The sequence below is a fragment of the Telopea speciosissima genome, chromosome 5 (genome assembly GCF_018873765.1).
Source record: "Telopea speciosissima isolate NSW1024214 ecotype Mountain lineage chromosome 5, Tspe_v1, whole genome shotgun sequence".
NCBI lineage: Eukaryota > Viridiplantae > Streptophyta > Magnoliopsida > Proteales > Proteaceae > Telopea > Telopea speciosissima.
In genome coordinates, this window is record NC_057920.1 from 34,704,384 (window position 1) to 34,776,472 (window position 72,089).

The 72,089-nt window shown below is 40.3% G+C and overlaps 1 protein-coding gene across 4 annotated transcripts; it reads right to left on the bottom strand.

Moving 5' to 3' along the window:
- Window positions 1-8,929: 8,929 nt before the first annotated feature.
- LOC122661162 (centrosome-associated protein CEP250) lies at window positions 8,930-49,474 on the bottom strand. Of its 4 annotated transcripts, XM_043856494.1 has the most exons (12): window positions 49,194-49,253; window positions 48,945-49,070; window positions 47,951-48,796; window positions 42,083-47,788; window positions 16,202-16,442; window positions 15,560-16,162; window positions 14,762-15,447; window positions 11,526-11,664; window positions 11,264-11,345; window positions 11,050-11,176; window positions 10,900-10,954; window positions 8,930-9,245 (listed from the first exon to the last, which is right to left on the bottom strand). In XM_043856494.1, exons 2-10 carry the CDS (start codon window positions 48,993-48,995, stop codon window positions 11,074-11,076), a joined length of 8,457 nt encoding a protein of 2,818 aa, XP_043712429.1. In that variant the 5' UTR covers window positions 48,996-49,070; window positions 49,194-49,253; the 3' UTR covers window positions 8,930-9,245; window positions 10,900-10,954; window positions 11,050-11,073. The 4 variants fall into 4 exon arrangements, with proteins under 4 accessions (XP_043712429.1, XP_043712428.1, XP_043712427.1 ...); XM_043856493.1 differs by lacking the exon at window positions 49,194-49,253 and adding an exon at window positions 49,324-49,474 and having other exon boundaries at window positions 15,560-16,442; XM_043856492.1 differs by having other exon boundaries at window positions 15,560-16,442.
- Between the last annotated feature and the right edge of the window lie 22,615 nt (window positions 49,475-72,089).

Here is a 72,089-nt window from a genome sequence, read left to right on the forward strand (position 1 = left end):
TATGTTGTAATGTAAAATGTATTATGGACTAAATCTAACTTAGAGGCAGGTGTGGGCACTGTAAATGACCAAATTGCCCCTGTGCCCTAGGCTTTGGCCCATGCTCCAGGACATGACCTAAGACCCAGTGTAAGGCTCGATGTTCCAAATGAGACCAACTAAACCCTGGGTCAACCCAATAAGTTAGGGAAACCCTAAGGCACCAGTGTAGGGCCAATAACTGAATAAAACATTGTTTGATTCTTTTGTTTAGGCCTTAATCCTGTGCTCGAGGACAACAATCAGACAACAGCTGGAATTGAATCTGTGACTGAGTACCAGAGCCAAGTACTGATGAGTGAATAATACTATCGTATGTTCAAATGTAATTGTGATCTAATGCTGGCTATTAATAATTGAATCTTATCTGTTATGCCATTTACATGCTTACAAACAAAGTTACTCAAATCACTGCATAATGACTGTTGTTGATCAACACTGTGAAATGAATATGATGATTGTGATTGTTAAAATAGATGCCGTACTCAGCTTGGAAATGAGGCATGCGGTAGCCCGTACTATGAATGCGGTTGACACTGCTTGACTCATACTATACCATATAGACATCCGGTTAGAGTTTCATCACCCGTGCTACAAACCCTTGCCAGTAGGGGTTAAGGTGCTGGATGCCTGGGAGTCAATTATCAGGGAGTGACTAGATCGGAACACCGAAAGGTGCAATTATCAGAACACCAGAAGGTGCTTATATCGGAACACCAGAAGGTGCTTATATCGGAACACCGAAAGGTGCATAGATTCAGAACACCTATATGGTGCATGAGGGAAGAAACGGTTGCTTGCCAGGATAATCATCAGAGGACTGATCGGTCTAACCTAGGAAGGGATGCTGAAGCCGACTGGTTTTCTTCGACAACCCCATGAGTGTATCGCAGGAAGAGGTAACCAAGCCTACACCAGGGATACATGCATTGGGATTGTAGTAGCACAGACCTAACTTAGTTGTAATGATAGGTGGCTAATAATAAAACTGGACTTACATATCATGTAGATCATGTGAATCTGTGGATTGTGGTTGCATATGCATGCATGATGGATTTTTTTGCTCACGAGCTCGGTGGGGCACACACTCTGTTATATGTTGCTCTTTTCTTAGATGATCCTACAGGTGGATGCCGCTGTGGCATGGCGGGCTATTTCGAGGAGGAGAGTTTTGGTGATTATGACGATGTTGGTATGGACCCCGATGGAGGTCATACCGATTCTGTGTACTTTCTCGGTGGTCTTGGATGAAGACCTTTAAGGAGTACTTCTGACGTTTTGTGTTGGGAACTCCTTTTTGTTGTGTTAGGAGGTTTCCTATTTTGACCGTGGACCAGTTTTAGTTGTTTTTCTTTCTTTCTTCTTTTGGGGTTGGGTGCCCTAACCCTATATATAATCATGTATGTATTGCTGCGCCTATCAGCTTATGTTTTCTTTTATTGTGGGTTGTGTGTGCTGGGAAATGTAACAAACAAGTTTCTATATGTATATATTATCACCATTTCCCGTATTGCTATGCTTCCGTTTATTTCTAATAAATTGTAGATGTCCTGCATTACTCTGATCTTACTTGTGGTTAAGGTGTGGATTTTGGTTCATGAATGTAAGCACTGCTTCTAGATCCATGGGATTTGGCAGATTGCGGTCGTGCAATTCGGGTCACCTACCCAATCTTCCTAGGGGGTGGTTTGGGGTGTGATAGTAGTAGCACTAACCTGCCCTAATTACGATGTTAGGTGGCTAATAAATAACTGGACTGCATATTCATATAGGATCCATATGATTGTGATTGCATATGCATTCATGATGATATGTTTTACTCATGGGCTTAGTGGGGCTCACACTCTGTTATATATGCTTTTCTATTAGATGATTGTACAAGTGGATGTCATTGTTGCAGCACGGCTCCTTACGCGAAGGAGAGCCTTGGTGGTTATGACCATATTGGTATGGACTCCGACGAAGGTTGTGTCGATGGTCTGAGTGTTCTCGGTGCCTACTAAGGACTGACCCGCGAAGGGTGTTGACGTGAATGCTTATGCTACTTTTTTTTTTCTTGGGGACTCCTTTTTGACTTTGTCAGGAGTTAATCCCCGTTCTTGCTTCTAGTTTTTAGCCTTTCTTTTTGGGGTTGAGTTATCTCGCCCTGTATATATATTTACTTTTATTTCAGTCGAGGTATATGTTAGATCATACTATTCTGTTTGTGGGTTTAAATGGGAAATGAACAGTCTTACTTATGTATATACAACAATCATTTCCTATATCGCTATGCTTCTTCTTTCTTCCTTTGCAAATATAGATTATCTGCAGCACTCTGATTTTACTTGTGGTAACGCTATTGATGTGTGTCTGTGAGTGTATTAACCGCTTCTAGATCCGTGGGATTTGGCGGATTTTCGTTATGCAATTCGGGTCACCTACCTAATCCTCCCAGGGGGTGGTTTGGGGTGTGACATGAGTGGCTAAGTATCTTCTATCTTTAGGTGTAGATGAAGCATTGAATTTTGTTAATTAAATTTTTGGTTTGGTACACTTGATTGCTTGATGTTAAGACTTATAATTTTAGGTCCTTGAATGGATTTTATTACTAAATCCAGTTTAAAGAATTTGTCTCTGTGATTCATCTTCTCTATTCAAGCAATGGTATTCTTGTGATTGTAATTGAAACTGATGATAGTTTATAACTGACCGAACTAAGCATGCTAAGCCAAAAGCCAAAGACGATAGTAATCGACAATATAGGTTATGACTAGGTTGAATTGCGATTTATCACTCTGTGGTGTCATTAGGCTTGTAGCTGTAATGAACCGAAGTGTGCACCATTAACTAATTAATAAAGATCAATATGGATTTGAAACCTGAAGACAGTCTTCTCTCATCGTTTTCTTCTTCTTCATCGATTTTTATTTGTTCATTAGTTCTTAGTTTATTTTTAAGTTCATTCTAGATAATTGTTTTCGAAATCACTTTACATCATCTTAAGTGGCTTAGCCTTCAAGTTCCCCGTGGATTCGATCCCTTCTTACTGCTGTTCTAGCAATAATTTTGGGTTTATTTTTAATCTCATAAGGACACGATAAGCCGTATTCAAAATAATTCAAAAGGCCAAAACAACACAATCGGCCACACAAAATGATTGAGGGCCAAAAATAATTACAATCGATCATGGCCATTACACTGGTGGAAAGTTCAAGGAGCTGGTAGTACATTCTCCTCAGGTTCGAGCTTGCTTACGGGCTTGACACGGGTCCAAAAAGTTCCAAGTTGCCATCCACGGAATCAATATCCTTGGACACTTCAACGGCTTCATGAGACAGGTTCTTCTCAAGTTCCAAGGCCAAACAGTAGGAAGCACCTTTTGAACAACCTTGTTTAGCCAAATGTGTTGTCTCAGCTTACATTTGGATTTTTTTGGAGGCCACGGTACCCCTTTTCTCCTACAAACGCTGAATCTCATTGTCCAGTTGCTGCTCCTCCTCGCTCAGACCATCTTTCTCCTTCTGAAGCATCTTTAGTTGGGAATGGATGGTATGGAGCCCAGACAGTTGGTCCTCTCAAGCTTTGGTAGCCTGAGCAGCTTGGGAACAGTCTCAAAAGCAACAGGTAGACTATTCTCAATAATGTCAATTAATTCTGGAAAACATTTGAGGGCAGTCTCATGAACATCCCCAAGGTCTCAGATAGACTGAAGACAAGTTATAGCTTGTCGTAATGCCTTCGTCTTCTGTTGATCCATTAGTTGCCGAGAGGTTTTCCATGCTTCTTCAATATCTTAGGCACTTGGAGGAGGAACTTCAAGTGCTGCAGGAGAAGCTATCACAGGATGGGAAACAAAGAGGTCTTCTAATTCAGCTAACACATCCGCCATACTTAAAATCTATCAAAAGAAAAGATGGTTAAGGAGGTGGACTCAAGATGGTAGGATGAGTTGAAAGCAAAATTTCTTACCGTATTGTTAGCTAGAGGGGCTTGAACTGCCTCAATGGCTAGAGGCTGATCATGTTCCTTGGCATCTAGCAGCAACGAGGCCAAGGGAGCAGGAGTTTTCACCACAATAACAGGGCTTGGGAGACTGGCAGGCCGAGAGATGGATTTAGAGGGACTGCCCTCAAAGACGCGAGCCTGGACTGACGGATGAGAGGCTGCCAAAATAGTGACTGGCTTAGGCGCCAAGGTTTGAGTATCAAATGAGGAAGAATGACCAGGGTTGGTTAAGGAAAGCTTTGCCAGATTGGCTTCATCGGCCTCATCGTCTTGTCTGCTCCGGATACTTTTGGAGCATGGCTGATGAACGCAAGAATCAGTGCGTGATCGTTTCAGCCTTTGGGAATCAACACGATCACTTTGAGGGGGATTGTTTTTCTCAACTTGAACTTTGGCCTCAGGATGACGCTTGGTTGATCGGCCTTGTCTTCTCGGCCGCTTGATAAGCCAAGTTTTGGCCTGATCACTTTCAATCGCCTTCTCTTTGGAAGAGGAGCTCTCAGAGCTATTGCCATCAGAAATCTTGATCGGGAGTACATCTGAAGAAATGGATAGATTGAGAACACACGCTTAGTTGGAAGGAAGAAATACAATGAAAATAAATACCTAAGTAGTTGGGGTATCTGAGCACAAAGGTACTATAGCCAGCAGTTGGGGTATCTGAGCACAAAGGTACTGTAGCCAGCAGTAGGTTGGTCCAAAGTATACATTTCAAAGTGGGTCACAGCCATAGCATTGGTATAGGACTCCGGGTGAACAGTGCTTGATAAAGCATAGGTGCCCATCGCCCTTGGAGGCTGAGATTCTAAGAGTTTAGCAAACTCAGTCTCGAAGCGCTTCATGTTCACTGGGAAACCTTTCCAAGTCCAGCTAGAGTTTTTTGGTCTCGACAAGAAATCAATTTTACATCATTCCTGAAGCCGAGCGACGGCTGCTCGATGTCGGTCATGTGCAATACCATGATCCGCACTTGGAATGTATTTTGTTCAAAAAAATTGCTTGTATGCCACAATGGCTTGGTAAGAAGAAGCGTCATTACCTTTCTCTTTCGCTGACCATTTCTTTGATTTCTACAGCAAGTGAGAAAATTTGTTAGTGTAAGCATGACGGCCAAAAGTTGCAAAATGACAATCATCAAAAGATGAAGACTCGATTATGGCCGAAGCATAGCATTTCGACCACCAAGCTATGAAATCTGCAGTAGCTGTAGGAGCAGGTTCGAAGTAACGAGGTTGAAAGCTGGTCAGGACAAATTGGGAAAGGAGAGTAATGTCACAAACACTCTCCCAGCTTTTTAGCACCCTTCGAGTGGGGGTGCCATTGGCGTCAGAGAAAAAACATGGAAAGGGGATAGACTGGAGGAGCCCGAATTGTCATGCCCAAAATTGGGGGTTATAGTGCTCAATCCCACACATGTTGTTACCTGTGGGCTCAAGGAAAACACCAAAATGAAGGTCATAGTAGGCTAAAAAAGTGGCCCAATTGGATGCATGGGCTGACGGGTCTTGTAGGACTAGGTAAAGCTATGAGGGAAGGCTGAGAGATTTGTGAAAAGGCAAGAAGGAGTCATTGGCACAGTCTTCTGGAAAATCAGGGAAGAAGAAGAAGCATTTAGATAAATGTTGCTTCAGTGAAACACGAAGCAACTTGAAGCCGATAGCCAAGTAATCCCTGTAATCAGGAGTAAGGGAGAATTCCGAGAAGTAAGCACTCAGCCAAAGCTGGAGCGCCGGCATTAGTAAAACCTGAGGCCACAAGGTCATTAAAGCCTCGATATAGGGTAGAAAGAACGAAGGCAGCTAAGTTGATCGTTTGACCATTAGCCAAAGCATTGGCCAGGCGAAGGCCTTGGTGATTTGTTCAGCCCGGTTGCAAATAAGACAATGACAGATCCAAGACATGAGGAAAGCTACGTACTCCTGTCTAGTGACTGGGCCTTGAGTTCTTCGAAATTTGGCAAAGTAGGAGGTATAACTAGACTTTTTTTAGAACTCCAAGCCCCATTCTTCCCTGGAACCAAGAGAAACTCCGTTGACCTCTTCCCTTTCAACCGGGAGACCCAGGAGGACGCCAATGACCAAGAGAGTTGGAGACATCATCCCACAATGGAAACAAAAGGAGTTGGTGTTGTTAGACCAAAAATGCAACACACTGTGAAGCAGTTTAATGTGGCAATGAAAGGTGAAGGTGGACATAAGGATGCATCATAAATGCCTTGTTTATGCCAAGTTTTCTTCAAGCAGAGAGTCTCTCCACCTAAGCATTCCACTCATCATACCTAGAAGGCCAGAGGCTATTGAAAGCTCCAAGCCTCAACAGGGGAGAGGAAGGAGTGCCTTTCCCAAGTAAAAGGGAGTCGCTGGGATAAATTGGAAAATTGGAAATAGAGCTGGTGATTGATGGATCCGCCAAATAAGGATCTAAAGCTAAATGATCGTTGCAAGGGGTGAGTACCTCTTGGTTACTGCAGGAGGGAGAGACGTGCACCGCTCTTGGAGGAGCTCTGCGACGGATTTGGAGCTTTCAGCAATGGGTTTCTGTTGATGACCCATGGCAATGTTGGTGAAGATGAACTTGCACTCAAGGTATTTGAAGAAAGAGTCATAGGAAGATGAAGCAGGCAAAAAAAGTGAAGATGAAGAGGCCAAGGAAGATATTTCAAATGAGGTGTGATCATTACTATACCTCGAAAAGCGGGATAGAACCCGGCAAAGCGTTTCAGGTAACGAGGCAAGAGAAGACGAGTGGAAATGAAAAGTTGTCATCCTGTCACACGTCATCTCAAAAAGGGCAGGTGGTTGGAGATATTTTCATGACCGAAACCGTTCAAAAAGGTCACGAGGGGCATATTGTTTACACCTCAAAATGGTTCATTCTGGAAAGTGAACCAATGGCCCAAGAAATGGCCGGTCCAAGGTAACTAATGACCATCAAGCCCAGTGGAACCGTCACGGCCCACAAAAGAAAGTGGTCCAAGAAGATTGGATCAAATAGGACACTGAAAATTCCACCAAAATTTCAAATTTTCCTGTGGAGATTACTACATGATGGTATCCCTACTAAGTCCAAATTGTGTTGGCTCCGAGATTATTCAAATTTGTGTCCCTTTTGCCATTCCCACCCAGAAACACCTTGGCATCTCTTCCTCTCATGTGCTATCACGAAGAGGATTTGAGCTGCAACACCCTTGGGCATCAGAACTGAATATCTAATCGGGGACTCTTTTGTGGACTCTATTCAAACACTATTATCGGCTGGGAGCATATCTAAGCAGCATGCAATCTATATACTTAGTCTCGTGTGCCTAACTACATATTTCATTTGGGGGTTAAGGAACCATGTGGTTTTCCAACATCAGGCACCCAATCCTCACTTTGTCTTGAAAAAGGTGTTTAAATGGGTCACTTCTTTGAAACTTTTCTATGGTTTTGAGTTGGAAAATACACTTGAGACACAGGGTCCCACCCAAGTTAATCCTTCATTGACTCCCCCTTGTTCTTTGTCTTTCTACTTGGGGTTGGACACGGAGGATATGTGTCTCATTATTTCAGATGGGAGCTTTTGTCCCACGACTTCCCTAGGAGGTTGGGGCTACATGATTATTCATAATCACAGTTTATTTGCTTCTTCTATGAACTTTGGACTTGTAGGGTCACCGCAAGAAGCAGAATTACGAGGCCTCCAAGCAGGACTCCAAAAGGCACTTCCACTGGGATGTCAACAAATAACTATCTGGACTGATTTTGAGGAAGTTCGCGGGTGGCTCTCCAACCCAGCTGACCAGACCTGGCCGTATCATCTTCTTACTTGGCTTTTTGATACCTCCCTTTTTATTGCATCCCATGGATCTGTAAACATTATAAAACAACATAGATCATAAATTGAACCTGTTGATAGATTATCTCGTTTTGCTAGGATTCAGAAGTTAAGCTCTGACTGTATGGATGACATTGTAAGTATTATGTTTGATTAATGCAGTTTCTCTTTTCCACCAAAAAAAAAAAAAAAAAATGGTACTCTTAGTAGCGGTTATCAACGAGTGGGTACTTGGGGCTAATGATAGTGTGCCTTGGAAAGTGGCCACAACAAGCTAAAGGGGCGTAACTGACTACGTTGAGGGAGACGTTAGGAGTTAGCCATTATAAATAAGAAGTGAGAAGAGATAGAGTGGACCTTCAACTGATTATCCAAATCTCGCATTGATTTTCTATCTAGGAGTGTAGTAGAGTTCTTTCCCTTGTTGCAAGGATTGTTGATGTATTGTTCATCATACTTGCAACCATTTCAATAGAGTACTTTGTTTTTTTGCCAAAGATTGAGTTATTCTGTTGTTTTCGCTGCCTTTATATGGATTCAAAAGTCCTAGGAGCAACCAAAGCAGAGGTAGACCCCGTCTGCTGCCTGAAGAAGGGTGGGACGATCCCTACCCTCAACATCTTAGTGGTTCTCGATCAGTAGACTGAAAGTTCTCGGAAACAGCACCTTATGAAATGCAACTTTCTTTGTAGCATCGGATTATCAGCCCAACAACCCAAGAGACCAAGAGATGTAGACCTACATCATGATTTGAAGAATTAATCCAATTTCTCGCGACTCTCGACCCCATTTGACCATGGAATTCTAATCACTTTAAACTACTCTCTGGCAAATCTAGCGCTAGTGTGTCAGCACTAGGAATTTTGGAAGTGCCTGCTTTAAATCCTTGGTGATGAATGTAGAGCATCTGAGCAAAAGGCTAAAACAAAATATCATACAATACATCATCTCAGGAGGGGCTAGAAATTACAAATTGTATTCATTTTTCCAGTGCTTGTAGTGAAAACCTTGTAAGAGAGAAGTGTAGATACAAATATCATTAAAATACTTCTGAAATCAAATACTAAAAAAGAAAGCCGATATATTAAAAACAAAAAATTATATTTTATTGATAGCATTAATATACAACCTTTGATTGGAGCAAAACTATCTTCTTTAGTATGGACAAGGTTTTATTGAATACAACCAAGGCAAGCTGAAACTTAAAATGAACCCCCCGCACCCTCTCACCCGCAAAAATGGAAAATCTTAGCTGCCAGGTTGAGCTGAAAAAATAATCCCAACCCATGTAATCTAATCTAAAAAGAATCAATGTTTACACAGATGAATGTAATGGCAGAGTAGTAGATTTAACTTTTGAACCCCAATTCTATTTTGTCCAGTGACCTTGGGGGTGGGGGGAACCTGCAAAATCAAGAAAACCATGGACAAAATCCACGATTTAGTAACAAAACCAACAAGATGGAAACAACAGCTGAAAGTTGATATATATAATATATTGACACACAAAACAATCATAACATGGAGAAGTGCCAACAATCAAGTGAAGAGGTAAATCCATCTTTGACTGCCAGAGATATCGCAGGTACTGATAAACGATCAAAAATGTGTTCACTTGGTATGTATGTGATAATGTTTGTTAGTTGACAACTTTTAATCAGTCATCTGATAAATATGGAACACAGAGAAGAGAAGAGATGGTATTCACCAACCACCTAGAGTTTGAAATAATCCACTTACACCATGAACTCAAGTAGGTGGAGCACTTGTAGAAAAAAGCCTCCTGCAACTTGCCGGAAGAATACGACAACAATTATGTTTAATCTTTCTTCCTATTCTACTGTTATAATTCAAGCAGTAAAATCTTGGGCCGCCAGCACAACAATTATGTTTATTCCTTCTTCCTTTTCTACTGCTATAATTCAGCAGTAAAATCTTAGGCGGCCAACACAAGGCCATGGGTTCTACTCTGAGGATGGTCAATTTCTGCAAGTGAACAAGGATAGGACAGACTCCATTCCATCCTCCTTGGACCCTGTGAAAGCAGGACTGGAACCAGGTTAAGCTCTTTCTTCCATTGGCTGGGTCACCGAAATACCAATGAGTACATCATTTTATCATTCACAGCACCACAACTACTAGCCAAAAGGGAATTTCTCTCTATGAACCCTATATCACTTAATCTTTAAACCTAATTTATTCTTTAAAAGAATTTCTCTATTTCTCAGTCCCAGACCCTTAAACAGAGAATTAGATCTACCATATATTCCAAAAACCAATATATTAACAGTCTACCATTGATTAGTCCCATAAATTGACGCTTCAGCAATTTGAAAAAACCATTCTTCTTATATCCTATATCACATTCTCAAAAGTACGGATAAATTAATTAAAAAAACAAACACTGGACTAAGTTTTCCTCCACCCGGTGAACAGATTCCCACCATCCTAGGGTTGGCAAACCCCTCCTAGGTTTTAGTGTTTTCCCCAAAATACCCTCCGATACCCCCTGCGCGCATCTGAACCCGCCGTGGTTGAAGGGAAACTCGGTCCAAAAAAAAAGTCATTAGTAAAGCCATAAATCAAGGATGCAACTGTTGATGCTACTGAAGAGCTTCAGTTGGTTGGTTAATGCAATAACCAACCAGCCACTTCAATTAACATATATAGTAAGAATGACGCATAAATGGAAAATAATCAAAATGTAGCAAACATGAACAATTGTGAAAAAATGATGAAATAAAAAAAGGAAAAGATATAGCAATGAAAAGGTATCAAAAGACATACATGGTAGAATCTAATTCTGGGCATAAATTCTAGTATCACTTGATTAACCGTACAGAATTGAATTTAGTACATGTGGGACATGAGGAAAGAGAGGACAGATGTGGAAGGAGTGGAGGACTATTCATTTGGCAAATTCCCTGCAAGTGATCTCATTGTCCCGGAAAAAAAAAAAGAGGATTTTTTCACATGACCATCACCATCCTCTTTTAAGAGACATAAGAATACCAAATTATATTGTTAAATTTTCAGACAAGCTTATTTTTTCAACTTACCAGCTACCTTAACATCCAAGTTGGCAAAATTTTGATGCTGGTTCCCAACTTCCCTGCAGGTGAGCAATTTGCACAGAAGTTTTATTCATTAATATAAAGATAGGCGCTGCAGTAAATTTACCCAGAACAAACGAGGAAAGAGACGTACTTTAATGATGAGAGAGTATTTTCTTCAAACTATAAAAGTTGCAAGTAGCATATGCAACACAGACCAATAAATTATAATTCCAAGTCGTAGAATAGGTTGCCTCATTAGTGCCCGATCACATGAGACCCTGGTAAATTAAAATTGAGAAATCCTTGAGCACATGCACAAACACTAAATAAAAACTAATGAATGTCAAAACCAGGATTATGCTTACCATAAGCCATCGATCATGTCGGTGACAGGCCTAGTAAATCTTGGTACAATTCTTGACATAGTAAGTGACTTGAAACCATGAACTTCAAGCAGAACAAGAAACATAAATATAAATATTCAAACAAAAAAAAAAAAAAACCAAGTTCTTGAATACCAATATTCTCCACTATCCGCTCATGCAACATAAAAATTTCATACTCCCTAATATTTAAAGATGCAAGAATGAGTGCATTATAGAAGAAAGAGAAAGAAGTGAATATTACCTTTGTCATCGTCTACATCATCTAATGTACTACTACCCTGATCCATATCTATACTAATAGCAACTTGATCATTATTGCCTTTTCGCAGACTGCGCACATGAGGTACAATAGAGGCCCCGCCAACTGTCCTTTTGTTCATCTGCATTAGATGGCATCAAATATTCCTACAGTGAGACGCCTATGTTTTTTATACCAACAATGAAGTTTGTGAACAAGAAAATAAGAAATAAGAAAGAAATATTCTTAATTTAGTAAAGAACTGAACTTTTCCAAATAGGTATAGTAAAAATATTGAATTCAATCTCATAAGAAAACAAACTGTGCATACGAGTAGTAACAATGGGCAAACATAAGTGTAGAAGCTTTTAAAATCCACAAAAAATAAAAAACTTATAATGTCAAGATCAAGATACTAACTACGAGATAGCTGGATGGTATGCATGGCATTCCTATGTGAGAAACCATAAAGACACTTTATCTTGGTACTTAGCTAATACATAATCTTTTTTTTTTTTCTTTTTTTTTTTTGTATTTTGCACCCAAAAAAATATTAATACAGAAAAAGGACAAGCTGACCTTTGAACAAAGCTACAAAATTTACTATAGACATGGAACATCTTTCCTATGATCACCAGAACTTATCCTACCTTACTCAACATATCAAAGCTAAACCTACAACCACCCCAAATGACCAGGGCACTTAAATAAAATTGCACAAACTTTCCCAACAACTAAAATAAATCTACAATACCCAATGTACTGATTCTGTACAACAGTTTCACACCAATAACTTGCTCCCACATGTATACAAGACCATAAAAAAATGGTGTAGAATATTCTCTTGCATCATGTGATTTAGCTTCACCAAACTCGCTTGCCGCATTAACTTCTACAAAATAGTTATAGTAATAATATAGGTTAGACCATTGGCACATGTATTACACTTTTGATAGTAAAGGTCAGACAACTGACGCATCTTTTAAAGGAAAAATAGTACTTACAGAAGCATTTAGATACACTAGAAGAAAAAATTAAAATAAAATCCACATGCAAAGTGCTTAGGAAACAAAGATGTTGAGAATTAACGGTAGTTTAGTCATAATTATTTTGGGTTTTGGGGTTCTATGTTATTTACTTTCTTTTCTGTCTTTATTTGTTAAGTTGTAATTGGTAAGGGCTTAGGGGTAATTTCATAATAAACCCCTAACCAACTTACCTTAATTCTGCCCTTTATTATTAATAGAACCCAGGTCCTGCGATAGAACATACAAGCTCTATCGCAGGCTCTGCCTTCATCTCACTCTCGGTAGTGTGCCTCTTCTCCTCTTCTCTCTTCTTCTTCTCCACTCTCCTACTGATTAGTTAGTGTCTGATTTGTAACATGGTATCAGAGCTTTACTCATCAGTTGAAGGGTTCTGCTAATTTTTCAGTTTTCTGCTGTGTAGCCACCTGCTGCTGCTTTTTTTTTTTTTGGGTTAATGGATTGAATACTCCTTATACACGAATGGAGCACTCTTTGTGATAGTTGTTGGTGATGTGCAGACCTTCTCTTGAAGTTTCGATTGGAGGATGGGAAGGTTTCTGTTTTCTGCTGCTTCTCTTTTCAGAATTCAAAAGAACGGAGTTTCTTCGAAAATTTGGTATCTCCTATTTCTGAGTTTTGGAGGACTATTTGTATCTGCATAAGGGAGACTCGACCTGTTTTTCACTCTGGTTTGGTTCCCCGATCGACTGCCTTTGGTCTTTCTACAAATTGTGATAGTTGTACCTGCGGCTGCTCTGTTTTCTGAGCCTTTTTGAACCCTATAGTTGGCTTCATAGTTTCTGCTCAGCTTACTTGCTCCACCTGATCTTTTGGGGTTTCATTCCCCTCTCCAGGTACTAGCTTTGATTCTCCTACCCTGCTGATTGTAAGTTCTGCAAAATCTCCCTTATAAGTGCCACCAGTCTTGAAAAAGCTAGTTGAGACTCCGTTTGTTTCGTCTTCAAATCAGCTAGCTGATGTCTTCACCAAGTCGTCATTTGCCCCTAATTTTCGCACATGTTGTAACAAGCTGAGCATGGGAGATCTATATGCTCCAGCTTGAGGGGGAGTGTTGAGAATTAGGGGTAGTTTAGTCATAGTTATTTTGGGTGTGTTGAGAATTAGGGGTAGTTTAGTCATAGTTATTTTGGGTTTTGGGGTTCTATGTTATTTACTTTCTTTTCTGTCTTTATTTGTTAAGTTGTAATTGGTAAGGGCTTAGGTGTAATTTCATAATAAACCCCTAACCAACTTACCTTAATTCTGCCCTTTATTATTAATAGAACCCAGGTCCTGAGAAAGAACATACAAGCTCTATCGCAGGCTGCCTTCATCTCTCTCTCGGCAGTGTGCCTCTTCTCCTCTTCTCTCTTCTTATTCTTCTCTTCTTCTTCTCCACTCTTCTACTGATTAGTTAGTGTCAGATTTGTAACAAAAGAGAAATACCATAATCACATGCAAACAAGGTTCAAGGTAGAGGAATCAGGAACTGAATCGGCCTCGCCTGATTCCAATCCAATTCCCGCCGGAATCAGACAGAATCGCCTGAACCCTAGATATTTTGCCATGAATCATGGGAGCAAATCAGGCTGAATCGGGATCAATATCAACCGATTCCAATTCAAATCAGTAGGAAGCAGCAATTCGATTCCTCAAACCATGCATGAGAACGACTTATTTGAACTTTGCAAGCATATTTAACAAGAAAAATAAAATAAAATAACCTCAAATTTAAAATAAAATATTTATGAACAAAGCCTGCAACACTAACCAATATGTCCAAATAACTAGAAGTTCCGGTAACAATTTGTAATATTCTGAGCAAAATGCCAGTTAATAAGTACAGGAAGGATCATGGAATTATCATAATCGAAATTAAGAGTAGATGCCGACTAAAAGCAAAAATGGAATTTACTTTGAACCATGTGGAACAGCTTATCCACAATGCAATTAACTATCTTCCCACTGAAAATCCATTTGATCTCAAACTACTGTCACAACTACATTGGAATATTGCATCGAAGATACCATCAAGAAAAATGAGCTCAACTATACTTCTATCAAACTTCAAGATTGATACATACTACCGAATAAATAACCAGGAAATGTCAAAAGATGGAGGAGGTAAAACAACAAATTAGCAAGTGTTTCGACAGGAGACCCAAAAAATATTTTGTTATATCAAGGAAAAGAATGGAGGAAATATCATACCACTGGTTCAACCTCCAAAATTTCATTGGAGGTCAGGGGTGCTTGGCCAGAAACTCCCGCACCTTGCAACATGGACAATTCAGTTTCCTTTTCACGTAATGAATTCTCAAGAGTTTCTTTTCTGTGCAACAGCTCTTCAACTCTACTTCTTTCTGCCTCCAACAAAGCATCTCTGCTTTGGGTTCCTACTCGTAGATTCTCTAACTCAGACACAATGGATGTTATCTGCCACTCAAGGATCTCCTTATATGCTTGTATCTGACTGCCCTTCTTATCATCAGGAAGCTCATCACGCACCCCAAGACGTGAAGTCATCATGCTCAACCATGTTACCAACTCATGAGATTCATTTGAAAGCTTCTTGTTATTCTCCTGCGATGCACCTAAAACCTCATTAGTGCACCTTGTGACCTCTTGACGTAAGAAAGAGACCTCTGCATCCCGATCTTGCAACCGTGATTGAAGAATTTCAACCTCTGAGAGAAGATTTTCAGACATATGATGAAGTTCTTCAAACTTGCTCACAGTGATTGAAAGCTTTGCCAAAGCCTTCCCACGAGAAGCTTCAAGGGTCTCTAGTTCCAGATTCTTTTGTTGCAAGCCTTGCTCCAATTCATCAATCTTGCTTGTCAGGCCTTCCATCTGTGACTCCTCTTCATCAAGTGCTTGCATAAGTGCCTCAATTTCTGCAATGTACAAAATTAAAGATGAAAAGCATACAGAAATCAAAAGATTCAATCAAAATAAAAGGTATACAGAGTTAAGAAGATTTAAAGGAATGAGCTCTAAAGTACTTACCTTGTTCTTTGGCAGTTACCAAACCAGTCAATGACTTAATCTTATCTTGTAATGCTTTCGAGGAGGATTCACCTTCTTGTAGCTCCTTTAACTGCAACTCCAATAACTTCTGTTCCTTCTCCACTGCTTCTAACTTATTCTCCAAAGTATGCACCTGAGTTTTAGTTGATTCAAGATCCAACAGGTAAGTTTCTGCAACTGCCTCAGCTTCTTTGATTTGACTAACAAGCTCTTCACAAATCCTCTTCCCTTGGATATCTTTCTCCTGAATTTCTTTCTGCATACTCAAAATGGTGGATTCTAGGTCCTTTTGGCTTCCTGCTACTATTTCTGCTTGTATTTTTGCTGAATCCTTCACAGCTACTAATAAAGTCTGTGACATACTCCTAATATGTTCCTCAGTGAAAGAATCAACAGGTTCTCGTTCATCAGTACGTCTTAGCTGCTTCAAATTGACCCCTATTTCATGCATTTCAGAAGCCAAACCACTACCAATCATTTGAGCTCTTTTATTCTCAATTACTGAAATTGCATGGGAGCATGCTTCATAAAGCAGGGAAACATTTCGACGCAGCATAAGAAGTTCAATATCTTTGTCCTTTTTCATTGAATCTTGAAAAGTGAGATTTCTTGCCATGGTATCCAAAGATTCTTTCGAGGAAGCTAATTCTCTGTGAACAGTCTCCATTACTTTGTAAAGGCTCTTGGCTTCTTGTTCAAAAGCATCACAATGTTTGTAAAGTTTTTCTTGCAGAGTCCCAATTTCTGTCACGCATTCTTGCAAGCCATCGTTAACATGACCAAAAGCCTCCATTATATTATTGTAATCAAAATGCTTCTGCATCATTTTTTCTGGCGGAGAAACTCTAGCAGGAAACTTCACCTGACAGACACATTTTTTTAGAAAAAAAAATGACATTATAAAATATTGTGATAACCATTGAAGCATTCAAAACATGCAAAGTCAGCCTCAAAAGAAATGTATGACTGTGAGTATAACTTAATATGACCTTTATTTCAATAGGATCCAATCAAAAACAGAACGTTGCGCCTAAAATTTTAAAATTTCAAAATAAATAAAGAGCAAAATGATTAATGGTAGCACTCCCTAAGGCACATGAACAATTAACATATAGAAAGCTCTAGGATGTTACCATCCCAATTAAGCATCTAACTTTAGGCAGCATTACGAATTTTCTTCCAATTTCGAAATGAGAATTTAGAAATTGAAATTGCAGCTTTCATAAATGGCCAAAGTATAATTGGGCACTGTGATGTAGAATCTGGCCAGAGAAAGAGACACAAGAAGGCCCATCAGACCAGGCCCCTTTATGGGCCAGAAATGGACCAGACCAGGCTCCCTCCTGGGCCAGAACTGAACAGCAGGGCTTCTAGAAGCTGCCCAAAGATGCCCCACGATTTTGACAGATTCTCTCTTTGACCAGTCAACTAGGATTGGCTCAATTACTAGTTTCTATAATTATTAGTTTCTAATTTAGTTGCATGTGGCTAAATTATAAAGCCAAGTAGTTTAAGTTTGGTTACTTTCTATTTTAGATCAGATTTAGTAGTTTCCAAATTACTAAGTTTCTATTTTTATTTTTAGAAAGTTCCAATTTCTTTGTAAGCTTGCCTAAGCTATTAATAGGCATCATATCATAACGGAAGAAGTTAAGTTTTAGAGAAAAGAATATTTTGGCCACTTAGCCATCGGTTATAGGAGTTTTCTCCTATGTTCAACAGCTGAGATAGCTGTGGATAAGAGGGCCAGGCTGAGAAGGCCATCCCCTACCCCCCTTTCTTCTTCTATCTTCTTTTCCCTTTTCTGCTTCCCCTGCCCGATTCCCTTTACTGCTGCTGCCATCCGAAGGTTATTACAAGTGCTGAAACAACCTCTAGAAAGTCAGGATCAAGTGACAAACAAGTTCCAGATCTGTTGGTGTTGTGACCCATCGATTGAAGACCTTTGTGCTGCGCCTGCGAGTGGAAGGTTGCTGCAACACCTGAGTCCCATATTTCCATATCCCTCCGTCAAACCCTGTTGGGTTTTTTAAAACACCATTCCATCTTACCCTCTAATCCACTCAACTCCCCTTTCTGTCCCCCCCCCCCCCCTCTCTCCTTTGGCTGGAACCTTCCATAACCATAAACCTTCTAATATGGGATTATCTTCATATCTCAACTTCTAGCCATCAGAATTGGCTCAAATTTGGAGTGCAGCCCTTCTTCAACCTCATCCCCACTCGACCAGAATTTGGAGGCTTTCTACAGGCTGGCTTGGTTTCTACACCTAATCCCTTAACTTTCTAATTTGGTGACCTCCTGTTCCTACTGTTTCTGGTCATCCAAATCAGTCCCTGTTCTTAGGGTTTGCTGAGCATTCTCAGCCTTAAAATCGGCCCTAGTTACAGTTCCTTTAAGTGGCTGAAAGTTGTGTTTAATCTGAACCCTAAGTCCTATTTTCAGACCTGGTTTGTACCCTGCTGTAGGGTTATTACTGCTGGGCTGCTGTGCCTTATTCCTGGGTTATTTGGGACTAATTCTAACCTGAATTGGTTCTACATTATTTGGTATCAGAGTCATGGAAGAGGGGAGTTCTAACAACCCTAACCAAGTTCAGCTAAGTACTAATGAGGATATTGCAGTTGCTGTTCAACAGCTTATGACTGAAATCGCTTCCTTGAAGAATGATGTGCTAGAAATGAAGGAGTTTTCCAGGCAGCAAACTATTGGCAGACCACCACCTCATCCTAATTTAGCTCCTCGTCTGCCCCAATGAGTGCCAGGTCATCATTACCTTGTTGATGATGAAGCTGCTGGATATGGTGCTAGACAGCGAAACGACAAGCACAAGGTCAAGCTGGAACTGCGAGATTACAACGGGAAGTCTGACCCTGTTGTGTTTTATGATTGGTTGTACGCGTTTGATGATTATTTTGATTGGTTTACATTGAAAGAGGAACGCAAACTTAAGCTGGCCCGTACAGGGCTTATTGGACCAGCAAGAGAGTGGTGGAGAAACACTGAAGACAGACTGCGCCGCCAACATGATGAGCCTACTATGTGGGAGGAGATGAAAGATCATTTCAAGGCCAAATATCTACCTTCCACATTCCATAGAAGGCTGCATGATCAGCTCAACACTCTTCATCAAGGCACCTTGTCCGAAGAGGAGTACATGGACAAGTTCAACAACTTGATTGCCCGTACCGGAGTTGATGAGGAGGATGAACAGCCTCTGTCCCGTTTCAAGTTGGGACTTAAAATTGAGATTCGTGACAAGATGGGCGTTGTGCCAATTGAAAGTCTTAATGATTGCTTTGAAAAAGCCCTTGAGGCAGAAGATTTGTTGAAAGCAGCCCCTAGACGCTACAATTTTCAGCCAACTAAAGAAAAGAACCCCCCCTCCTAACCGCACTAGTGCTGCCCCTAATTAAGCTGCACAACTCACACGGATAAGGGCAAGGCACCTATGGAAGCTGCTGAAACACGTTGTTACCATTGCCAAAGATTTGGCCACGTTGCTAGATTCTGCCCACAGCGGGACAAGGCCAATTCTATCAATACAGCCATTGAATCCAATCCGGAAATGCTTGTATGTGATCCACAGTTGAGTGGTGAGTGGGCTGTTAATGCTGCCTTGAGGGTGAAGGTTTGGATGACACTCTAGAGGATGATTTGACCCAAAACGCCTATGAAGTTAATATTGTCTCAAGAATACTGCTGGCTGAATCTAAGGGAGAGGAATGGAGGCATCACACCATTTTTAACACACTGATGAACAGTGGCGATTCTACAGTACAAGTCAATGAGTCATCGTAGACGGTGGGAGTTGCATGAATGTGGTCTCTCAAGCATTCATCATCGACAGACAGCTCAAGCTTGAACCACACCCACAGCCCTACAATGCTACAAAGTGTCGTTACTTAATGACAGCACCTTGGAGGTAACTAAAAGGTGTTCTGTACCTCTTCATATTTCCTGCTACGAGGATGTGTGGTGCGATGTCATCCCTATGGTTTTGACCGATGTGCTACTAGGAAGACCTTGGATCTACGACAACAATGTCTTGGTAGGAGGTTTTAAAAACCAGTGTTTCTTTGATTTCAAGGGAAACCATTGGCACTTAATCCTCTTAACATTCCGGCTGTGAGAGCTAACTTGAAGGCAGCCCAAGCAAGACATCAACAACTGTTGCAACCCCTCCTTGAGACACCACCAGCAAAGGAAGATAGTAAGCACCATCAACAGTAAAAGGGTAAAGGAAAGCATAATGCGAGGCGATTACTAGTGTTGTCCCACATGGAACCTTTGGCAGCTAGTAAGGAACCATATGAAGTCCCTTTACAAGATAAGTCCAAGTCTGAACCTGAAATGTTTGGTGACACATATGTGCCTGCTCCCATGGATACGTTTGAAGATCGAAGTAGAGCAATTGCAATTTATTCTTCCACCTAAGTATACTGCAGAGCGACAGCCACATCTCCTAGACTACATTCGTGCCTCCAAAGAACGGCCTGAATTTTACTATGGACTGATGACAGATTTGCACAACTTGAAGCTCAGTTCCACTCAGTCCAAAATTCGTGCTCGAATTTTTTTTAAGAGGGGGAGAGCTGATGTAGAATTTGGCCAGAGAAAGAGAAACAAGAAGGCCCATCGAACCAGGCCTCTTTATGGGCCAGAGATGGACCAGCCCAGGCCCCCTCCTGGGCCAGAACTGGACAGCAGGGCTTCTAGAAGCTGCCCAAAGATGCCCCACAATTTTGACAGATTCTCTCTTTGACTAGTCAACTAGGATTGGTGCAATTAAGTAGTTTCTATAATTATTAGTTTCTAATTTAGTTGCATGTGGCTAAATTATAAAGCCAAGTAGTTTAAGTTTGGTTACTTTCTATTTTAGATTAGATTTAGTAGTTTCCAATTTACTAAGTTTCTCTTTTTATTTTTTGAAAGTTCCTATTTCATTGTAAGCTTGCCTAAGCTATTAATAGGCATCACATCTTAACGGAAGAAGTTAAGTTTTAGAGAAAAGAATATTTTGGCCACTTAGCCATCAATTATGGGAGTTTACTCCTATGTTCAACAGCTGTGATAGCTGTGGGTGAGAGGCCCAGGCTGAGAAGGCCATCCCCTACCCCCCCCTTTCTTCTTCCTTCTTTTCCCTTTTCTGCTTCCCTTGCTCGATTCCCTTTACTGCTGCTGCCATTCGAAGGTTATTACAAGTGCTGTGAGGACCTCTTGAAAGTCAGGATCAAGTGACAAACAAGTTCCAGATCTGTTGGTGTTGTGACCCATCGATTGAAGACCTTTGTGGTGCTCCAGCGAGTGGAAGGTTGCTGCAACACCTGAGTCCCATATTTCCATATCCCTCCATCAAACCCGGCTGGATTTTAAAACACCATTCCATCTCACCCTCCACTCCACTCGATTCCCCTTTCTGTCCCCCCCCTTCGGCTGGAACCTTCCATAACCATAAACCTTCTAATTTGGGATTATCTTCATATCTCAACTTCTAGCCATTAGAATTGGCTCAAATTTGGAGTGCAGCCCTTCTTCAACCTCAGCCCCACTTGACCAGAATTTGGAGACTTTATACAGGCTGGTTTGGTTTCTACACCTAATCCCTTAACTTTCTAATTTGGTGACCTCCTGTTCCTACTGTTTCTGGTCATCCAAATCAGTCCCTGTTCTCAAGGTTTGCTGAGCATTCTCAGCCTTACAATTGGCCCTAGTTACAGTTCCTTTAAGTGGCTGAAAGTTGTGTTTGATCTGAACCCTAAGTCCTATTTTCAGACCTGGTTTGTACCCTGCTGTAGGGTTATTACTGCTGGGCTGCTGTGCCTTATTCCTGGGTTATTTGGGACAAATTCTAACCTGAATTGGTTCTACATTAAACTGTCTGGTTGAAAGTGAAGGGGAGGGAAGGGAAGGGAAATGAAATCCATAGTTCGAGAACTCGCGAGATCCCGGCGAGTTTCTCGGTTTTTTGAGAAACCGAGATGAGTTGGCATATGAGTTGCAAAAGTGCAACAACTCGACCGGGATCTCGAGAATCTCAATCCAAACTCCCTTATATGAGTGTCAGATCTCGAGATCTTGGTGGAAAATCTTGGTATACAAACACCTATCTATGCAAACCTTGGTATATAGACACTTATTTATGCCTAATATCATTTGAGTAAATGAAATACATATTTCATTTACTTAAGATATTATTCATAAATAAGCAAATACCCCCCTATTTGAATCCAATAAAAATAGTTAAAAAATCAAATTCCAAAAGGAAAAAAAGTCAACCACCCAGTTCAAGAACAAAAACTGGATTTTCAGCAGTAGGTGCAATTTTCAACTTTCTAATGCTGGGGTTTTTCTCAAATCTAAAAATTCCATAAATCTTAATATGGTAAAACATTGCTAAAAACCAAAAGTACGGTAAAATATTCATTTGTGTTGATATCCAAGAAAATATTTTCATTCAGAGCGATTTTGACAACATTCGTGCACACCAAATTAAGTTTGACCGGTACATAACTCCTATTTGGACTTTGTTTTTACAAAATCTGATAGTGTTATTGTGTTTAAATGGCCTAAAATAGGCTGAATACCAAGTTTCAGACCCAAACTAGGTCTAAAACCCACCGAGTTGAGGCTTCGAGTCGGAAAAACAAAAATGCACCAACTCGGCGAGATCTCAACTCGACTCGGTTTTTCAAGGGACCGAGTTGGTACCGAGTACCGAGTTTTAGTACCTTGACGAAATCAAGACAAAAAGGAAAAGGGATATTTGTCTAATCACTACCAACAATGAATATATAACTAGCTCAAAACTTAATAAATATAATACTTAAATAAATATTTCCTTGTTCATGTTGGCAAAGCTCTGGCTATAGACTGGTTGAAAAAAATCCAGCCAATGTGCAATTTACAAACAAAGGGAAGCAAAGAATAGCTTGCTTGTAGGTCCCACAAGGGAGTTCCACTTGTGTAAGCCTAGTGTCCAAGTTTTGAAAGCATCAGCAATACTAGGGCCGAGCTGAACCTGGAGTTGATTATGGTTGCAGGAATTCCTTATCAAGTGGATGGAATTGTTCTGAACTCACTTTATAATTCTTGGATGAAATATTCAATTGCATACCTCATACACTCACAACCAGGGTTCAAGGATTGGTATAGGATGGATCAGTCATGGGAAACATCAACCCCAATCATCTTGAATGGATGATCAATTCAAAGGATCGGTGATGTAGTTCAAGAGAACAAAAAGGGCAGCAGCAAACCAGGCCATCAAACTGGACCAAGAATGGGTTAATAGGCTTAATTTGAATGTCCAATGGGTTGTTGTATGGGCCATGGTCTTTATAGTTTTGAATTTACTTTTGTAATGGGCCAATTCTATAAGCCCAAATATTAGGGATTTAATGCCTATACCGGATTCAGTAGTTATTTTATGTTTTTTAGTCATTAAGAATATTAGGTTTTTATATTTTTTGTTTCTATTTTCTGTTTTAGAAAGTAGGATTTCTTTATTGTAATAGCAATCTCAGAGTTTCCTTTGCGTCCAGCTATCCCACGCATGGGGAATTTCACTTTGTAATTGCTACTTTATTTTATAAATAGAAGAAAGAGGACTCATCCGTCAGATCGGGATTTTGAGAAAAGAAAACACGGCTTTGCCTTGTGTGCTGAGTGATTCAGTTGCTCTGAGAGGGAGTATGGTGAGATGCCATTGGTGAGAGACCAAAATACGGTGAGAGGCCGTGGGTGAGAGACCCGAATCTGAGAGAGACTACTCAATCCTCTTCCTCCCTTCTTCGATTTCTTGTTTTTATTTTATTGATCTGAAATTTCTTGCAAATCTGAGAACCGATCAAAGTATTTACTGTTGTTGGACCTGAAGCTTGCGATCCTCTTGGGAGCTGGTTATCACTTGTGACTGGTGTACATTATTTGATATCAGAGCAAGGAGGAACGGAATACAGACGGAGTTGACAGTTGCTGAATTCAACTTTCCACCGAAGGCTGACCGTGCAAGTCTGATTTGACATCGCTACCAAAGTCGTGGATGAGTTTTTTCAACACAGATATAACCACAAGAACAAGGCCCAAAAAACAGTCCAGATCTGGGTTTACCTGGTCTGGTGTGGCCTGGTTTTTGATTGGGCCAGATTACTGATTGTATGGAGAAGAACTTTTAAAAGACTTAGAAAATACTCAGTGAGCCCTTGCCAGCTTGCATTGGAAGAGAGATGCTGCCAAGAAGTCAGATTGCGTATGACGAGTGATGCCCAAGATCTTTTAAAGTTTGCTTTTCAGATAGCTTCTATTTCTGTTTTAAGAGATATTAGGTAGATTTTATTTTTCAGATACTATTTCAGTTATTAATTAGATTACACTTACTAATTAGAATAAATAATTAATTTCTTTATTTGAATAACTTGTTGTACAAGGTAATCCACACCGTGTGTGGGACTCCTCCTTTACGTTTCGTGTTATTTTTGTACGAGCCTTAGAGCTCCAGCCACGGTTCAATGAAAGAAAAAAAAAAAAGAGTTAGTGTTGTCAGACTTAGAATTAGAGTAAGGCTTGGATGAATAATGATCATCCCAAGCTCTTTATTTATATCACTGAGAATAGAGAATAAAAATACAAATAAGCAATGTGGGACTAAAGCCCACATAATAGAAACATAAAAACATAAGAGAAAAAGGTCTAAAGTACCCCTACGGTTCTAACAGTTAGTTTCTCCAACCACGTTGATGAGTGAGTGATGCAGACCCTAGCCTCCTCGAATTGAAGAAGCCACCCTAAGCCTAGGGTTTTAGTAGGAGCCTTAGTTTAGTTTATTTCAGTTCTATACTTGGTTTTTATTTTGTGTTTTTAATTGAATCGGTTTAAATTGGTTGCATCCAATTGGTTCAATTGGTCTAATTTAAGTGAAGTGCTCCTATTGGCTAATAGGTTCTTATATCCTATTGGCTAATAGGGAATCTTCTTTTATTTCAAGTAGTTTTAAGTGAAGTGCTCCTATTGGCTAATAGGTTCTTATATCCTATTGGCTAGTAGGAAATCTTCTTTTATTTCAAGTAGTTTTAAGTTACTAAGGGTATATAGGTCTTTTGATTTTAAGTTTTAAGTTATTTTTAATTAGGTCCACCTCTCCACGATATTAAGTGAGAAATTTGAATTGTAATAGATTTAGGAATAAGGCCTTTGGCCACTTATTTAATAAAAACCGTGGGAGAGGCTCCCCAACCAATTATGTTTAAAAAAAAATCGACTTTTGCTGCTGGCCCTGGCTACTGCTGCTTCTCTCTTCTGAGAATTGTTTTGTGAGTCATATCAAGGGTGAGGGCTGGTGGATGCAACTCCTTGCATCTTGTAGATTGGGAGGTCCTTCTTCTTCTTCAATCAAGCTTCCTCAACTTGCTGCTACTGCAGATTTGCAAATCCGGTGAGTTGTTTGTTAATTTAGTTATTCCCTTTTTCCCCTAACCTTAACACCCCCCCCCCTTTTTTATTTTATTTGAGTTTCTTAACCCTGAATCACTCACAGCCCCATTCCCCCATTAATTCCATCGATTCCCCCAAAACCCTAATCCATCTAAAATCTGTCCAGCCATAACTAACCATCAGAACCAGCCCCAAACCTGGTCAATCTACCGTCTCACTGTCCCCTATACTCGATCCAAAAACCTGCCCTAAATTCCCAGCAGAAACCCTAAATGCAGCCTATTTCCTAATTCCTAAAACCCGAAACCTTAATCCTAATTCTGCAGATTTTTCAAACTTAACCAAATCCAATTATTTTTATCCCATAATAATCCCCTAGACCTGCATATTAAAGCCATATAAGACCCATTCCCATCCTAAACCCTAGAATTAACCTAAATCCTAGTGCTGTCCATTCGAATCAGCAACCCCTTTTGCTATTGATCCTGTTGTCTGGCTCCTAGTAGGTCTCCTACCTATCTAGGACTACATTAGTGAGGCAGTGTGAGGTGAGAGACCTTGCGTGAGAGGCCCTTGTGAAGATAGGTGGGATGCCTTCTCTATGATTAGGTGAAATACCTACATATCCTTCTTTTCCCTTTTCTTCTCTACCATCTTCTATTTTGTTTTCTTTTTTTTTTTAATTACCCCTGCAACTGAGAATTATTGAGTGATACCAAGACCTGCTGGAGAATTTTATTTGCTGACTGCATGTTCCATCAGTTCCCTATGGTGTGCTGAAGACAGAGAGTTGGAACACCCCTTCAAGGATCCTATCGACAACCTACTGTTTTAGGTGTTTTTCCTATTATTTTGTTGCTGGAACTATTCGTTAAAGCCTACTGTTGGCTGTGCCTACGATCCTACTGTACGTTAGGCCTTCATTGACCTAGCCATGCATTATTTGAAAGTGGAAGAGCAACAAGTAGAATGTCCTACTGAAGAGGTCTACGTTGAAGAAATCAAAGTAGACTTACTGAAGTAGTGGACGATGAGAGACTTAACACTGCAATTGACGTAGTGGTTGAAGAAACAACTAAGGTGACTGAGAACAAGAAGGAAGAAGAACATCAGGAGCTCGAGTTTGAGGTTGAGAAAATAGAAGACACAACTGTAGAAGACTCCATGGACAAGACCAAAGAGTACATGTCTGATTCTGAAGTTGATCAAGTCGTGTTCATCATGCCACCTGAATTTTTCGAGAAGAGAGAGCCACGTCTTGCAGATTACATTCCAAACATTCGAGAGTTGCCGGAATTCTGTTATGTTCATCACGACAAGGTGATAGTTCAAATGTCTAAAACTCGAGGTCAATTTTTTTTCTATGGCAGGGCAAGTTGATGCAGATCAAAAAAAGAAGTATGTCCAGACAGTCCAGTTCAAGGAGTTTACTGCTCACAGAACACTGTTCACGTGGTACTGTTCACATGAACAGTGTTGCAGGCCTATAAGTTGATTTGTTTAGGCCATGTTTAGGCCCATGAGTCCAGCCAGATTCTGCCCCAAATAATCATTATCCAACATGATTAAAGAAGACATTTTATCAGATTTTGTGGGCCCAACTTAGATCATAGTTATCAAGGCGTCACCATGGCAACGCCACGGCGTCCAGACTCCTTGGTCGCCTTGGATGCCATGGCGGGCACCTTGCCGCCATGGCGGTGTCGCCTTGTTTTTCTACCCTGTAAAACGCCATGGTCGCCTTCCCGCCTTGATAACTATGACTTAGATTATGTATGGAGGTTTTGTTACTTGCAAAAGAAGACTTCTAGAAGATTTGGTGGGACACAGGGACTGACAGCTTGTGTGAAGGAGAATGGCAGCTGTTGTTGAGATCTTTTAGTTTAATATCTACTTTTTATTTTGATTACCTTCTATTTTCTTGTAAATACTAGTTGATTAAGTAGTTTCTAATTCCGGTTTTCTGTTTTAGAAAGTAGGATTTTGTCATTGTAATAGCAATCTAGGAGTATCCTTTGCTGTCCAGTTTAAGCTTGGAGAATCCAAAAGAGTTGATAATATCATAGAAAAGAAATAAAGGCCACAAGGTCGTTTACGTCACAAGGTAAAAGAAAACCTTTACATTTCTTTCAATAAATTTTCAAGTATAAGTTAAAACCCTACGTCACGCCCATCCCTTTAAATAAACGTCCACTTCTGCTACTTTTACAGTAAAGGTTCCTAACCCCTATAGCAGGATCTCAGGTGCTTTTAACAATAGGATTAAACTCGAACCCAGCAGCAGAAAAAAGGGAATAATATGACAGCAGGTCAATAATGAAGTCTGAACGCACACCCCTATCCTCAGGTCTGACAATGTTGATAGAAATCCAACCACAGAACAGTAGTAGAACGAAACCCACTATGAACTGAAACAGAAAAAGGTTCAAAACTCATTAATGCACCAGATTCCCAAATTAGAAAGTAGCTAAAGGTTCAAAACTCATTAACACACCAGATTGCCAAATTAGAAAGTAGCAGACTTTGATGGCCAGATACTTCCAGTTGAAGGTAGGCAACTTTTGGAAAATGATCTCTTTAAAACCCCAGCCAAAGTTAATGGCTAGATCATGAGATAATCCAGAAGTTTCAAAATAGAAGGTAAAGAATCAGAATTAGTAACTGTATACTTCAGGGAGATCCAGCCACTGTAAGACAAAGAAGCTATAATTGAAGGTGGTCGATAACAAGGGGAATATCATATCAAAACCTGGACTCAATCGACTGGCTGAATGAGAAAAAAACCACCCAGAAAGTTGCTGTCTAGGAAACCAGATTGGAAGGTGCCACAAGGAGTATTCTTGCTTCCAAGGTTTCAGTGCATCACAAGGTTGATGGAGCATGCAACAGTACATCTAGGTACTCTCAATAAATCTAAGTTGCGATGGAAGCAAGATAGAAACAAAAGAGAAGAGGGGAATAAGAAGGATATGTAGGTATTCCACCCACTCCACAAGGGCCTCCCACCCTGGCTGTCTCTCGCAGCAAGCTGCATCTCACAGGTTTCTAGGCCAAGCTTTCTCTTTTCTTTTTTCTTTTTTAACTCAAATTGTGGCCGTTGTCAGCCATTCTCTTTATTAAATAACAAAGCAACCATTACAAGATTGAAAACTTTGAAAATAGAAACTACTCCTATTCTAAGATCTCTCTTTTAGAAACATTACAAATTAGAAACTAAGACTCCATTATTGCTATTACATAAAACAGAAAGTCTACTTTCTAAAACTGAAAATAGAAACTCAAAATATAGAAATCTAATATTCTTAATTGTAGCAAATCAGAACACTAGAACACCAGAACCAAGAATGAGAAGAGAAGAGGAAAGGGGCCTGTTGGTTGCAATAATCGAGCATAACAGCCGCCCCCCCCCCCCCCCTATTGTCTTATTTATACTAGATTACAAAAGAGGATTCCTAATCATATTAGGATCCATACATATAAAATAGAAAGTAAACTAAACCTAGGTGTAAACCATAATAGAAATTGAAGTTAATTAGGGAGAAATCTCGACTAGGGTATTAAAATATCCTAGTTGAGATTATCTCCAGCCCTAATTACTCGATACACTTTAACACTCCCTCCCCCCCCCCCCCTTCAAGCTGTACAGATCACCAAAACCCAGCTTGGAACAACTCCTACAAAAAGCAGGACCAAACAGAGGCTTAGTAAACACATCACCCAGTTGATTAGTAGTGGAAACAAATGGTGTAGAAATCAACTTCTTCATGACAACATCCTGAACAAAATGACAATCAACTTCAATGTACTTTGTCCTCTCATGAAACATTGGATTACTGGCAATATAAATGGTGGCTTGATTGTCACAAAACATCTGCATAGGCCGAGTGACAGTAAATCCTAACTCCTAAAATAGTGACTTTACCCACATCAACTCAGCGGTAGTATGTGTCATGGCTCAATACTCAGCTGCAACACTAGATCTAGCAACGATGGATTGTTTTTAGTTTCCAGGTGACTAAGTTACCTCTCACAAAGGTGCAATAACCAATCGTGGAGCTCTTATTACCATCAACACCAGCCCAATCAGCATCAGAAAACCCAACTAGGTTAATATTTCGATTAGGGCAATAAATGAGACCTTTGCCAAGAGCACCTTTTAGATATTGTAGCACACGGCAAGCAACATCCCCGTGAATCTTCTTTGGTGTTTGTATAAATTGACTAATAACTCCAACTGCAAAGGAGATATCTGGTCGAGTAACAGCCAAATAAATGAGTTTTCCATCTAGTCTCCTATATTGATGTACATCTATAAAGTCTTCACTCTTACTGGATCCAAGTTTTTTATGAGGATCCATGGGAGTATCAACTGGTTTGGAAGCCGTCATCCCAATTTCAGATAGAAGGTCAACGACATATTTCCTCTGTGATAAGCTAGTACCTTTCTTGCTACGCAAAACTTCAATACCAAGAAAATATTTGAGAATACCCAAATCTTTATGAGAAATCGGATCAAAACATTTATATCCTTTCTAGGTCCTAGAGTAACCAAGAAAAACACACTTAATAGACCGAGGGGATAACTTATCAACGACAGGATGAAGGATATGAATAAAACATACACAGCCAAAAACACATGGTGGAGAAGCAAACAAAGGATGATCTGGGTAAAGAAGAGAAAAAGGGATTTTATTATTTTAAACAGACGATGGCATACGATCAATAAGATAACAAGTTGTGAGAACAGTATCACCCCAAAAACCGTTTGGGTACATTCATGTGGAGCATAACGGACTGGGCCACCTCCAATTAGGCAATAAATGTCTATTTTTGCGTTCGGCCACTCCATTTTGTTGTGGGGTGTACGAACAACTAGTTTGGTGAACAATACCATGAGTAAGACAAAAATCAGAAATCTCAGTTTATTTGTATTCAAGAGCATTGTCAGAACGAAAAACTTTAATCGACTTGTCAAACTGAGTTTTTATTTTTTGATAAAAAAATTTTAATTTAGTAACAAATTGAGTCTGATCTTTCAACAAATAACCCAATCGGAACGAGAGTAATCGTCCAGAAAACTAGAAAAGCCTAATATATTATGGACACAATACGGACCCCCAAATGTCAGAATGCACTAAAGAAAACAATGAAGAACTTCTAGGTGAAATACCAGCAGGAAAAGAGGCATGGTGATGTATGCACAATTCGCAAGCTTCACATTCAAGACGAGAGGTAGGCTTGCAACTAGGAACCATTAACTGTAGTTTAGGTAAAGATGGGTAACCAAGTTGTAAATGCCATTGCATTGAGTCGTACCCCTTCCACTAGTGCCACGGCCACGACCACGTCCTCGACCATGATTAGCAACAAAGGCTGAACTTTTTTTGGTAGTAGTATCAGATTTAGATGGATTACCTAGGCGATTGATACGGGAAAACACTTCACTGAGAGAGGGAACTTTCTCCCTTGTGAGTACTTGACCTTTCACAGACTGATAATCAGTGTGCAATCCAGCCAAAAATTTAGCAACATGAAACTCAACCTATTGTTGTTTTAACCAATCAAAATTGGTAGTGTGTGGCTGATGTATCTGGAGTTCTTCAACCATGCCCTTATAACTGTCAAAGTATTCACTCAAGGATTTATCTCCCTGTTGGAAAGTGAAAATCTTCTCATAGAGATCATACATGTGGGAGATATTCTTTTCTTGAGAAAAACTTTCACGCAAATCATTCTAGACATCCTTGGCAAGGGTGTGAAACATCACATTGGATGCAATAGTAGGCTCAAACACTGTTCTATAGCCATATTTTAATAATAGAGTTCTCACGCATCTACTCATCATGAGCTGTAACTGAAGCAGGATCCTATGGATAAGCAGTAGGAGAATCATCAGTGATGTATTTTATTTTTCCTTTGGCATGAATATAAGCACAGCCTGGGCCCATAAAAGATAGTTGGAGACTCCGAAGAGTGTTATAGTAGTAATCTGAACTTGGACATTGTCCAATGGTAGTTTAGGGTCAGCCATAAGGATAGCTGAACAAATCTCAGTAGCAGCAGCAGTAGTATTGCAATTGGTTCTTGAATAGAACCAGCTTAGGGTAACAAATGACCCAAAAAACAGTATCACAAATTCACAATCACCACCAACAGCAGCAGTAATTAATGAGGTAATCGGCTTCTTAAAAAACCCCAGATTAGGGTTAAATAACCCGAAAATAGTAACAATAAAGCCACCAGCAGGGATAGGGTTTCAAAACCCAAAACTTCCAGCAGTAATAGTAAAGTTAGAGTTTGAAAACCCAAAAAAAATTAGCAGAAAACCAGTCGGTAGCAGCAGTGATGGCAAAGGTAGGGTTTGAAAACCCAAAATTAATAGCAGCAAGTCAATCAACAGAGTTGGGTTTCGAAAAACCCACACTCAACCAAATATCAGTGGAAAATAGGAATCGAAGGCTGTACCTGAAGAAGGGAACCAGATATTGGATCAATTGGAGACAAAATCACCTAATATTAAGCCCTTAATAGGGAACCGCATGGAATAGAAGGTAAAAAACCCTCGCAAAATAGGTTGAATCTGCAATCTTCAAGTGTAGAATCGATCCACTGACTGGATCAGAATTAGAAATAGAAGTAATGTCAAATAAGCAGCTTCAACTTGAAATTCTCCTATCGATCTTGTACTTCAGGTAAGCAGTAGTAGTATAGTAAACCCTTAGTTTTCAATTGAAAATTCTATCTACGGCTTAATCCATAGTAATATGCAACTTAGGATGCTGCACCCCTTGAAGAAAATACGGCTTTAGAAGACTCTCAAATCAGAACACACAAGTGACAACAACCTAATGGTTGTGCTCTGATACCATGTAGCAAATCAGAACACTAGAATACCAGAACCGAGAGTGAAAAGAGAGAGATGGAGAAGAGGAAAGGGGACTGTTGGTTGCAATAATCGGGCATAACAGTACCCCCCCCTTTATTGTCTTATTTATACTCAGATTACAAAAGAGTATTCCTAATTATTAGGATCCATAAATATAAAATAGAAAATAAACTAAACCAAGGTGTACACCATAATAGAAATAGGAGTTAATTAGAAAGGAATCTCGACTAGGATATTAGAATATCCTAGTCTAGATTATCTCCAGCCCTAAACACTCGATACACTTTAACATTAATGACTAAGAAACATCAATAACTACTTAATCCCGTATAGCTCTTAAATCCCTAATATTTGGGCTCATAGAATTGACCAATTGCAAAACTAAACCCAAAAATATAAAGTCCATGGCCCATACAACCATTGGGCACTCAAATTAAGCCTATTAACCCATTCTTGGTCCAGTTTGATGGCCTGGTTTGCTGCTTCCCTTCTTGCTCTCTTAAACTACATCAATCGGCTCATCCAAGGAGGGGGAATAATAAAATAGTGTAGATCCAACAATTCACAGAGACACGAGATAAGGTTACAATACCAATATGGATACAACAGTTAAATACTGTCTTTTAAAAGCTTGCTCCTACAGATTATAAATCATCAATAAGTACTCAACAGTATAGTCAACACTCCTGTAATCTATCATTTAAAAAAGAAGACAATTGCCGGATTGTCAGATATGTGCATAAGTGATGCAATTAGGCGGTCGGTTAATTAGGGTTATTTATGTAAGTTGCAATTTAAATTTTATCTTGTTGAAGTTAGTCAAGGATAGGAGTTAGTAGGAACTTGAGTTTTGAGTTAATTTTGAATCCTGTTTCAGTTTTAGGATTGGATTCGAACTTCTTTGTTTGATTCTATATAACAGCATGTAAGCCAATGATTCTCAAGTTGGATTTTGGAATGAAAAGTTTCGAGTTAATAATCTTCTCTGTCATTTCAGGTATGATCTTCCTTCCTTGTTCTTTGTTCTTACCCCTACCCTATTACTACTGTCGAACCGATTGAACCGCAACTGACTTGATCAAACTCTCTCATTAGTTGTTCATTGAGTCTGAGATTAGCAATGAAGGAAGGCCTCCCATATGCGACCTAAACCGTAGGAACTTTTCCTCCTGGATCATCTTCTGAAGTGTAGTTTAACCCTTACCCAAGTCTATACCTTTGCTCTACCACCAGATTTAGTTGCAGGCCCTACACTCCTCCCTTTTTGAACTGTTAGATCTGCTGGTACTAAATCAAAGAGGATCCCTTGCTGCGATTTGTAATCCAAAGTCCCAACCTGATCAGATTTCTCATGAGAGGAGAACTTTCCCTTCAAAATCACAACATCCTTGCTGCCTGGTTCTGTTATCGACCAGAGGTTGAAGACAACCTCTCGTCTTGCTTTTCCCGAATCCCCCTCCCCACAATTCCTCTTATTTTCTTATTTTAATCCTTTAAATTCCAGTAATGCCCCTCTCTTCTCTTCTTATTCCTGTTTATCCTTTTTTTTAACTTTGCTTCCAAGATAACCACTGCTAAATAATTCTTAATTCCTTTATATCCAATCTAAAGCTACCATTTAATATTCTCTTTAATTACAGCTATGCCATCCTCTTATAAACTCCACTTAATTTACTGTTAGGCAGCCATTATTCCTTTATAAGTTTTGATATATTTACAGTTCTGCCATCCCCTTATAAAGTCCACCCAATAAGTTCTTTCAAACCCAGGTTCCACATCAGCAAGTAGTTGTATCTTAGTAATTTTTTCAAGTCTGTATTTTGTAAAGTGGAAACTAATATATCATTAGTTAATTAGCTATAGTGAGAGTGTTTTAGTTCTAATACTACTTTAAATAGTAGTGAGACAAGTGAGGGATTTTTATACAAATCAATATAATCCCAAACATGTGAGACCTGTTTGGAAAAATTTCTGAATGAAGTGAATTTCATTTGGAGGCTTCCCACCTCTGGTAACCTAAGACAGCACTACTACTCCTCCTTGTTGACTCTTTGCTGGGATTTGCCAATAATTTAGTAAGGATATCATTTTCTTGTCAAGGCAAGCAGGAGCCAGATTAGAAGCAACTGTTAAACAATAAGCAGTGTTTCCTGGAGTCTGCCACGAAGTATTTGTATGCCTTAGTGGCCCAAGTTCAAGGGATACACACCCCAAGCCTACGGAATATCAAAGTAAAACCAAGATGTCCACCTTAGCGTAAAAAATTAGGGTAGTCTCCGAGGGGAAAACAACAACTTAGCCTAATCCCAACTAAATGGGGTCAAGCTACACGGATCCTTCGGCACAATGTTAAAACAAAGTAGAAGAAAAGAAACACAACATCGTAACAGAAGTCAAAAACACAAACTAGCTTGGGTCGGCTACACAGATCCTTGCCCTCCAATCAGCTCTATTCGATGTCATACTAGAGACAAGACCTAAACTATGCATGTCATTTCTCACCACTTCTCCTAGGATCATTTTAGGCCTGCCCCTAGCTCTTTTAGTACCTTCAATCTGAATCATCAAGTCACTCCTCTGAACTGGGGTGATGCAGATACATCCCCAAAAGAGGCTTATTTTGATGGGGAGTAAGTCTAATGTTAGGTTATATACATGTTGGGCCTTTGATCCCATGGGTTTTCTATGTAATAGGCCACTTTTATGGGCCTAAAATATGGGTAATGAGGTTCCATACAGGATTCTTTAATTAGTTTAATTAGTGATCATGTGATCACTTAAGTGAGCATGTGGCTCGGTTAAATGGTCATGTGACTATTGAAGTTGGGCTGGGTTAGGACTCTATAAGTCCAACTATGTTTTGAGTCTATTTCCTTCACTATTTCAGTTTCCTAGTCAGTTTAGGTTACCTAGTAGGTTAAGGATTGGGTTAGGCCTTTCCATTTTAGGAGTCTATTATTGAGTCTTTATATAAGGTTGTAAGGGGGGGCAAGCATTGAACACGAATTTTGATATTAATGAAAAACTTTTGCTGCTCTTCTTCTCCATTGAAGATTTTTGTCTTGTGTTTGATCAAGGCTGGTGGGATCAGTGTTTGATCCGATTGACACCTTGGGGTGGGAAGCCCAGGTGGTTCGTTCGTAGGATTGGTGTTTGATCCAATCGACACCTTGCAGTGTGAAGCCCGGGTGGTTCTTTTGAAGCTCTCCTTCAAGTTCTTTGAAGATCTCCTTTAAATTCAAGTTCAAGATCTGGTTTTTATTCAAGTTCTTCAAGCATTCAAGCTGCTGCTAAAGATTCTCTGCAACAACTTTGAATTGAAGCATCCTCCTTCTACTTCTAATCTTCTAAACAACCCAAACCCTAGCATCCCTCCATCTCTGAACATCATTCCCAAACCCTAAATTCTCCATAGACCAAACCAGCCATCAGAAATCTCTCAAACTTGGATCGAATTTCCCTCTCAGCCCTAGGAATATTCAATCCAAACCTCTTCCCAAGATTCCCATCCTAAACCCTAGATACCCTCAATTTCCACTTTTCAAAAACCTGAAACTCTAAAACTAACTTGCTGCCCAATCAAGTTAATACACTTCCATCCATCAAAACATCTCAAGACCCTCACTAATAGACTCCCTTACATCAACTCGACATTACCCTAACCCTAATTTCATCAAAAATTATATTTTTGGCCTACCCGATTATTATTCACATCAGGTCATGGTTGTTTAGTTCCTAGTTTGACTTTTCAAACCTAGGACTATATCATGGGGTGTCCGAAGGCCTACAATGGACATGGCCATACCACCCCAAACGACTTTCTCGAAGCTTATCTTGAATCAGGACTACTCCCAAACCATCTCTAATATGGTCATTCCTTACTATATCCTTCCTGGTTTTGTCACTCATCCATCTCAACATCCTCATCTCCTCTACGCTTAGCTTATCTATATGACACTTCTTACCCGCCCAACACTCCGCACCATACATCATAGTCGGTCTTATGACCATCCTGTAAAAGTTTCCTTCAAATTTTAAAGGGATCCGTCGATCACATAACACTCCAGTTGCCCCTCTCCACTTCATCCACCCTACTTTAATCCTCTGTAAGACATCATCTTCTGTATCACCTTCCATACTAATAATCAACCCTAAATACCTAAAATGGCTTCTTTGCGAAATCTCCCTCCCATCAACTTTCACCCCCTCATTCTCCGTCCCGGTGTTGCTAAAGTTACATACCATATATTCTATCTTCGTTCTACTTATTTTTAGACCTTTTGTTTCCAAGGATGATCTCCATACCTCCAGTTTGGCATTAATCCCAGCCTTTGTCTCATCTATTAAAACAATGTCACCAGCGAAAAGCATGCACCAAGGTACCTCATATTGGACGTCTTTGGTTAACTCGTCCAAGATAAGCGCAAATAGATAAGGACTTAAATCTGACTCTTGATGTAACCAGGGTTTAAAGTACCGGTATCACGTATCGTATCGGTCGGGTGATTTTAAGAGACGTATTGTATCGTATAGTATCGTATCATATCGGAGATAAGTATCGAACATTGCAGAAACGCATGAAAATGGCCAAAAAAACACATGGAAATACACTTTTGGACACCAAAAAAAAAAAAAAACCAATAAACAAGCAATATAGAGTCACACTTTCTCTATCATGCATAAACACTAAAATGGAGAATAATGTGTAAGTAGACAAGTGCGATAAATTGAAATTGTCATAAAAGGTTTACCTTGATGAAGCTTGGAACCAAAGGGGGTTGGAAACCCTAGCTTTCCTCCCTTCCCTTTTCCCTCCTCTTCTCTTCTTTTTCTTCTTCTCTCCTCTCCTTTCTCTCCTTCCCACGTTCTTGGTTTGGAAAGATGAAATGGGTTGAAGAGCTCATGCCCTTTTATAATTAAAATGGCCCTTATGGTCCATTAGGTTGACAGCTTTAGGTCCTAAAACCATTTAATAGTTAAGTTGAGCAACGCGGGCCCAATCCGACTCCACGAGGTATGGGAGGTTACGGTCAAGGTTGGCAATGCTCGAGACACCAACACACTACCTAAACTCACAGGGTAAGTGGGCCCTACGAATTCCACTTCTTTTGGGGCCTCGCAATACAGGCGGTTGCACAGGTGGTTGCATCAGCAGGTTTAACCGCCTAATTGACTGCCCCTGCTAAGATAGGCTTTTTCAATGCCTATCACTCCCAAATCTTGGCTCGCACTCATTTATATATATATATATATATGATATTAAGTGTTATATGCTTACCATTGTATGGTCTCACCACCCATCAAGGCGTAATTCCCATCCTTTTGATCAATAATTCTATCCTTGACTACTATGACCCAAGGTCACTGGTGTTGACAGTTGCCAATACACAAATTATTAAAATTTTAAATTAGCCTGGATTTTGGGCACGGGTATAACATTTCATAATTTGCAATTGGCATTAAGGGACCCAATTGAGACCTGTCAAAAAATTTGTGACTCTGATACCCTAAGGCTACGTTTGGTAAATGTCGGAACAGCGTTCTTTGCCGTTCTTCCGTTCTTTGAGAACAAAAAAACATAAAATCTTGTTTGGCTTGCTGGTTCGTTTTATTGGTCTTTTAGAACGAACCGGAAGGAAGATTCCATCAAAGAACGTTCTTTACAGACCGCCTCAGACACGGTTTGTAAAGAACGAGAATGAGACAGTGTAAAAGAAATGCCAAAACCCGTGAATGCCAGATGGTGAACTCGTGAAGGCCTTGCGACCATTTGGGGAAGAGAAGGGGAAGAGAAGGAGCAGAAGGAGCTCACCTCTACGGCTCTACCTGCAACTCCGTTTCAAGGTTAGAACTAGCCCTCTCTCTCTCTCTCTCTCTCTCTCTCTCTCTCACTATCTCATTCCCTCTATCTCTCTCTGTCTCGCTCTCTCTCTCTCTCTCTCTCTCTCTCTCTCGTCCCTACTGTCACTTAGATCGGACACGATCTTTATTTTTTCTCCCATTTGTGTCTCAGGAATTGGGTAATTTTCTCTTTGTGTTTTCAGCATATAATTATTCTTTGATTATTCCCAAACCCTTAGGCTGTCTGCTGAGAAACTTTGGGATATTAAAGGCCTCCCCTAGGGTGCCACTGGACTTGGGTTTGGAGACCTATGGATCTGTTATTTGGCTGCCATTAAAAAAATCACTTCAAACCTGCAAATTTGGGATTTCAGATTTTTGTTTTCCTAATTAATTCATATCTAGCCATCTGATTGAGTTCTAAACTTGGGGGGTTTTATTAGCCTTATCTAGTCTTATAATAGTTCCAAATTCAAGAGGAATCAGTGGGCTTGATTGAGTTTGATTTACTGTTTCTGAGATCTCTGCCCGTGAGATCGTTGTTATTCAAATTAACCCCAAGCCGACAATCAGATTGTTCCCATCTTTTAGAGGGTTCTTATCCTTCCTATTAACTACTATTTCTTATAGTTTGTTGTGATTCTACGAAGCTTGAGTTCTCAGACAATTTTCGGGTTACTATCTGAGAGGGGTTTTGACTTGGGATCCATCCGGGAGGTTTTTAGAGTTGTTCCAACCTACATATCCCCCCCCCCAATCAGGGAGCCTATATCGAGGTAAAAGTGAAGGAATTATGCATGGTCAATTAAAAGAAAGTAAAACCACTGTAAGAAAAATTACAGCTGAGAGTGTCATGGGAATATCAAGAAAACAAGCCAGAGAGATTGGCAGGATGAAGGGTGATATAGGAGGTATTGATGTAGAAAGCATAACTTAGGAGAAGAAAGTTACAACTCAGATGGATGTTATGCTATCTAAAACATACAAGGAGATAATCACATCATTGAGAAAAAATAAATTTTCAAAGGTACAATTTCTCTCACACAAAGGCCAATGCATCTTTTTTTTTTTTTTTGGCTAAGAAGGCCAATGTATCCACCAACACATGGGGTGAGGGGTCCACCCATAATTTCTACATGACAATTCTATTCAATCGATGAAATGTCAGTAAAATGCATATTAATTTAAGTTTGTTAAGTAAGAGAGACATTATTTTAATTTATTAGATATTTTAATTTATGTTAAATGTGTAAATTTATAAGATATTTTTAATTTAAGTTTGTTAAGTGAGAGAGACATTATTTTCTATAAGGATGGCATTATTGTAATTAATGTCAAATAGGGAAGAACAGATTATACCAAACACCATTTTCGTTCTGAACGGCGTTCTTGAGACCGTTACCAAACGATCATTTTCGGTCTCAGAAAGCCGTTTCAGACCAGAAACGCCAAAGAACGTTTCTAGTCAAGAACGGGCATTCTTTGTTCAGACATTTACCAAACGTAGCCTAAATCTTATTCACATGAATGATAAATATTGAACTGATCCATGTTTGCAACTTCAGAGTGGGACTAATATGGATGAGATTTTTTATTTCACAGAGAGCGGAGCGGTAATTTCCCATGCTCATGTGTCTGGGCGCAGGATCCATGTGACATAAAGATATTTACTTAACTAATTTCGTAGGCCTAGCTTCCAACCATATTATAGGCCCATTAATGCAACCCATTATAATGAAAACACATTGGATTAAAGGCCCAACATATACACAACCCAACCAAAAGCTTATATCCAATAAAATAAGCCCAATTGTGTTTTATCTGAATCAGTTACACCAAGTGGTACCAAAGCAACACGCTCTATCGAAAGATAATGGGAGCACTAATCTAGAGTTTTTCCAGTTCAATTACTTGGGCAAACCTCCTAGGAATTAGACAACATTGGACCTACCTCAAACAGATTGATAGATGACAAACATTGCTAAATGCAAATTAGAAAACTAAATTCTGAGAACTATTCAGAAAAGCATAGTCATCTTGAGCAGTTTCCCTAAACTTAAAATGGGATATATATACTTCACTATTTCCAACTTAACAGTATACATTACTCCCCACAACACATACACAAAGCACACAAATGCTCTGGCATAGGCTATAAGGCTCTCTTATAGGTGCTCAGCCACGTGTCCTGCTCTTTGAGGCCTATGCTTAAGCAGTTGCCTGCTTATTGGAAAGCTCTGTTGGTTTTAGCCTTATGCCTTCAGGAATTTTTCCTAAGGAATAAAATAGAGTAGGTTAGATCTAACATCCACTCCAATCTGTTACTGTTTTAGCCGTATCAGATCACAATATCAGGTTTGTTCTATGATTTAGCTCAGAACGGGGCTTGAGACCATTTTGAGATCTATTTGGGTCTCACTAGGAAGTGAATCAAGATGTATCTGAACCTGGGACTGCAAATTCATTTCTGGACCCTGATCTATTCAGTTCTGATCTTAGTTAGTAAGTTCGTTTATGATACGCGTATATGAACATTTAATTCAAAAAAACATATTTTACCATATATTTCCGTATATATGGTAAAAAAAAACTCGTTTTTTAAGTGCACCCGTATTATACACGTATTAAACACGAATTAAACGCGTTTAATACTTTTAACTTTAGTTTAGTTTTGTTATAAAAATTAAAAATTTAAAAAAAAAAAAACTCAAAACTTAAAGAAAAAAAAACGCAAAACAAAACTCTCGCATAATACGATTTTAGTCTTCTTCTGTTCGAACCCTAGCCACCGATTGCCCCCATTCCATTCATCTTCTTCATCTCTGTTTTCATTTCAGTTCAGGTGGCCGGTGAGACTTCCTTTGAGGCTGAATACCCCCTGCCCCCTTCCTATTATCCGTTCCCATTTCAGTTCAGGTGGCCGGTTAATTGCAGTTGGGTAAATCGGTGATTGCAGAGGCGGACAAGCTTTGATCCTCTTCTTCTTCTCCGTCTCCGTTCGCCAAACAGTTACAGCGGTGATTGCAGTGGTGGCCTGGTGGGAACACTCAATCTGAGGCTCTCTCTTCCTTGTCTCTGTAAGTCGTTCCTCTTCTTTTTCTCTGTTTGTTTTTCTTCTGCTTCATCTTTGTGTGGTTTAATTCAAGGAACAAAATTTTCATAAACAAATATGATTCGAGTAACATGAGTTGACAATACTGCTATTTGATGCAATTGATCATTGACTATAATTCTAATGCCATGTGAAGTAGTAGAACATTAAGCACAAGCTTGGCAGCAGGTCATTTGAGCTCTACATATGACTGTATAAATTATTTAACCTGCTACTAAGGTAAATGAACTTCCATTGGTGATGTTAGTTAATTGATGTGAGCTCATCTTAGAGATGAGTTCTAGAACACATAGTCTTTTTTTTTTTTTTTTTTTTGTCTGATGAGATACTTTTACTGATATTTTAATTTTAATTTGTTAAATGATAATCTTATGAGATGTAATCGGGGATATTATATTGTGTTTATTTTAGTTGCGCGGTTTCTTTTTGTTAAAATCATTGTCTATATGCTATTATTTTGTTTAGGGTAAATTACACGTCAACCCCAGGTTTTCAAACGAAACTCAAATCACCCCTGGTTTTTGGAAATACTCAAATCACCCCCTGTATTAGACCCCAATATGACAAATTAGCCCCTACCGTTAGTTTTATGCTGTTAAGTGATGATGTCAGCCAGTTAAATAAATTTAAATCCCTAAACTACCCTTGACATCCAAACATAGATTTTGAAGGGCAGTATTGTAAATTTAATTCTAATGTTTTAGTACAAGGGTAAAATAGTCCTTTCAAATCAATAACTAACAGCAGACTAACACCGTTATTGTAGAGGGAGACGGATGAGTGTTTTCTAAAACCAGGGGATGATTTGAGTTTTGTTTGAAAACCAGGGGGTGATGTGTAATTTACCCTTTTGTTTATTAGGTGGTGCATGTCTATTACATAGTGAATACATGCCCGTATTTTTGCTTATAGAGCGGTCATATTACACACGTATCGTATTATTGCCGTATGAGTTTTATTACGCTGGATTTTTAAGAAGTATTATTGTCATCTAGTCCGTTTAATTGCCGAACGTATCCATTCCCATTCAATTGCCGTTCCCGAACTTACTAACTAAGGTTCTGATGCAGAACTAACCTGCATTATGCACCCCGACTTTAATGACCCATTATTTGGAATCCTAATATGAATCTTTGTTCATAAAATTTTAGTTACTGATCACAATTCACATGGATAAGCATAGTAACCATACAAACCAAACCAGGAATGAAAAGATCAGCACAGAAATTACCTCATTTAGTGAATTATCAGAGAAAATGCCACCAGATGGTTTGAGAAGATGTAGGTCTACCAAGTCATTACCATCAATTTGTTTTAACCATGACTGCATGCTAGCCTCTAGATTGTATAAAAGCGTCTGCCCATTGGAGAAAACATCTTCAATAAGACAACCAAAACCAAAGTACCCCTTTTTGAGTTGATCAACAGCAGCTTCAAATTTCATGATTTCCGCACATTGGTACTTTCTTTCTTCCGAGTTCTCACTGATTAACTTTTCAAGGTGTGAAAGAACCTCAACTCTTGCAGTTTCTGTTATATCTCTTTCCTTCGACAATTGCAAAACAAGAGCCTCTGTCTTTGCCAGCTCCTCCTGGAGGCCATCAGCTCTTTCTTGGACCTCATTCAACTCTGTTACAAGGAGGTCTGCCGCTCTTTTAGATTTTCTTGCTTCATGCTCTGCAGAAGACATACCCTCACGTAAACCACCACATAGTCTCCCAATTTGTTCCAACTTCTCAACAGGATCAATATTATTATTATATTCATCACCAAGGTCAATGGCATGTAAAGTATTTAACAACCTGCTCAAAGTCTGTTCCCTCTTCTGCAATATGTGCTCAAGCTCCTCCAAACGATTCCCTAAGAGAATTCTCCCAGATTCTAGAGCTTCTGTCTTCTCCACATAGGTAGACAAGTCTTTGATCCTCAGTTCATAATGGACAAGAGCATTTTCCTTGTGGACAAGCTCACCCTTCAAGCGTTGAACTTCAGTATTCATGTCTTCAATGTTTTGTTTCAGAGTGTCTCTTTGTTGCACCAATCCCTTTCCTTTTCTAACTGCCACATTTAACTTCTCCCTAGTAGCAGTCAATTTCTGTTCCTCCTGATTAAGTCTCTCTTGGAGATCATCCTTTTGTCTATTCAGTGTTTCAACTTCAGTAACCAAAGATTTATGGTTCGCTATAATCGCATTCCTCTCCTCCTCCACAAGAGACAAATTACCCACAGCATCCTGAAGCTGTTTCTTCAAAACCACTGCATCACTCTCGTTGGCATCTGCTGCCATATCAGTTTCTTCAGTATCATGCCCCTTCACTGTCTCTTTAAGCATAGGTTTCTCTGAGGTTAGGGTTGTGTAATTGTCTATAAGCTTCCTCAGTAATCCCTCTAGGCTCGCAGCACTATTACCGGTAGACGCCACATCATCAGCACCATGACACTGTAATGCATCACTAACCAAAACTTGTAGTTTCCCAATCTCAACTTCAATATTTTGATGACACTCCTCATTCTCAAGCTTTTCAACCAATTTTGCTTGCAAGCTTGTTACTTCATTCTGCAAATAATTTTTCTCAAGCTCATATTCAGCTGCTTTTTTTGAGACTTTATCATGTTCCCTGCTGAGATTCTCCAGACTAGCAGAAAAAAATTCTTTCTCCCGAGTTACCACGAGAACAGAAGCCTCAAGATCAGATATTTTCCCTTGTAACTCTTCCAGGTCAGCTTTGAGTGACTCACAATAGGCTTCAAAGTTTTCAACTTTCTGCTGGAGAGAATCTCTATCATTGTGAGCTTCAGAGAGTGCATTTCCTAACCACACAATCCTATCTTCTGGATCCACCGACCGCAACTGCAGAGGCATATTGATTCTGTCCAATACTTCTTCCCACCTCTGGACAACGTTGTTCTTTTCCATCAATGATTGTTCCAGCATCTCATTTTGCTCAGCCAAGCCATAAAATTTACTCTGAAGCTCCTCGTATTGTCTTCTAAAATCATCTCCTGTGTTTGAGGATGGCTGGAAATCTTCTTTCCAGGCATCCATAACAACAAAACCAGCATCAGAGTAAGACCCTCCTCCAACAGAACTTTTCTGGTCCCAATCTGTCAGAGGTAACAAGTTCCCATTGACCGATCTCGCCAGCCAATCTATCTTTTCAATTATATCTCTGCAGTGAAAAGGCTCAGGGAGCTCTAGGTCTTCCAAGATCTCTTCTATCCTCTGAAGAACAGAATCTTTAAGAAGGAAGGATTCTCTTAATCCAGTAGAAGAGTTACGAATGTATGAGAGTTCAGATTCTAAAGCTTCAATGCGTTCTCCTGCCTCTGAATAAGCTTTAAGCTTTGTTTCAACCTCATGAATCCTTCCATCTTTAATCTGTAGTTCCTGAGAACGCTGCTCAAGTTCAGTGGATATTTCTGCCAAGGACTGCTTTAAACTGTCTCGTTGCACAACCAAGCCTTTCCCTTTAGCAACAGCTATACTAAGTTTCTCCCTTAGAGTAGATACCCTCTGCTCTGACTGCTCAAGTTCAGATACTTTCACTTGTAATTCAGAACGAAAAGCTTCGAGTTCCTCTTCCATCTTTTGTAAACTTCCCTTCACAAGGCAGATCTCATCTTCCTGTCGATGATTCACAGAGGTAATGTGGTGCATCTTTGCCTGCAATTCACTCAATTCTGTCACCTTGGATTCAAAATCTTCTCTTGACAAGCTAAAGTGGTCATTAACTTCTTGATATTTCTGAAGAAGAACAGAGACAGCAGACTCCAAGAGCGAAAATGGTGCCTTATCTGAATCAACCTCCACAGCATCCAGCTTAACTACACTAGCAACATCTTCCACCAACTTAAGAATAGCTTTTGAATCAAGACATTTTCTGTTCAGTTCTTCGATGTCATGCATTCTGTTCACTAACTCGGACTTAAGTTCATTGCTGGCAGACTCAAGTTGCAGCCTTTCACCCAGTAACTTGCACAGTTGTTCTATGAGGGGTTCATAAGAAGTCAGTTCTAGAGGATCAAGCAGTTTGACATCATTGAGATGCATATCACTTTCATCTGCACCTCTACATGAGTCATTTAGGAGTTTTCTGATTTCCCAATGAATTTTCTCCAGAACACCAAAAGCCAATTCATTTCTCACATGTAAGTCGGAAAAATTTTTATCTAATTCCACATATAAAGAACGAAGTGTTTCACAATCTGTATTTGCTAATTCAAGTTTCTTGTGCAGATCCTCAATTGCTTTTGTTGCAACTGTGACCGAAGCAACAACATGACAACCAAAGTCCATGGCATTAGAACAGCCAGTTGAAATGGGGGAAAACAATTTTTCAATGGATTTATCAAGCATTTCAACTGCCTGGGAAATTGTAACAGCTGCAGAACTCCATTCTTGCTCAATGGAAGATGCCATGTTACCCACTTCTTTCTGCAGATTTTCTATTTCATTAAAGATTGTGGTGGCCTTCTCATCCGAACTTTGCTGTATTCCATGCAACTGACTTTCCAGATCACCAACTCTAGACTGATACACACTCAGCTTGTTAATTAGATCATTGTTTTTTGCTTCAATGTCAAAGGATTGTATCTTTGAAATTTCACACTGAACCTTGAGCTCGCTATTCTCTACTTCAAGATCACTCATCTCATGCTTCAAAGTTTCATACAGAACCTTGAGCTCATTGCAAGCAACACTAGCAAGTTTTGTATTGTCTTGCTCTTCCCTGAACAGCCCATTGGCTTTCTCTGCATCCTGGTACAGTTCCTTCAACATATCTCTCATATTCCCCATTTGCTCCTTTGCAAACTTAAATGGTCCTGCCATCAATTTTTCACCTTCAGTGAGAAGCACCTGCTCTGAATCATTGTCATCATGACTAACCTTGGACTCAAAGGCTTGGATAAGTTTAGACACCCCAGATCCAGTAATTTTACCACCCGACCTACTTAAGGCTGTTGAATGAGAGTGCATCCCTTCAATTGCCCTTTCAATTTTATCCATTATTCCCTCAGCCTCCTCCAGGTGGTCCTTCAATCCAACACAAACATCCAAGCAATTCTTTTTAAGCTGTTCAAGTGGTAGTAGAGATTCCACAACAGTGAGAACTGCAGGTCTTCCGATAATCTCTCCCTCATGTTTATCAGGAATTCGATGAGAACCTTCATCAACTACTGCATCATCATGAATCATGTTCAGCACATTAGAACCTTCTTGCTGATTCCCACCTTCCTCGGATTCAGGGAACAATTGCATAGGCTTATTATCGATCTCTTTTAGTTTTGCTTTGTGAGCATCTAGGCTGTTTGAGAGAACGATATTTTTCTCAGTGAGTTGTTCATGGCGGGCTATTGCTTCTTTTAGATCAACCCCAAGTTGCAAGAGTTCACATTGTTGTGTAGCTAATTGATCTTGATGGTTAACAAGCTCAGCTGAAAGTTTCTCATTTTGATGCAGAAAATCCACTTTCTCCTCTTCAAGCTTCTTTCTCTCCTCTATCGCTGATATAAGATTCACTTTATGTATGTCTAGGCTGCTTGAGAGACATATATATTCATCAGTGAGTTGGTTAAGGCGAGCAATTGCTTCTTCTAGGTTAACCTCAAGTTGCCAGTGATTACCCTGTTCTACAGCTAATTGTTTTTGATGATCAAGAAGCTGAGATAACTGTTTTTTGTTCTCATGTGCGAGATACTCATTCTCCTCTTCAAGCTTCTTTCTTTCCTTTGTCACCAATGTAAGACTCCCATTTAAGTTGGCATTTTCCATTTGGAGAGAGTCCAATACACCCTTGCAGTTAGCCAATTCTGTCAACAGGTTTTCCAACTCCTCTTGTGACCTCTCCAGTTTAGTCTGCAGTTCAAAATTACTGACAGAAATATCTTCAACCTCTTCCCTTTTTGTGCATAGTTGAGTTTCTAGCTCCACTGCTCTGGCTGTTGAAGCCTGAAGCTCAGTCCGACACTCCACAAGCTCTTTGCTGAGGCTCATATTCCTTTCCTGCATTTCTTTGAGTGAAGCACTGAGCTTGGATATTTCATCAACAAGCTCACAACGGCACTGATCAAATTCCACATGTTGCTTGTCTTGTTCCACAAGCTGCAAGTGGAGGACTTCTTTTGCAACATTTGCCAAGTAGAGTTGTTCTTTAAGACTCCCCAAAATATCAGCAGAACCATTTCCTGGTATACATGAAGCACCTGTATCGCTTGAGTATGCCAGACAATATGATTCTCTGGACTTGAGAAGAAACTTAAATTCATCTTCATCAAGCCTCCTCAGCACTTCTTCAAGTTGAAAGACATCACCTGAGCCAAGAGATACAGTCTGTCCTCCAGGTAGACCCTTTGTTTTTGCTTCCAGTGGCCTTGCAGGCCTTTCACCAACAAGTACAACATCTCCCTCAGAAAAATATTGCTCTACATACACTTCAATACCTGTCTTTGCCTTCTCCACAACTCTTTGAGCTTGTTCTTTTGGTTCAGTCTCTAAATCAGGTGATGGATGCAGTGTTTCCCAATTTTCTTCATAAGATGAAACTGTGACTGCATTGTCCTTCTGTGCCTTTAACATCACCTGAGGATCAGTATGATCTGTGGGGGAAGTTTCTTCTGCTACTTCACTTGCATCTGCAGAAACATGGCCATCTCCCACACAATATCCTTCTAATTTGTAGGTAGCATCAGCAGAAACATTAACACCATACACCTCAGTGGTTTGTTCTGCTTCATGGGTTTCCTGCTTCATATGCTCCACAGCTGCAGCTGCTTCTGCAGGATCACCATTCTCCAGACACGCAGATTCAACAAGCCGCCAATCTCTTTCAAGCTCTACTTTCACAGATCCAACTTCTGAATTTTCACCACCATATAAAGATTCATGAGTTTCTTCAACGTTTCCATCAAATTGAATTGAACCCATACCGTCCGCTTCCTGCATTGCCCCTACCCAGCAACAAATGAGAATCTAATTATACATCAAATTCACAAATTACTTTCCTAATATACCCAACTCTTCCCTATTGCAAATAATTAAGGAAAGAACTAATGTAACTTTAGTGATAACAAATACACGAGTATGACCTATGTCCCTTACCTGATCTTCCTTTGCTTGGACCAATGACAAGCTGTGATGATCTTCTGGTGAAGAAAAAGACACTTTTTCCTCCCCCAGATTGGCCCCCTCCACTTGAACTGGAGCAGTAATGCTGTCACTGACCTCCACATCCACAGGAACCAACTCACCTTCATTTGAGGATGCCCCTCCCCCCGCCACTTCCCTACCCAATGTTTCCAGAGAATCAATTTGTGCCTCATCAGCCTGGCCAAATATGTCCATGTTGAATCCCTCCATAACAACTGAGACTGGGACATCAACTTCACCTTCTGTGTTAGCATCATCAGTTGATGAAGGAAAGACCCTGCTGCTAGACTCTAAAGCAGCAGGTGAGCTGGATGAATTAATAATTGATGCATTAGCATCGAGGGTCACCAAATCCCCTATGGAATGTGAGCCAGCAGGTTCAGCATCAGCAGTAACAAGCACCGACACATCCTCCCCTTCAACCCCCACCAGCAAGGCTAATGGAGCTGGTGCCACCTCACTATCAGCCTTAGATTCCAACAAAGAATCAATGGCCTGTACAGATTCCCCACTGCCTGAATCTACAGCAACAGTTGATACAGATGGATTAACAAAGGACACATCTGCTTCAGGGACCAGTGAATTCCCCGTACCCTGCAAAATTACGGAATCAACAGGCTCCACATCAGCAGCAGCCTGTAATGCAGCGCCCGTTTCAGCAACCGTGGACGGGGTTGATTGTTTATCCGCGATTGGTCGCAGTTCACCATCAACGTCATGGTCCGACTTACTACTTTTGTGAGAAGACTTTCCATGACTACCGCTCTTAGTCTCCTTCTTCTGCCTAAATTGTTGTAACTGATACACAAAATTAAGAAAGTAAACTTAAACTCCAATCTGGAAATATCAAGTAAGACAAAATTTAAAAAACTGGGTCTCAATTTTCAATTTTAGCACATGTTCATATTCAGTTCAGATCCACAGTTCAAAGTAATTGAGAGTTAACCTTTTTCCGGCCGGCAGCAAGCAAATCGGTCCTGTTCTTGTTCTTTTCCATCCAAACTCTCCCACTTCAACCTCAACGTTCACTCCAGAGATCAAAACAAGCCTCCCTCACCATTAAATCACCGTTCTTTAATATAAACAAACCAAAAGCATAAACAACCGTATAGAAATGAAAAACCCAAAAGATCAAATTAGTTAAAATAAATAGAATAATTAAATTTTTTTTAAAATCAAACTGTTTCTCCAGCGCCTATTTAACCAAACATCGACAGTCTTGATTCTTGAACACAAAGTCGAATCCCAATCGAAACTTTCAAAGGGGAAATTTAAAAAATAAAGATCTGTCTCCAAAAACCAAAGTTTGATAGAAGATAACGCACCTTGATTCGATAGATTAAGAGAGAAGAAGAGAAACCCTCGTTTTATTATCTTCTTCGTCGTCCTCCTCGTCTTCGTCGTTCTTCTCGTGTGTTGGTTTGTGTCGGTTGCTTAAATTCTGCAAGGGCTTTCTTTCATCTTCTTTTTTTTTCCTTTTATTCTTTTTTAATTTAATTTCTGTTTTGTACTAAAATCAGAATCTTAGATCTTAGCTTCATCGGCTTTCTCTCCGGTAGTCTGGTTGGTCAGGGCTTGAACCCAAGGGTACGAGGGGATTTTTTTATTTTTTTGGAGATTTTGGTTAGGGTGTCAATTTCTGTTTTTTTTTGGGTAAAGGTTAGGTTGCCAATTTCTCATTCCCTTCTTGTTGGCAGCATGATTTATAGAAAATTAGGTTTTTTTTCTTTAACCTCTTAAATACCATCTTCAACCCCTCCCCCCCACTCCCTCTTTCTTTGAAATAATTTTACTGTTTAAGCATAGTTGAAAAATTAGGTTTTGATGCGTTCTAATTGACTCAAAAATTCACAAGGCTTGATCAAGAGTCATGTAGACTCAGCTAGGTTAAAATATGACTAGACTCGGTCCTTATTCTTTTTATGCAAATAAAAACTATATTGCTTACTATTTACACCCAGATTTTGCTCCACTCCTTCACGGTCAAGTGGAGGCACTCGGCCACAGGGCACCTCGACCAAATGGGTTGATCAAGGCATCATGGCGCTTTTCGATTAAAGTTGGTTTTATCGGCCAAGACGGTGGACGATTAGTACTAATGACGGTTTTTAGCAGTTTGGGCTGGGAAAACGTGTTAGCCTGAACATGGCGCGGTTGTGACCGATAATCAAGGAGACCGTTCCTTACAGTTACCCTTACCATATAAAATAAATAGGAGGAGCAAGGAAGAAGGATCAATCAATCACACAACAAACCTGCATGTTACTTATCTTTATTTTCCTTGTACTGTTTTCTTTTCCTTTCATGGTGGTGTGAACTTAAGATTTTCTTGTATTTTACTTTATGCACCTTTACGATTTGCACTGTAGATTGTTCACGTCAAGTAATTTGAAGTGCAATTCCAGTCCATTGTCAAGGTCATTTGGTCTGTTATCTTTGAGAAGTCCTCGAAGTACAGGGGCACGAGTAGAACTCTAAGCTGCCACAACTTTGCAGGGTGTCTTATTCTATTCCAGCCACACCACGCTGGCTGAAGGATTTTCAGTACAACATTTTTGGCACACCAGGTGGGACACTCGGTAGTGATGGTGGATACCAGAGCGAGTCAACGCAACAAAGATAGTGGAACTAATGAGTCTGATGGTGGAAATGCTGATCAGCTAGTCACATAGGGTGAGCAATAGTTGGATACTGTTGTTCCTCCTTTCGTGACTACGCTGTTGCAGGGGCAAGCCCGCACCACCGCTGAGACACAAGGCTATCTGCAAACAGGGATAGAGGACATGAAGGCTATCATGGCTTCCATGGCCCAGGCCTATAATGGCACCCAGGCCCGTTTTGAGGAGTTGGTTACGATGTTTCTGGCCCAACAGCGACCACCATAGGTGAGCCAACTCCGCATAGGCTAGATCCCAGCCGTACAAGTGGGCAGTGTGGTAGGGACCGGCATCGGTCTGCTGCCTGTTCAGGGAGCCTACCCTGGCGCTTTTAGCCAGGCCAGTTGTGCTAGTTCGTCCAGCCAGCCAGCACGCCTGAGTGGCGCGACGGTTAGGACCACACCTCCTAAGAACGGGGTTACTGCTCCAGCATTGCAGATCGGGAATCCAACCGTGTCGGTCACCACGACGGGTCCATCAATAGGCCCCCAGGCCATTGGAGGAGAACGCGTTGGGCGCACGAGTACGAGTTTTTATCAAAGGCCAACAGTGCCTAGGATGAACTTGCCAGAGCCGGAATGGCCGTATGTCAGTCACTTTCTCCCACCTCCCAACGAGGGGTAAGCAGAGGTCCGGCAGAGGCAGCCTTTGGTTGTGGATCAAGCCAATCAGGTACTTGTTAATTAGGTAAATGTGACCCGGTTGATCCAAGAGCAAATTAATCCCTTGTTTCGGCCTATTACCCAGCCAGTGTATAGGAAACCTTACCCCAAGCATTACGACCAGTTGGATTTTGGGTATAATCAGAAAATTCCAGAGTTCACTAAGTTCTTAGGAGAGGACTTTATGTCCACCATCGAGCACATAGCAAGGTTTGTTGTCCAGTGTGGGAACTTCGGGGCTAACGAAGTCATGAAACTTAGGTAGTTCCCAAACTCTCTGACTGGATTAGCATTCACTTGGTACACCAACCTACTGGCTGATTGGATCCAAACTTAGCGTGAGATGGAGGATCAGTTCCATGCTCAGTTTTACCGAATTGACCCCCTCGTCTCCATAGCAGATATGGCATGCATGTGCCAATTGCCCGACGAGTCAGTTGCTAAGTTTGTCAATAGATTCAAGCTGGCGCGATAGAAATGCTCGATTGTTTTACAAGAGCTAGAATATGCTAAGATGGCTCTAGGTGGGCTTTCCTTCGAACTGCGGAAGCGTTTTGAAGTTAGACATGCTTTTGAGAGTTTTCCCAAAGTATTGAAGATTTGAGGATTTTGCCTCAACAAATACCTAGAAACAATAGAAGTAATCCAACTAGGCATGGCAAACTTGACAAACAATCTCTAAAATTCTTGTAAAGATTTTTAAATTCAATAAAATATACAATATTCATACAAGAATCCCCTAACATAGTGCCATTGATCGATTAGGGCTTGATTCAACCCCAAAAACCCTAGTCTCAATCGATTTTGGCATGATTTTGGTGTGTACATGGCTAGGGGAATGCAACCAAAGGCAAAACACAATCATAAATTTGAGATGTTATCCCTAATCCATGTGAAAGGAAAAGAAGATGAAGAGACACCATCACAAACCCTACAAATGGAAAGGAAGAGAAAATGGAGGGAGAAATGGGGAGAGAACCATACCTTGTGGAAGTGAGAGATCAATCCTAGGGCTTGAGATCGCCAAAACCACCCAAGAGGAGCAAGGAATGCTTGGACAGAAGTTCCTTGAGAAGTTTTTGCCCTACGGTTGTGTCCCTTTCTTTGGGAGCCAAAATGAGTTTGAAAACTCGTGGCTATGTTTTTTATAAAATCCTGCGAATGGACGCATGAACGGATCCACTTATTGTGATTCCACCCGTGAATCCGCCCAGCACAAAATTGTAGAATTTCGTTCTTAAAGCTGTACGGAACCTCGAATGGATCCATCCTCTTGAGTCCGTCCGAAGATCCGATCGCCTCAGTATTTTTATAAAACCTAGTCTTCTGAGAACGGACGAATGAACGGATTCACATTCCACATCCGCCCGTTAGTCCGCCCTGCCTATTTTACGATGGAGCCACGAACGGACTCATAGAGCTGATTCTGCTCGTGAGTCCATCCGTTTTCATTTGGGATTTTGAGCCCAAATTTTTTAAACCTTTTAACCACACCTATATGCGGTGATTATGTGTCTGTACCCTAGATTTAACACCCTTGTTGCTTGACCCATTCGTGGAAATCACTTAAATCTAGTTTAATGCCTTGAGATTGAAAGGTTAGGGCCTGCACCAACTGATCAAGCCAATAAGAGATGATAGGCATTAGTGTATGTTGTAGCTCCCCTCTTATGAGAAAGGAGGAGAGTTCCCCTTGAGGATGAAAATCTTTAAACCCCTGTAAGCGATTGAACCTAGAGTAATTAGTAGGACCGAACCTATGCGGTGTAGAAACCTTTGGTAGAATAAATACGATCCAGACTCGTAGTTAGATAATAAGAAAAGAATTAATAGGCTAGTTTTAAATAGCTTAGCTGAGTAATCAATAGAGACCATGTGTAATGGGAGGTCATCCATGACACCCCACAGGTTAATGACAACTCTATGTGGAATTTTACTTGGTCCATCCAAACCTTGTTTAGGCTCATAGATGGAGTCTTAGCTCATGTTTAGACTTCCAAATGTCCTAGTATACTTTATCTAATACTTTTCTACCCTCGTGAATTTACCTAGGTGACAGATACGTCCTGAGGGATATGAATGTAATTATTGAACTTGTACTATATATTTGTGTGAATTTAAAATAAAATAAACACATCCCTTAAAGATTATAGTGTGTGACTAGACTAATTCTCCTACACTACAAGTGTGATTGTGCCTTAACCCTATTATGGTGGCTAGTTTGAGCCCCGACCTTGATCAAGCTAATCTTTGGTTAAAAGGTAAGAATATAACAGTGACTGGGTAGGGTAATTATTAGAACCTACTTGAAGGAATTGACTTACAATGGTGACCCTCCGTACTGGGAGTGAACAATAGGAGATTCCATCAATATTTCAAATCATTCTAAAGTTGGGTTAGGTAATGAGATAACCCAAAGTGAAAGCATTCAAATATGAACCCTATGTTAAGGACTATACAAGTTAAGTCCTATAACTTAAGGATGATAGAGGGTAATACTGACCTGACCTGGAAGATCTAAAGGACCTTCTGTTCCTTGTAACCTAGTAGTTGGAGCCCTGTTTCCCTTGGGGTATGGTAGTTATCGGCTCTTAACTCAATGGAGCCCAGGGTTACTGTGAACCACACCCCTTGTAGTAATGTGACCCTATGGGGAAGAGGAATTGTAAGTCCTGATTTGCCGTGCCATGTAGGCACTGCCTCACCTTGACCGGACCCTTGACTTAGTCCGTATAGTGGGTGACTTGAGGTGTTATTATTTGACAGTCCTCACCCGTTGAAACCTTTTAGATGCGTCAAATTTTGGGGATGAAATTTTATAAGGTTGGGGGAGTGTTACACCCGCACCCGAAATACATCCTAATACCCCGGGTCAAATTAGACTTTACCAAAGGGTAATGCCACAGTGGCACTGGTCAATATCTATGGCCTTGAAGTTAAATTACCATTGTAAGTGTCCCCTCGAAGTCCTAGAAGTACGGGTCAAAGCCCCGCAACTTTCGTCAAAGTTTGGGCCCTGACAGCAACAACGGAGGCACAAACAGACTTACTTGACTGGTTCCGCTCGTGGATCCGTCTGTGCTGTTACATGCTCTTTCGATTTATTTTCCTATGGGACCCACATCCCCATGTCCCAGATACCATAATTAGACCCTCAGACAATATGGACTCCCACCCTCACCATTAATTGGTTAATTAGGCCATGAATGTCAAACCCTGCTCCTGACTGAATGGAATTTTTATTGAAGGACACGAACCCCTGACCAGGCAACCAGGAACACTGTGGAGTATCACTCCAGTGACTTGGATTAGTGAGGAAACCATGTGCATGTCATCCTATATACCTGTCAGAAGGTGGATAACAGACCCCTGCAGCTGCACAGCTCATAGCAAGATGTATGGGCTGGACTCCAGGTAATCTCTCTCCTCCCCATAACTGTGGGACCCACCTTTGGAAAAGTGTGTAAAAACCTCTAAATGGCATGTGGGGACAATGCCCTGACCAAGGGTCAAACCCCTGTGCAAGCCCCACTGAGATTCAGCCTTGCTGACATCTCTGGGCGATGGCACTGGGTGATGCAGACAAGGCCCAGAGACATCGCCCAGTGAGCAAAACAGCTGAATAAATTAATTTGAAATTATGGGGACCACCCATAAGGGACATGGGCACCCTCCATAGATAGAGGGGAGTCTGAGGGACCACCTCATACCTTTGGTTCACTGTGGACCCCACCAGTGAGCCCAGAGTGGTTGTAAATGCAGTTAAGAATGCATTTTGAAAATAGACCTTAACCAGCCAAACAGGCCTTAGTCAAGGCTGGGCTATATATAGGAGTGCCTTGGGCTCATTTAGAACCCTTGGCTACTGCTCATTTCGTGGGGGAGAAAAGAAGAGAAAGAAGAGAGAAAGACGAGAGGAAGAAGGAAGGAAAGGAAGGAGAAGAAGGAAGGGAGGTGCAGCCCCATCCAAGGCCTGGATTTTCGTGCAGCTCCACACCTGTGCAGGTATAAAACCTTATGGTATACCTGCTGCCTCCATCTTATCTCTGTATTTTGAATGGATTCCTACTCTTGGGCAACCCATAATATCTGGGAAATGCTATAGATGGCTCTAGATCTACCATGCAAGCATAGAGCATGGGAGATCTGTGATTTTTAGTAAATTTTATAAGTCTGATATGCTGTTCTTGAAGCCGAAATCTGGTTGTGCATAGCTGCACTGCCAGATGCTCAGTTGCTTGGCTGATTGGAACCCTAGATGCAAGCCCTGGCTGCATAGGACCAAGCCCTAGGTGGAAGCAGCCCTAGAACATCATTTTACATCTGTTTCCAACCTTGCATGTGACCAAAATCCAGATCTGCAACTGGAGAAAACCTTGTGACACTATTTACTGGGCTGTCTGGGTAGCCATTGGTAGCCAAGTGGTGGGCCCAATGGAAAATCTAAATGGACCATGATGAAGATCGCCCCAAGGGTCACCTTATGCCCTAACATGCATGGGGTGATGATTTGATCACTGCCCATGAGCTGCAACCTTGGGATCTCAGCCCATTGTCGATTTGAAGACTCTGGGCGATGCACCCAATGCCCAGTGAATGGATGTTGGCAGAATTGCTGACCTGGCTTAGGGAACCTCACCCAATGGCTATGGTACTGTGTGGGAAGGTGGAAAATGACCTAAAAGCCCCTCCCCACATCAGTCCTTGTGAAGGTTTGGCTTAGGAACCCAAGTGGGCCCCACAGATGATGGAAACCTTGCTTGTGCTTGGTCCTACAGCATTGTCAAGTTGAGGGCAGCACAGTAAGCCTATTATGACCTAGGGTCAGGTACAATCACTAAAAATGACTATTTTACCCCTAGACCACCATCTCTGGATGATGCACCGGGACATAGACCTAAGGCCCAGTGCAAGGCCCAGAGAATTCCAAGTGAGAACCAACTAAATACCGAGTCAACCCAGTGAGCTTAGGTTAACCCTAAGACTATCAGAGACAGATTGGAAACTTAACATAACAATTTCTAATTTACATCTAGGATTTGATCCAGCACTCGAGGTCTACAATCAAACTGCTGTTGGAGATGAATTTGCAACCGAGTTCCTAGAAACAGACCCAGGTGAGTGAAATATTATTATATATGCATGTGTAACTGCATGCCGGTAAATAATTTTTAAATCTTAAATGCTGTGTTATTTAATTTTGTTCAACTACTTAAATTACTGAACAATGATTGACTGTTGATCAACAATGAGAATATTGTATGATGATTGTGAATGTTAGATTAGATGCCGTAGTTGGCTTGGAAATGAGGCCTGTGGTAGCCCGTAGTATGGGATGCGGTTGACACCACCTGACTCATACGATGCCATATAAACATGGGGTTAGATTTTCATCACCCATGCTACGCACCCTTGGCAACAGGGGTTAAGGTGTTAGATGCCTGTGAGGGTGACCATATATGTATATGAGAAAAGAAAAGAAATGTGTTTGCACCGGAATGGTGAATATGAGCTATATGCCGGGCTATAAGCCAGAAAAGAAAAGAAATGAGAAATGTGATGGATTACCCTACAAGTTAATCATAGAGGGCTGGTCGGGCTGACCTTGGTGAACAAATGCGGGAGCTGACTGGTTCTCTCCGACAACTCAATGGGTGTATCGCGGGAAGGGGTAACCAAGCCCGCACCAGGGATACATGTATTGGGGACTGTAGTAGCACAAACCTGACTTAGTTGTATTGCTAGGTGGCTAATAATTAATCTGGGCTAGCATATCATGTAGGATCATGTGGATTGTTGTCACACCCCAAACCACCCCCTAGGAGGATTGGGTAGGTGACCTGAATTGCATACGACAATCCACCAAATCCCACAGATCTAGAAGCAGTGCTTACATTCATGGAACCACATTCATCTCATTACCATAAGTAAGATCAAAATGCTGCAGAAAAAAAAACTACAATTCTATAATAAAAGGAATCATAGTGATACGGGGAAATGGTGATAATATATACATAAGATAGTTTGCACATTTTCCTCCACCCACAAACAAAGAAACCAAACTGATAAGTACAGAACTACATACATAGACATATACAAGGTGAGCATACTCAACCCCAAAAAAAAGAAGTAAAAAAAAACTACAACTGATCCACAGTCAGAACGGGGAAAACTCCTAGCAAAATAAAAAGGAGTTCCCACAACAAAACATCAGAAGTACTCCTCAACGGTCTTCATCAATGACCACCGAGAAAGTATGCAGGATTAGTATGACCTCCGTCGGGGTCCACACCAACATCATCGTAGCAACCAGGATTCTCCTCCTCGAGATAAGCCACCATGCCACACTGGCATCGATCTGCAAAATCATCTAAGAAAAAAAATTGTACAACAGAGTGTAAGCCCCACCGAGCTCGTGAGCAAATAACATCAATTATGCATGCACATGCAATCACAATTCATAGTTCATATGATCTTACATGATGTGCAAGTCTAGATTTTTTATTAGCCACCTAACAATACAACTAAGTCAGGTTAGTGCTACTACAATCCCCAATACATGTATCCCTGGTGCGGGCTTCTAACCCCTTCCCGCGGTACACCCATTGAGTTGTCAGAGAGGACCAGTTAGCCCCTGCATCAGTCACCAAGGTCAGCCTGACCAGCCCTCTGTGATTAACCCGTGGGACTATCCATTTCTTTTCTGGCTCGTAGCCCATATTCACCATGCTGATGTTCTTTTCATTTCATGCACCATTCCGGTGTTCTATTCATTCCTTTTTCTCTTTTCTCTTTTTCTGATGGTCGCCCCCACAAGCATCCAACACCTTAACCCCTGTTGGCAAGGGTGCGTAGCATGAATGATGAAACTCTAGCCCCATGTCTATATGGCATCGTATGAGTCAGGTGGTGTCAACCGCATCCCATACTACGGGCTACCACGGGCCTCATTTCCAAGCCGACTTTGGCATCTAGTCTAACAATCACAATCATCATACAAGAATTCACAGTGTTGATCAACAGACAGTCATTATGCAGTGATTTGAGTAGTTTGAACAGAAATAGATAACACAACATATATGATTCAATTCTGATTAGCTAGCATAGTATTATAATTACACATGCACACATGATAGCATTATTCACTCACTTGAGTTGGGTTCTAGATACTCGCTAGCAAACTCAGTTCCAACAGTAGTCTGATTGTTGTCCTCGAGCGCGGGATCAATTCCTAGATGTAAATCAAAAGTTGTTATATTAGGGTTTCAGTCTATCACTGGTACTCCTAGGGTTAACCTAATCTTACTGGGTTGACCCAGTATTTGATTGGTACACATTTGGGATCACATGGCTTGCACTGGGCCTTAGGCTCATGTCCCGGTGCCTCAACCAGTGTCAGTGGCACAAAGGGTAAAATAGTCATTTCAATGGTTGTACCTGATCCTAGGTCAGATTAGGTCCATGGTGCTGTCCACAGCTTGCCTATGCTGTAGGACTAAGCACAGCAGGGTTTCTTTCACTTGCGGGGCCCACTTAGGTTCCCAAGCATTCTCCAATTAAGGACAGATGTGGGGAAGGGCTTTTTGGTCATTTCCCAACCTTCCACTGTGTCCAAAGGCCATTGGGTGAGATTCCCCAAAGTCAGATCAGCAATATAGCAACTTTCCATTCACTAGGCGATGGCTCTGGGCGATGTCTGCATCGCCCAGTGCATAGCCCAGAGGCTGTAAATCGATGCTGGGCTGAGTTCCCTAGGCTAGGCTTTTCAGGTTATGCCCAATCCCGATCCTCTGCATGTTTGGGGGATCAGGTAGCCCCTGGGGTGACTTACCTCTTGATCCAAATGGATCATCCATCAAGTCCACCATTTGGCTGCTAGAGGCTGCCCAGACAGCCCAATGAATAGTATCATAGGGTTTTCTCAACACTTGGAATTCGATTCCAGCCACATGCAGGGCTGGGAATGGGTGTAAAATAGTGGTTTAAGGCTGCAACCACCTAGGGTTTGATCTCTGCAGCCATGGCTTACACTCAGGGTTCCATTCAGTCCAACAGGAGCAAGGCTAGGCAGTGCAGCTATGTACAACCACCTTCGGCTCATAAGAACAACATAATAGAATGATGAAATTCAATAAAAATCCCAGATCTTCCATGCCCAAGGTCTGCATGGCAGATCTGGAGGTGCTCTGGGCAAACCCTAGCTGTTCCAGGCTGCCCAGAGAGTAAGAACACATCATACATAGAGAAGGGATGGGGGCAGCAGGCATAGGGGGTGTTTTATACCTGAAATGGCCTGAGAGGGGGCTTGGTTTCCAGCTGGGATAGGTGGCAGCAGCTCCCTCTCCTTCTTCCTTCTTCTTTCTTCTTCCCCTTCCTCTTCTTCCTCTCTTCTTTCGCTCCTTTCTCTGCCATGGATTTCAGATATGACAAGGGCTCTAAAATGAGCCCAGGGCCACCTATTTATAGGCTTAGCCCTTACTGAGGCTTGTTTGCCTGGGAAGGCCTCTTTTAAAAACCATTTTTTAAACTGATTCTGACTGATTTTGGGCACACTGGTGGGGTCCACAGTGAACTGAGGGTATAAGGTGGTCCCTCAGACTTCCCTCTTTAAGTAGAGGGTGCCCATGTTCTTATTGGGTGGTCCCTAGAATTAAAAATCAATAAAATATATAGAAACAGCCACTGGGCCTTGCTGCATCGCCCAGAGAATTCCAGTAAGCTGAAATTCAATGGGGCTTGCACAGGGGTTTGACCCTTGGTCAGGGCTTTGTCCCCACATGCCTCATAGGGGATTTTACACACTTCCTTAGAGGCGGGTCCCATTGTTTGGGGAGGAGAGAGATTACTTGGGATCCAAACCATATATCAAGTTGTGAGCTGCACAGTTGCAAGGGTCTGCTATCCATCTTCTAACAGGTATATAGGGAAACCTATTCAAAGTATTCTCATTGATCTCATTGAGTGGAGTGATGCTCCACAGTAATCCTGGTTGCCTGGCCAGGGGTTCCTGTCCTTCAATAAAAAATCCAACTAGTCAGGAGCAAGGTTTGACATTTCTCCCCACCTTGCAAAAAATTTCATCTTCGAAATTTGCTTACCTTGTAATCAAAAGAGTTGAGGATACTTCTCTTTCATTTCTTCTTCACATTCCCATGAAGCTTCTTCTATCGGGTTGTTTCCCCATCGAACCTTTACAAAAGCGACGGTGCGGTTACGGAGGCTATGCACCTTTTTATCCAATATATTAGTGGGTTGTTCTTCATAGGTCATATCCACATCCAACTGTTCAGGTTCAGTTGATAATACATGTGTCGGGTTTTAAATATACTTCCTCAGCATTGACACATGGAAAATGTCGTGGACGCCTAATAAGGATGGTGGTAACGCCAGTCGATATGCTATGGGTCCCACCTTATTAAGAATTTCGTAAGGACCGATGAATCTTTGGCTCAACTTGCCTTTCTTGTTGAAACGTAGCAATCCTTTAGTTGGAGATACTCGATGGAATACTTTTTCTTCGACTTCAAAATCGATGTCCTTCCTTGTATTATCCGCATAACTTTTCTGTCTTGATTGGGCTGTCTTGATCTTTTCTCTTATGATATCCACCTTGTCGCAGATCGCTTGTATCATCTCAGGTCTGAGATATTTTCGCTCGCCAACTTCATCCCAATATAACGGAGTTCTACATTTTCGTCCATAAAGTGCTTTGAATGGTGCCGTGCCAATGGTGGAGTGATAGCTATTATTGTATGCAAATTCCACCAGAGGTATGTGAGCATCCCAATTGTCATTCATTTCCAAAAAACAGGCTTGGAGCATGTCCTCTAGAGTCTAAATGGTTCTTTCTGATTGTCCGTCTGTCTACGGATGGAAAGCTATGCTAAGAGTTAGTTGAGATCCCAATGCCTTATGTAAACTTCTCCAAAACCTTGAGGCGAACTGAGGATCTCTGTCAGACACAATACTGACAGGCATGCCATATAGCCGAACTATGTTTTCAATATATATACGGGCAAGCTTCTCCATTGGGTAACTTACCTTGATCGGTATGAAGTGTGCCGCCTTTGTTAGTCCATCTACAATCACCCAAATTACGTTCATGCCCTTCCTGGTGTTGGGCAAGTTTGTCACGAAGTCTATAGTTATCCTTTCCCATTTCCATTCAGGTATGGGAAGCGGCTGCAACAATCCATACGGTTGGTGTCTCTCTGCTTTTATTTGTTGACAGGTGAGGCACTTGGACACGTATATTGCTATGGTTGCTTTCATTCCCATCCACCAGTAATACTTCTTCAAATCTTTGTACATCTTTGTACTTCCTGGATGAATTGAATATGGTGAGTTGTGCGCCTCTTTAAGGATTCGGTCTTGGATGTCAAAATCATCTGGCACGCATAGTCTATCTCAAAACTTCAATGCACCATAATGGGCCAAGGGAAAATCTGGGTCCTTATGGATACCTTGTTGAACTTCCCAAATTATTTTGGCCAACTCGGGATCCAATGGTTGTTTCGTAATTATTTCCTCTCGTATCGACGGTTGTAGGTTCATAGCTGCTAATTGCATAGCTGTTCCTTCGATCACAAGTTTCAGATCAAACTTCCGAGCTTCCTCTACCAGTTGTTCGCTTACAACTAAGGAGGCGAGAGATGCAGTCTGAGATTTCCTGCTTAGTGCATCCGTCACAACATTGGCCTTGCTGGGGTGGTACTGGATTTCACAATTGTAGTCTTTCACCAATTCCAACCATCGTCTCTGTCTCATATTCAACTCCTTTTGGGTGAAGAAATACTTCAGACTTTTGTGATCACTAAAGATCTCGCTCTTTTCACCATATAGGTAATGTTGCCAGATTTTTAACACAAAAACTATCACCGTTGTTTGAGTTAAAATAATACCGCAAGCGTACGGGTCAATCGTAGCTACGGGTCGAACACGAGGAGATATACGCCACTCTATTTAATTAACTTAAAAGTAATGCAAAGTGGACCAAATTAAAGTGTTAAATTAAACTAATTAAACTAATGAAAATTAATGCATCCTAACTCATAAGCATCTAACAAAATTAAGGGATTAAATTGGCATCCTAACACATGAGCATCTAACCTATCAAACTAAAGCGAATTGAAAGGAATAACAAAAATGTAGCCACACTTCATAATCACATAAAAAGAAATAAGGGAATAAAAGTGCATCCACATACCACAGCCATATAAAAAAAATAAAAGAAATAGAGGGAGAAGAAGAAGAAGATAGAGAGAGATAGAGGAAAGGGAGAATGAGATTAAGGGTTTAGAGAATGAGATACCTTGATGTGCTTGAATACTTGAATAAACTCACCATGGCTTTCTCTTCTAAATCTCCATGTCTTGTCATCAACATAGGAACTTAGACTAGGAAGCTTTAAACTAAAACTATTACAACCATTAAACTAGACTTATAAAATCAAAACTAAGAACTTGAAATCAAAACTAAGAACTTAAGCCAAAAATAGGAAAAGAAGAGAAAATTTCACTAAGTGAATGAAATAAAAATTACACTAAAAAACTGAATTAAAATTGAACTAGAAACTAACTAAAAACTGAACTAAAAAACTACTAACTCCTTACAACCCAGAGGATAAGGGGTATTTATAAGAGGAAGAGAGGAGAAGAGAGAAGAGGGAAGTTTAGGAGAAATATTCCCTAAGAAAAGAGAATATTCTCTTCTCCTTCCTCTTTTACAATGCCTTGAATCCTAAGAAAAAAGAAAAAAATAGAAAGAAGAAGAAGAGAAGATTGTTTACATAAACCTTCTATTTCTAGAAAAGTAAACTTCAAATTCTAACAAGTGCTTCCTTTTCTTTGTAGATATCTTCTCCAAGCAATAAAATCAAAGCATCTTTGATTTTTCAACTTTCCATAGGTGAGAGAATATCTTTCAAAATAAATCTATCCCAAATAGAATTCTAGAAGTGCCCTTGAGAAGTTGGAGGAGAGAGAGAGTAAGGGTGATGACTAGGATTCCTTCAAGAATAAATAAAATACCCATTCTGTCCTTCAAAAAACGTGGAGCATGGGATGCTTATATAGGCCTCACCATTGTGTTCCTTACGAAAAATCACCCAAAATAGACCCAAATTTCGTCCAATTTGGAGTTCGGGAGCCCAAGATATCTCAAGTTGAAGTTGGACTGTCCAGAGCCCTCCAAATGAAATCTTTCGGGTACAGGAAATATAACTTCTGGTTATTGCGTTAAGGCCCCTAGAATCTGAACTTTCGCTTCACTTTGTCTCCGGCCGACTGTCAATAATTGCAAATAAACCCCTATAGACCATTTTCGTGCTTCGTTACGGAAACGGCCGTAACTTCTTCGTTTCAACTCGGAATCAAGTGCCGTTTGAACCGTTACGAAGCTGACTCGATGGGCTACACATCCAAGCCATTAACACCTTTAAACAACTTAAAAACATTTCTTTAGCATCATCTCTTCCATTTTCTCAAGAATTCACCTAAAAACTGAAAAGCACAAGAAAGCACCGAGTAACTCTGTCCAATGTGGTAAAATGTATGATTTATGCCTTAAGATTTCACACATAAATGTGCTTATCAACCGCCAATTCCAAGTCATGAGTGGGGTAGTTCTTCTCGTGTTCCTTCAACTGCCTGGAGGCGTAGGCAACTACTTTACCTTTCTGCATCAGGACGCCACCTAATCCTGTTCTGGATGCGTCGGTGTATACCACCATTCCTCCAGTGCCATCCGGAATGGTCAGGACTGGAGCTGTTACCAATCGGTTCTTCAATTCCTGAAAGCTTTCCTCACATGCTTCATTCCATTCAAACTTAGCACCCTTCCTTGTAAGTTTTGTCATTGGTGCCGAAATCCGTGAGAAATTCTTGATAAACCTCTGATAGTAACCGACCAATCCTAAGAAACTTCGGATCTCAGTGGCACTCTTCAGAGTCTCCCACTCGAGAACTGCTTTCACCTTGCCTAGGTCTACTTTGATGCCGTCTTTGGTGATGATGTGTCCCAGGAAACCAATTTGATGATGTCGGGAGTGACCCAAAATGCCCTGCCCAGATCCCGGCTCTGGCGAGGGAGCGATGTGCGCTGGCTAGTGTGCCATAAGGAATTAAAGTTGCACTTTTTCTCACAAGGCATCTTTTGGGGGATTGGCAAGCGCTTAATCCTACAATTGATATCAGAGCAGGTGGTCGCGAGTTTGAGTCTCCCCGGTGCCATGGGTGCTCTGTTATTGGGCGTGCATTAGTGCTATAGGTGCTCTGTTATTGGGCATGCATTAGTGCCATGGGTGCTCTATTATTGGGCATGCATTAGTGTCATGGGTGCTCTGTTATTGGGCGTGCATTGGGGGGGATTATTGGGAGTGACCCAAAATGCCCTACCTAGATCCTAGCTCGGGCGAGGGAGCGATGCACGCTGGCTGGTGTGCAATAAGGAATTAAAGTTGTACCTTCCCTCATAAGGCGTCTTTTGGGGGATTGGCAAGCGATTAATCCTACAATAAATGTAAATTCACCTAGAGGGGGGGGTGAATAGGTGAAGCTAGTGGAAATAGTGTGGAAATAAAACTAAGCAAGTAAATTGTAAAAGTAACACAATCGTTTATAGTGGTTCGGCCAATTATGCCTACGTCCACTCCTCTCACCTTAGAGAGAATTCCACCAATAAGATTATTGAGAATGAGCAAGAGAACTCGTACAACTCTTGATTAGGAGCAAGAGGACTCACACCACCAACTACTCTTGATTGATGAGCAAGAGGACTCAACACAATTAACTACTCTTGATTTCAAGCAAGAGGACTCACAACATATAATAATGAAAACTTTACTAAGTAAGGATTATCTCAACCTTAGTGAATGTGTAGCTAACTTCCACTTTGAAGCTTCAATGCTAAGTGAATATAATTAGCTAGAGAGGGAAGTGAACTTGAATGCTTTGATGAATGAATGCTTCAACACTTTGAATGTTCAAGTTCGAATGCCTTTGCGATGCTTTTGATTAGCCTTAATTGATTGTAATTAGTCCAAATGAGCTTACCTATTTATAGGCAAAGGTGCCCAAAGGATCTAAGGTTCATTGCCATTTTAGGACATAATTCTATCCTAATCCAGTATGCCGTTTTCCAATTCGGTATACCAGATCATGGAATCTATCCGTTAACCAATGATTAAATCCCAACAGTCTTATTGCAATTCGGTATGCTGGATTGGGATTCGACATGCTGGATTGGGATTTGGTATGCCAGATCAACTGATTTTGCTGAAAATGGCTAAGTCCAAGTTTGGGCAAGTATGGGGCCATTTGCTTGGTTAAAGTCCATATAAAAACATCTCCTAGGGTCACTCTACATGTATGCATGCGTCAGTGTGTGCATTACAAATGGACTTAAACTTTAAATACGTCTTGATACAAAAAACACTTAAACACATGCTTTAAAACTCTTGTATCTCAAAGAGATGCTTGAACATGGTCTTTAAAACTAGTCCTTCTCTCAGTCTTTTTCTTCACACCATTCTTTGATACTTTGTCTTGGTTCAACAAGTTTGTATAAGCTCCCCCTTACTTGATGCTTGTTTCTTGTAAGGTCTCTATGCAATATAACACAAGTTAATTCAACTAACTTATTTGTTATCATCAAAACCATATAAGGTGATGTGTGGATTTTACCCCAACAATCTCCCCCTTTTTGATGATGACAAATAACTTAGTACTAAATATTAAAATATCAAGATAGAATCAAGAAACACACAATTTGTATTAATGAAAGACTTGCATTGATTAATTGAAATGAAAAGGTTTACATAGCATTAGCAAAACATAGTCAAAACATAAATCCAAATTCAAATTCAAAACCCAATTTCTCTCTCCCTTTGGCATTATCAAAAAGAGACAAGGGAGGGAATAACAATAAAGATCATTTTGGAGGGACATTTGGATCTTGAGAGGACATCCTCGAAAATGGAGGGATAGAGGGAATAACTCCTTGAGGTGCAACACCATGAGAGGTGCCGGCTTGAGGAGTAGCTCCCGGTATGTGAAAAGGTAGATGTCCAAGATTGAGAGACAAAGATTGAATTGCTGTAAGTATACTCGCTTGTGTAGAATTAAGGGAATCAAAACCGGTCTTCATCTCTTGGCGGAGAGTAGAAACATCGGCTTGAAGGTGTTGTTGTCCCATTTCAAGTTCCACCAATCGAGTGTTTGCTTCATCCATATACTCATCAAAGTTGGAGATCCAATCTTGATACGCATCTGGTATAAAGCGTTGTTGACATTATTGACGTCTAGGTGGAACATCTTCTTCATCGCCTGATTCCGCAAGAGGATCCGGAATATTGAGATTGTGAAAAGAAATTCTAGAGATGGGCTGTGAAGTTTCGGATGATTCCACTTCACGAGAGAGATCAATGTCAAAGTAATTGAAGATAATAGTGAGAAGATGACCATAAGGAAGATAGGTCTTCCGAGATGGCTTGGCAATATATTCCATGTAACGCATCATAAAGTAAGGAAAACACATTTGATTACCGGTGAAGACACAATAAGTCAGGTATGCTTGTGGAGTCAAGCACTTGCTCCGGTCTCCTCTTCTTGGAATAAGATTATGTTGAATAATATAAGATATGACATGAGGAATCATCTTGAGGCGACCAATCGGAACAGAAGTTTCATTTCCTTGATATTCGGTGAGAATGTTGGAATAGATGTCTTCATGATTGATTATTTCGCCAAAATTGGAGTACTTTGGGTTCCAATAGATGCAAGGCCCGGTATTAGGAACTTGAAGTAAAGAAGCAAGATCATCAAGTGAGAGTTCAATGGTGATGCCATTGACAAAAGAAGTGAGTTTCAACTCTTCGGCCATCCCACTAAAGCGGCGATTGTTGTAAAAATAGCGAACAAGGGTGGGGTAGCAAATCTCCGAAGGGTAAAGAAGAGATTCCCATCCTAGAGCTTGAAATAGATCTTGGAGATGAATACCTTCAAATGAAGCGGTGTCAACGGAACGACCTTCTTCAATTTTTCTTGAAGCGAACAACGGCCAAGTAGCAAGAAACTCTTGAGAAGGAAAGTGTTGAACGGGCTGATTTTCTTGATGAGAGCTCCTTGAGATCGAGAAGAAGCTCCCCGAATAGGAGTAAATCGTCCTCCTCCTCGCTATCCACGTTTGGAGGCGGGTTCTTCTCCGGTCATAGGTGCTTTTCCTCTTTGACTCATATTGAATAATAGTGAAGAATATAAGAGAGAGAGTGTAAATTTGAGTATTGGAGTAAATCACACTTGCTTGGGGTTAATAATAGATGAATAGTAAAAGGTAATGCCAAGAGAGGTGAAAAAGTGGGGTAAATATAGGCACAAAATTGTCTGCCAACAGCTAGAAAACAGTCACTGGACCTGATTCGGTATGCCGAATCAGGATCCGGTATATCGTTTCCTGGCCAATGGCTACAAATGGCTAGAAATTTAAACTGATTCGGTATGCTAAATCCGATAAAATAGAAAAATTACATATGAAAGTAAATAACCACTGTGAGTGATTTGGTATGCCGAATTTGCAATCAGTATGCCGAATCGACTGTTTCTGCAACAAAATTCATTTTTCAAGCAAAATTCATTTTCAATACATGAACAACCAAACTTTAATCAAAGGGATTGCATAACCCAAGGTCTCTTCTAAGAGAGCAGAACCTCTCTTCACTTAAGGGTTTGGTGAAGATGTTCGCAAGCTGCTTCTCGGTCTCAATATAATCAAGACGAATTTCACCTCTTTGAGCATTATCACGTAGGAAGTGATGACGGATATCAATATGTTTAGCTCGAGAGTGTAAAATCGGATTTTTACTGAGATTAATAGCACTGATGTTATCACATTGAATTGAGGAAGTGTTAAACTTAACCCCATAGTCTTGGAGAGTTTGCCTCATCCATAACACTTGTGCACAACATCGTCCAGCAACGATGTATTCAGTTTCAGTGGTAGATAGAGCGACTAAATTTTGCTTCTTACTAAACCACAAAACTAAGCAAGATCCAAGAAAGTGACAAGTACCACTTGTACTTTTCCGATCAATATGACACCCGACAAAGACGGCGTCAGAGAAGCTAAAAAGGTCAAAGTCATTGTCCATAGGGTACCATAAGCCAATGCTTGGAGTTCCTTTTAAGTACTTAAAGATTCTCTTTACAGTACTCAAATGGGATTGCATAGGTGGGGCTTGAAACCTAGCACAAGCACAGACGCTAAACATTATGTCCGGTCTACTAGCCATTAGGTAGAGTAAGCTACCTATCATGCCTCTATACTTAGTTGGGTCAACTGGGATTCCATCTTCATCCTTAGACAGAGTTACAGATGTGCTCATTGGAGTACCGGATGACTTCTGTCCATTGATGTCAAACTTCTTTAACAGTTCTTTAAGATACTTGGTTTGACTATTGAAAATCCCATTAAGGGTCTGTTTTATTTGAAGTCCTTAAAAGAAATTCAATTCACCCATAAGACTCATTTCAAATTCACTACTCATACTCTTACTAAAATCAAGACATAGAGATTCATTGGTAGAGCAAAAAGTGATGTCATCTACATATATTGAACTAGAATTAGATCTTTATTTATATGTTTCACAAAGAGAGTAGTATCTATCTTATCCATAGTAAAACCATCATCAATCAGGAACTTACTCAGCCTGTCGTACCATGCTCTTGGAGCTTGTTTCAAGCCATAGAGGGCCTTCTTCAACTTGTAGAAATGGTCAGGATGCTTTGGGTCTTCGAATACAGGTGGTTGAATGACGTGTACTTCTTCATTGATGAAGCCATTTAAAAATGCGCTCTTTACATCCATTTGATGTAACTTAAAATTCTTATGACAAGCAAGAGCAAGCAACATTCTAATAGATTCTAGTCTTGCTACAGGTGCATATGTCTCATCAAAGTCAATACCTTCCTGTTGATTATATCCTCAGGCAACCAGTCTAGCCTTGTTTCTAGTAATATTACCATCTTTATCAAGTTTATTTCTAAATACCAATCTAGTTCCAATAATTTTGGTGTTAGATGGTCTTGGCACTAAGTCCCAAACTTGATTCCTTTCAAATTGATTGAGCTCTTCTTGCATAGCAATTATCCAATTATTATCCAAAAGTGCTTCTTTAATATTCTTGGGTTCGATGGTAGAAATAAAAGCCACATTAGAACAAACATTTTGGATTTTACTCCTAGTTTGTATACCTTTATCAAGGTTTCCAATGATAAGGTCAAGAGGGTGGTCTTTAACAGTTCTAATTTCTTTGGAAAATTGATGTACTTGATCATTAGGTTCATCTAGAGTGACTTTTTCAACTCTCTTCCTAATTTCAAGTATTTCATCCTCATCATCTGCTTCTAGGTCTTTATATTTTTCTTTTGCCATCGATTCATCAAATTTAACATTAATAGATTCTTCCACAACTAGTGTTCTTTACTAAAAACTCTATGTGCTCTACTATGTGTGGAGTAACCTAGAAAAATACTATCATCGGCCTTTTCCTTAAACTTTCCTAAGTTGTCCTTAGTGTTAAGAATAAAACATGCACAATCAAATACTTTAAAGTAATCAACTTTAGGAAGCTTATTATGGAAAAGTTCATAGGGGGTCTTTAACAAAATAGGTCTTATCAAAATCCGATTTAACACATAACACGTTGTGTGAACAACTTCGGCCCAAAAATACTTAGGCAAGGAGTACTCATTGAGCATTGTCCTAGCCATTTCTTGGATAGTTCTATTCTTCCTGTCAACCACACCATTAGATTGTGGTGTTCTAGGAGCCAAAAAGTTATGAGTTATACATTGTTTTCGATAAAACTCTCCAAATTCTTCTATATTGTGATCACTTTTGATAGAAGTAATCATGTAACCCTTTTGATTTTGTACTCTCTTACAAAGAGACACAAACTCTTCAAAAGCATCATTTTTATGCTTGAGAAAGAGGGTCCAGGTGAAACGGGAGTAGTCATCTACAATTACAAATGTATACTTCTTACCTCCTAGGCTTGTAGTTTGGATAGGTCCAAACAAATCAAGGTGAAGTAGTTGCAAAGGTCTTGATGTAGCAACAGAATTTATAGCCTTATGAGATACCTTTGTAAGTTTACTTCTTTGACATGCTCCACATGTGTGTTGCTTATCAAAGTTCAACTTAGGTAGGTTTCTCAGCAAATTTTTAGAGGATAGGGATCTAATAGATTTAGAATTAATGTGTCCTAACTTCCTATGCCATAATATAGCATCATCAGATTTAGAAATAAGGCATGCATCAACAGAATTTACACTAAATATGCAAGTATTCACATTGTTCTTCTTACAACCCTCAAGAATCACATTATCTTTTGAATCCTTAATCTCACATTTAGAGGCATTAAAATTTTCATAATATCTAATGTTGCATAGTTGACTTACACTAAGTAAATTGTACTTGAGGTTATCAACTAGACTAACATTAGAAATCACTGTACCTCCAAACTTGATTGATCCATTTTCGATAATTCTACCTTTGCTGTTGTCTCCAAAGGATACCCATCCTCCTTTTTGCTTCTTGAGCTCGAAAAACAACTTTGGGTTGGAAGTTATATGTTTTGAGCAGCCACTATCAATATATCATTCCATGTTGCTCTACAAAACAAGAAATACTCAATAAAATTTTGGTCCCCATTGAGAGTTGGGCCCATAATTGTTAGTATCATATATTCCTCTTGGTTTTCAAACCATTTGGTTACCATTTCTCTTTTGGTTCTCACACCAATTTGTGTATGATTGAGGTTTCCAAGGTCTTTGGCTTTGAGGTGCTTTATAGGGTCCTTGGTTCTTAGGTGGTCTTTGTACTTTTGGTGAGGTTCTAGTTGATCTTTGCCTATTAGGATAACTTCTCCTATTTTGACCATTATAGGGTCTTTTAGGATGAAAGAAAGATTTGTCCATGTAACGACATTCCCAAATGGTATGTCCTTTCTTATTGCAATTATTACAAACAACCACTTGAGGAATATTTGAGGTCTTCCTATTGAGATTGGTGTTCTTGGATTGAGAACTTTTCTTTCTAATGTAGCATTCCTCAATAGAATGTCCTCTCTTTTTGCAATAGTTGCAATACTTATTTTTCTTTACCTTCTTGCTTGCTATTTTACTTGAACTTGTCTCTTTGGTTTGATTTGAACTCCTGTTCACATCATAGCCTATCCCTTCTTTGTTGAAAGGTGTTTTGGAGGCATTTTCAAGTAGAATATCAAGTGCTTTCTTACCATTTGTGAATGACTCTAGGGCTTTACACAATTTCTCCTTTTCTTCTTCCAAGTTGTTCACTTGAGAAGTTAGGAATGTGTTTTGGTCTTTAAGAGTGTTGATCTCATTCAAGAGATTCTTTTTGGTGGTTGCTAGTTCCAAACTATTTTGATAGAGATCTTCAAAAGCCTCTTCTAACTCTAAAAAATCTTTATCTTTATGATATGGAGAAGTGGGGGTTACCTCATTTTAAGATTCCTCGTCTTCAGTAGCCATGAGTGCGAGATTGGTTTGTTCTTCTTCATCTTGAGATACTTCATCATTTTCTTCTTCATCGCTTAAATAAAGAGTGTGTTCGGTTTTGTAGGCCTTTTTATACTTCTTCATTTTGGGACAATCTCCCCTAAAATATCCTATTTTCCTACACTCATAACAAATGATATCTTTGGAAGAGGAGTCAGTGGCATCTTTTGAAAGATTCTTACCTTTCTGATATTTT

Excerpts from the sequence above, each read along its gene's own strand:
- LOC122661162 (XM_043856493.1), bottom strand. The coding sequence starts at position 48,995 with ATGGAAAAGAACAAGAACAGGACCGATTTGCTTGCTGCCGGCCGGAAA. Across the intron at positions 48,797-48,944 it reads TTGCTGCCGGCCGGAAAAAG|TTACAACAATTTAGGCAGAA; the intron begins GTTAACTCTCAA and ends TTTGTGTATCAG. Across the intron at positions 16,443-42,082 it reads CTGATAATTCACTAAATGAG|GTGAAGTTTCCTGCTAGAGT; the intron begins GTAATTTCTGTG and ends TGTGTCTGTCAG.